This window comes from Salvia hispanica, chromosome 2, assembly GCF_023119035.1.
Source record: "Salvia hispanica cultivar TCC Black 2014 chromosome 2, UniMelb_Shisp_WGS_1.0, whole genome shotgun sequence".
Taxonomy (NCBI): Eukaryota; Viridiplantae; Streptophyta; class Magnoliopsida; order Lamiales; family Lamiaceae; genus Salvia; species Salvia hispanica.
The window spans coordinates 23,559,617-23,631,550 of NC_062966.1; the positions used below are offsets into that span (position 1 = coordinate 23,559,617).

The 71,934-nt window shown below is 39.8% G+C and overlaps 4 protein-coding genes, 2 long non-coding RNA genes and 2 pseudogenes across 7 annotated transcripts; 6 read left to right on the top strand and 2 right to left on the bottom strand.

Annotated features, from left to right (window-relative positions):
- The first annotated feature begins 3,192 nt into the window (after positions 1–3,192).
- LOC125203761 (flavonol 3-O-glucosyltransferase F3GT2-like) lies at positions 3,193–4,920 on the top strand. Its single transcript, XM_048102199.1, has 2 exons — positions 3,193–3,695; positions 3,898–4,920. Exons 1-2 carry the CDS (start codon positions 3,221–3,223, stop codon positions 4,776–4,778), a joined length of 1,356 nt encoding a protein of 451 aa, XP_047958156.1. The 5' UTR covers positions 3,193–3,220; the 3' UTR covers positions 4,779–4,920.
- A 1,725-nt stretch (positions 4,921–6,645) lies between these two features.
- Positions 6,646–11,044, top strand: LOC125204992 (annotated as a pseudogene).
- On the bottom strand, positions 7,645–10,603 carry LOC125204993. The gene is made up of 2 exons (XR_007173687.1): positions 10,211–10,603; positions 7,645–7,773 (listed from the first exon to the last, which is right to left on the bottom strand). It is a non-coding gene; the product is annotated as an uncharacterized LOC125204993 (long non-coding RNA).
- Positions 11,045–12,105: 1,061 nt separating the features above from the next.
- Positions 12,106–14,220, top strand: LOC125205011 (flavonol 3-O-glucosyltransferase F3GT2-like). The gene is made up of 2 exons (XM_048103798.1): positions 12,106–12,614; positions 12,769–14,220. The coding sequence occupies exons 1-2, from the start codon at positions 12,143–12,145 to the stop codon at positions 13,647–13,649; spliced, it is 1,353 nt and encodes a 450-aa protein (XP_047959755.1). The 5' UTR covers positions 12,106–12,142; the 3' UTR covers positions 13,650–14,220.
- A 4,033-nt stretch (positions 14,221–18,253) lies between these two features.
- Positions 18,254–25,865, top strand: LOC125206529 (annotated as a pseudogene).
- Positions 25,866–29,397: 3,532 nt separating this feature from the next.
- Positions 29,398–32,746, top strand: LOC125204965 (putative late blight resistance protein homolog R1B-12). Its single transcript, XM_048103737.1, has 3 exons — positions 29,398–29,779; positions 29,872–32,207; positions 32,570–32,746. Exons 1-2 carry the CDS (start codon positions 29,470–29,472, stop codon positions 32,193–32,195), a joined length of 2,634 nt encoding a protein of 877 aa, XP_047959694.1. The 5' UTR covers positions 29,398–29,469; the 3' UTR covers positions 32,196–32,207; positions 32,570–32,746.
- Positions 32,747–35,191: 2,445 nt separating this feature from the next.
- Positions 35,192–36,601, bottom strand: LOC125204970. The gene is made up of 2 exons (XR_007173682.1): positions 35,472–36,601; positions 35,192–35,390 (listed from the first exon to the last, which is right to left on the bottom strand). It is a non-coding gene; the product is annotated as an uncharacterized LOC125204970 (long non-coding RNA).
- An 18,549-nt stretch (positions 36,602–55,150) lies between these two features.
- Positions 55,151–58,526, top strand: LOC125204968 (late blight resistance protein R1-A-like). Of its 2 annotated transcripts, none has more exons than XM_048103743.1 (4): positions 55,151–55,449; positions 55,529–57,820; positions 57,878–58,023; positions 58,169–58,526. In XM_048103743.1, the coding sequence occupies exons 1-2, from the start codon at positions 55,170–55,172 to the stop codon at positions 56,533–56,535; spliced, it is 1,287 nt and encodes a 428-aa protein (XP_047959700.1). In that variant the 5' UTR covers positions 55,151–55,169; the 3' UTR covers positions 56,536–57,820; positions 57,878–58,023; positions 58,169–58,526. The 2 variants fall into 2 exon arrangements, with proteins under 2 accessions (XP_047959700.1, XP_047959699.1); XM_048103742.1 differs by having other exon boundaries at positions 57,896–58,023.
- The last annotated feature ends 13,408 nt before the right edge of the window (positions 58,527–71,934 follow it).

The window sequence follows — 71,934 nt, forward strand, 5'->3', positions numbered from 1 at the left end:
TTGTTGAGATTACTTGGAACGATTTTCCTCTTTTTCAGTTGGTGGAGCACTGCAGTTCATCCCCATATTTTGCGCTACAGAAATTTTGGTGTTGGTTAATAAATTCTCATGGAATAATTAGGCTTCAAAATAAAGAATAAAAATATGTTTTGGGCTCTTAATAAATGGCTTGCTAGTAAAAGAATAATAGTTAAAGCCCAAATTTGTAAAATCCTTCTCTTGACAAAAGAAACAAAGGCGAAAAATTTCCAGGTAAAAATGTCGTCCTTTCAAGAATAATTAAAAAGGTAGAAAAAGTTGGGGTGTTACAACTTGTTTCGTGTAAATGACTATTGAAAAGAAGCATAAGAACAAAGTGGCTATATATCACTGTTCAATAGACTATACTCCCTTGTCTCTAAAAGTATGAATATTTGATTAGAAACGAGTTTTTGTGCATAATTGCTAAAAAAAGAGAGAGAAACAAAAGACAGTGGAAATAGTATTAGCAGTATAGTTTGATTTTCAAAAAATAGAAAGTTGATGATACAGTAGTAGTATTTTTTAGGGAACGATTAAAAAAGAAATAATTCATATTTTTTTTAGGATGATAGAGTACATAAGTTTGAAGAATAAGATAAGGAAACAATAATTGAAAAATATAGACGAAGGAAGTTAAAACTAACTAACCACTCTCTCAATGCATAACAAATAGTAGTATTAATTTCTAATGATTAGCTTATAAAGAGCATCCACAATGGGGCGGACGATGGCTTAACCATCATCCGTGGACGAAGCGCGGACGATGCTCATCGTCCGTCGCATCGTCCGCCACTGTGGCATCGCAGACGATGCGAACGCGTTTTCTTTTTTTTTTGATTTTTTTCCAAATTTTTTTCTTATTTAAACACCACATTTCTCTACCATTTCACATACTACTATTTCACATCTCTTCAATTATTCTCTCTCATCTTCTCAAAAATGAATTCCGGCGACTACGATTTGAGTACATCGGATGGCTGCAGACGGGCCTTGACTCGAGCCTTGTTCGATGCCGTTAATGAAGCCGCGGCGGAGTGCTTGGCACAAATGCAGCGGGAGGCGGAAGCGGAGGTGACGGGGGTTCCTCGGCCGATACGACGTCGGACATATGTCCCGCGAGAGCACGACGTAGCTCACGAACGTCTGTTCGCAGATTATTTTGCCGAGCAACCACGTTGTGCACACGTTGGAGGGACGTGATGAATACTTCCAGTATCGGAAGACGACATCGGCAGACATGGACTTACGCCGTTGCAGAAGTGCATGGTTGCGATCCGGCAGTTGGCCTACGGCACCACAACGGATATGTTCGACGAGTACCTTCACGTCGGGGATACAACTGGCCGCGAATGTCTCAAGAATTTTTGTAAGATAGTTGTGGAGGCTTTTGGCGACACATATTTGCGACGCCCGACTGCGGATGATTGCCAGAGGCTGATGAGGATGCACGAGATGGTGCACGGCTTACCTGGGATGCTAGAGAGCATCGACTGTATGCACTGGCAGTGGAAGAACTGCCCGACGGCGTGGAGAGGCCAATTTACTAGTGGCTACAAGAGTAGCTATCCGACGATGATCTTGGAAGCCGTCGCTGACCACCGCCTCTGGATCTGAGATGCCTACTTCGGTGTAGCCGGGTCGAACAACGACATCAACGTCCTCAACTTGTCCACCCTCTTCGAGAATCAGTGTAGGGGTCGTGGTCCGGCCATCGAGTTCACTGCCAACAGCCACAGACATCATATGGGGCCTATTGGTATATACCCAAGGTGGCCTGTTTTTTTGAAGACGATCAGCTGCCCAATTGGTGAGAGGAAGTCTTGCTTGCGGCAAAGCAGGAGTTTGTGCTAAAGGATGTGGAGCGGGCTTTTGGGGTGCTCCAATCGCGGTGGGCAATCGTGAAAGGTCCGACGAGTTTCTGGTTCAAGGAAGTCATAACCGACGTCATGTATGCGTGCATCATCATGCATAACATGATAGTCGAACAAGAAGTTGGACATGTCACCGATTGGGTGGATGATGAAGCCGGACCTAGCTCCAGCACGGCGACCCCGCCTGTCGCTCGAGGATTACCGATGGGCTTCGGTGAGGTTCTACAGCGACAGACCTCAGTGCGCAGCCAACAAGACCATACTTAGCTCATGCCGACATGATTGAAGAAGTTTGGAACCGCAACCGTCGTTGAGAATTTGTAGTTTTTTCGTAGTGTAATGTTTTAATTTAATGAAATGATTTTTTTTTTCTAACTTTTGAAGTATTTAAATATTCAAATAATAGATAAAATGCTTGGGCGTGGCCTAGGGCGGGCTATAGTCCGCCCCATTGCAGGTGGAAGTAGCGGAGGATAAAATGCAGACGTAGCGGTGCATAGGGCGTCGTTTAGGGCGTTCCTCTATGGATGCCCTTAGCCATATAAAAACATTTAATTATTATAAATAAACGGGTAAAGAAGTTAAAGATGAAATATCTACATTATATGGTTGTATTATTCTTAAAGTACAATTAATCCATGTGAAAATCATAGTACTAAATTTTTGTCAAATCACAACTTAAAAAACCAGTCGTTAAATCATGAAAATTTATATTTTTCTCAATTTTTTTGCGAAGTCAAATTTGGGAGAAATTGTACCTATTATAGCACCCAGAAAATTCTTAATGGATGAGATCAACTATAAATTTTATAAATTTTTTGAAGACAATTAGCACGTAAGTAAATCATTATCTAAATTTGAAACACGTCCACGACATCAAAAACACAAAAAATAGATAACATGAATATTTCTCCACGGGAAATTGAAAAAAAAATGTAAGAATTCATGACCTTTACTACTGATTTTTAAATTACAAAATGAATCATAATTTGACCAAAATTCAATTTTACACAAAAATATTTCCCTAAACAAAGCCCTTAGTTACCTAGTAAATTTTGCTTATAAACTATGCATTGTCCCTTTTTTATTTATGGCTAAATAAATATAAATTTAAAGACCCCATTATATGAAATCATAATTTAGATCACATTTTACCGTATGACCAACTCCCACACTCTCATAGTTCACTTTTAGAGTACACATGGAATGAAAGGTAGATATGTCGCCACAAATTGACTCTTTATTCCAAGCATTATACCTACTTGGTAGTTAGACACAATACATAAATACAACTTTTATTGTCGAGCACAAATATCAAATTCAAAATCATGGCATTTAAATTACACATCGGCGTCCTAGCGTTTCCTTTCGGAACGCACGCGGCCCCGTTACTTGCCCTGGTGCGGAGGCTGGCTGTCTCCGTGCCAGACGCGCTATTTTCTTTTTTCAACAGCGCGGCATCGAACGCCACGCTTTTCAACGCAACAACCGCGTATGAAAATATATGCCCGCGCGACGTGTTGGACGGCACGCCCCGTGGCGAGCCCTTCACGGGCTCGCAATTTGAGGCAGTCGGGCTGTTCCTCGGGGCCTCCCCGGCGAACTTCGAGACGGCGATTCGAGAAGCGGAGCGGGAAAGCGGCCTCGAAATCCGCTGCTTATTAACCGATGCGTTTCTTTGGTTTTCCGGCGACATGGCTGAGAAAAGAGGGGTGCCGTGGGTGCCGTTCTGGACCGCTGCTTCGTGCTCGCTGTCGGCGCATGTTTACACCGATCAAATCGTTAAAGCAATTGAATCAACAGGTGATGATTCAATTAACTGTTGAAATTAAGCATAATTTGTGGTTTTGTTTTTGTTCGCGTATAAATTGTACGACGAAATGTTGCTGAAGAAAACTCTGTTGATTCAATTGCTCTTCCGATTTGAATCAAGAGGTGATGATTCTAACTGAAGAAATTCTGCCTAATTTGTTTTGCGTATAAACTGTTCGACGAAATGTTGCAGAAAATGCGAAACAGGAGAAAGCTCTGTCGTTCATTCCAGGACTGGAAATGGCGACCACGGCCGATCTCCCGCCGGAGATTTTCCTCGGAAACAACGCGTCGCCGCTGGCGACCACGATCAACAAAATGGTGGAGCATCTCCCCAGATCCACCGCCGTCGTACTGAATTCGTTCGAGGAAATCGATCCGATCATCACAAAAGACCTAAAATCGAAATTCCCCAATTTCCTCAACGTCGGCCCTTCGATCCTCGCTTCTCCGGCGCCCCCCTCCGCCCCAATTTCCGACGAATCAGGATGCCTCTCGTGGCTGGGAGGCCAAAACCGCCCCAATTCGGTCGTCTACATCAGCTTCGGCACCGTGATCACGCCGCCGGAGAACGAGCTCACGGCGCTGTGCGAAGCCCTAGAGACATGCCGACTCCCATTCCTGTGGTCGATCAAGGACCACGCGGTGAAATCCCTCCCAAACGGATTCGTCGATCGGACGATTTCGTACGGGAAGATGGTTGCGTGGGCCCCGCAGCCGCAGATACTCGCTCACGAGAGCGTCGGCGCGTTCGTCACCCACTGCGGCTGGAACTCGATTTTAGAGAGCATCGCGAGCTGCGTGCCGCTGATATGCAGGCCGTTTTTCGGAGATCAGAAGCTGAACAGCAGAATGGTGCAGGATTCGTGGAGGATCGGGGTTCGGGTTGAAGGAGGCGTCTTCACCAAGAGCGGAACGATTGAGTGTTTGAAGGAGCTGATGACGACGGAGAAGGGGGCGAAGGTGAGGGAGAATGTTAGTCTTCTGAGAGACAAGGCGGTGGCTGCCGTCGATTCGCAGGGGAGTTCGTCGAAGAATTTCGACAAACTGTTGGAGATCATCGGAGCCCGTTGATCTCGATTTGTTTCTATAGCAGTGCACTTCAGTAGCGTCGATAGTGGCTGTTGTTGAAAATAATCATGTTGTCTTGCCATTATGTCACCTTTAATTTGAAGGTGACCCTAACTGGGCCTCTATTGTTGGAGCCCGTTGATCTCGATTTCTGAGCCCGTTGCTAGAAATAATCATCACGTCTTGCCATTAATGTTAGAAATGAATAAAGGAATGCTCTAGAGATAGCCTTGGTTGAAATTTATTTTTCCTATTGAGACATGGATTATTTGATAAAGTGAATGAAAGAAGAAGAAAAAATGGATTTGGAAAAGAGAAAAATGAGGTGAAATTTTTATATATATAAAAATGAGACCAGTTTGATGGTTTATATTATTTGTAATTATTACTGAATGATACTCCTTTCGGCTCCAATTAGGAGTCATATTTTGACCGGACACAAATTTTAAGAAATGTAAAGAAAAGTTGATTGAAAAAGTTAGTGAAATGTGGAATCCATTTTTTTATATTGGTTTTATAAGAAGATGTGAGTGAATTGAGTTAGTGGAATGTCAGACTACTTACTATTTATAGTACAAATAAAGTGTGACTCTTAATTGTGGACGGATCGAAATAGAAAAGTCATATCGGGGACGGAGGGAGTAATACTTATAGTTATTTACATTATTTAGTTATTTTATTTTTGTTTATTTTTAATTATTGATAGGCCCGACTTTACAGCTAGCATCAATTTCTTTTCATAAAATTGTCGAATTTGTGGCCCATAGAGGTGGAAAGTTACTATCATCCTGACTATGCAATGGCTACACACTGTTCATGATAAACTAGACAAATATCGTCTTGCTAGTTTATGAGAAAATTACCTTTATGAATTGAAATTTGTAAGAGTAAGAAAAAATGAAAATTATTACTATTACATGTGAAAATAACTTAATTATAAGAGAATTTTTAAAATAAAAATATAATTTAAAGGGAACAGAAGGAGTAAAATTCGTGAACTTCACTGCAGATTTTTTAAAGTAGTAAAATGAATCAGAATTTAACCAAAATTCAGATTTTACACTTAATTTCCTTAGAAAAGCCATTTGTTACGTAGTAAATTTTGCTAAAGAAAATTACAAACTACTCCCTCTGCGTCCTTACTATATTTACTTATTTGGATGGACCCCAATAAATATTTAATTTAACTTTTATTATTTTTAGTAGTGGATCCTACATTTCATTAATGCATTCTCACTTATATTTTATTATAAAACTAGTAATATATATATATAGGTTTGTGTTAAAATGACAACCCCTCTTAAAATGACAACGTGACAACGCTTATACATTAATATTATAAACGCTATACATACGGAATATTACAAGCACTACACAACAATCTATAGATTGCTTGTATAGTGGTCGGATATTGCTGTTCAAGAAAATTGCTGTACAAAGACCAGCATATTGCTACCCGTCTTTTTCCAGATTTTTTTTGCCACGTGGCAGCTTATTATTCGTCCACGTGTACAAATGATTGGCTAGAAATGATGGTATGATGTTATTTTAAGGGGTGGTGGCACCCTAACATGCCATAAATGAAAACTCTCTCTTATATTGTATCTACTTTTTCTCTGTATCTCTCTCATTTTATCTTCTTTTCCTCTTTATTTTTTTCTCATTTTATTAAATTTTTTATTAAAATGTACCATCAATAAATGTATTTATTTTTTTTGCACGGTTTAATTGGGGACCACATCACTTTTCTTCAAACCTTACTGATTATTGATTAATTAGGTAGAGTACATAAATACCACTATTCTTCAAACTTTATAAGTTCCTATCAATTTCTTGAATATATCTTGCGCAAATATCATAAACCAAAATCATGGCATTTAAATCACACATTGCTGTCCTAGCGTTCCCTTTCGGATCACACGCGCCCCCTTACTCGCCCTGATGCAGAGACTCGCAGCCTCCACATCAGACGCGCTATTTTCCTTCTTCAACAGCGCGGCGTCGAATGCCGTGCTTTTCAACTCGACCGCGTGTGAAAACTTATGGGCGCGGGACATGTGGGACGGCGAGCCCGCGACGGGCTTGCTCTTCGACGCGGTCGAGCTGTTCCTCGGGGCCTGCCCGGGGAACTTCGAGACCGCTATCCGAGAAGCGGAACGGGAAAGCGGCCTCGAAATACGGTGCCTAATAAGCGACGCATTTCTATGGTTTTCGAGTGACATTGCTGAGAAAAGAGGAGTGCCATGGGTGGCGTTCTGGATCAGTAGTTCGTGCTCGCTGTCATCGCACGTCTACGCCGATCAAATCGTTAGAGCAATCGAATCAACAGGTGATGATTCTCCGATTTCTCCTCTCACTCAAAAATTTTCTGTATTTATAATTGAGCGTAAAGTGTTCGACGAAATGCAGAAACGGAAGAGAAAGCTCTGTCGTTTATTCCAGGATTGGAAATGGCGACCGCGGCCGATCTACCGGCGGAGGTGTTCCTCGGAAGCAATCCGTCGCCGATGTCGGTAGCGGCCTACAAAATGGCGGAGCGTCTCCCAAGATCCACCGCTGTCGTCCTGAATTCGTTCGAGGAAATCGATCCGATCATCACAAAAGACCTAAAATCGAAATTCCCCAATTTCCTCAACGTCGACCCTTCGATCCTCGCTTCGCCGACGGATCAGGATGCCGCAATCGCCGACGAATCATGACGCCTCTCATGGCTGGGGGCCAAAACCGCCCGCAATCAGTCGTCTACATCAGTTTCGGCACCGCAATGATGCCTCCAGAGAACGATCTCGCGGCGCTGTGCGAAGCCCTAGAAACGTGCCGATTCCCGTTCCCGGTGTCGATTATGTTGGGTATCAGCAGTACTCCTGGATCAACACACAAATGGAATTTTATTAAGCTCCCGACAACGGTGTACGAAACACCAATACAGAATTACACAACACCAACACAATACTACGACTCTTGGAGGACACACCTCACAAGACACCCGAGGACACACCTCTAGATCTACGAGGACACACCTCGCACTCTAACTCTCGTGCACACTCACGCACACTTAACTAGTGCACTCACTCACTCTCTTGTGTACACTCATTACAAATGGCCTAATGCCCATATATATAGTTAACTAAGTCGGTTGAGAACCGACACTAATTAACCTAGAGAATTCTAGTTACTAACACTATACATTAAATAATAATATCTACTTAGCCTTATCCATTTCTCTCAATCTCGATCCCTCTAGAATTCTCCAACTAAGTCGGTGGAGACAATACTTCAACACTGCCCCTCGACACCGACTTTCTTCTCCGTATGTTAAGTTGCTCTTTCAACTTTTGTAGCTCCACAGTGCTGAGCTCTTCAGGATGCATGTCTTGACATGATTCTTCAGTTGAGACGGCTTCCCTAAATTCTTCTTCTCCGACAATTGTTTTCTTCAGTGTTTTGCTTGATCTCCGAGCTTGTGGTTTCTCTGATTCTTCTTCGGACTCCAAAACCTTTTCCGGCTGCTTCAGCGTTCTTGCTGCTTGATCCGCTTCAACCCTTGATATTTTTATTCATTCACCTTTATCATTTTCTCCTTGAGTTTCTGGAAGCTCCACATGTTGCTCGTCGATTTCCTCCTCAACTTCTAGCGGCTCTAGTTTTATTTCTCCATTTGCTTCTCCCCAAGTCTTCTCAATAATATTACCCTCTTCGTCTTCAGTAATCAACATGGAATCATCAAAGTTCCAATCTTCTTCTTCTATAACGAAGGATGCCTGGAATTCCAACTCTCCGTCACTCAGAATAGCTAATGCTTCCATGTCCCATTCTTCTTCATCCGGTGATGCACCACTAATTATCACTGCATGACCTTCTACTGGCTTTTTCTCAGACCGACAGTACCTGGCTATGTGACCCTCTGTTACGAGCCTCTTTTTCTACATTATTTTGTTATTTTGTTTAGATCATCTTTTATTATATTATTGGTTTAGATATTAAAGGGATTTAGCACATCTTTGCATATTGTATCCACACATATTATAAATATGTGTGGAGTCTCTCATATTGAATCAATCAATGAAGAATTTATTTGCCCAATATTACGTGCACAATACTCTAAACTATCTTTAACTGCCGACGGAGAGATCTCTGAGCCAGTAATCCGTGTTTCTCCGCCGATCCTTACGTTTGGGACGCCGGAGTTGTGGTATTGTTTCGTTATTCGGTCAGGATTCAACGTTGAGAGCAGGAGGTTCTTAACACCCTCTTCCCACAATTATAACATATTCCATCAAACCTTCTTGGTTGATGAGATTCGCTGCTCTTACCATCTCTGCGTGCTGCTCCCCCTAGCTGAGAGTGCCTCTCCTCTCGATCATCTTCTTCTCGTTCACGCCATTGATCTCGATCACCTTCGTCCCTTCTACATCGATATTCTCGATCACCTTCTACTCTCCTACGCCAGTGATCATTTCTGGCAAAGCGGCCCCTGTTTCCGGTGAACAAGGCTTCTTCCTCATAATCCTTCACTGCAACTTTAGACATCTTATCATCCAAAGTCTCTTCATTGGACAAGATACTCTCTAACTTGCCCAAAGTTGGCTCCCAACCGCGTGTGGCAGTCACAAGACCCTTGAACTCAAGTCTTAGACCATGGATGATAATCCTCCTCATTCTCGTCTCATTAATCACGTTATCAGGATCTAATTTCGAAATCTCTTCGCATAATGATTTAACTTTGGAAAAGTACTGACTTACAGTGAGCTCTCGTTGCAAGATGGAGAATAGCTCATTCTCCAGGCGCTGCAGCTTTGCCTCGTTCTTCTTGGCGAAAGCAGTTTTCGAGAATCTCCCACACCTCCTTCGGTGTCTTAGCTGACCTGATACGCTGCATCTGCTCGTCTTCCACTGCAACCATCAGCACGAACATCGCTCTTCCGCATTTCATCTCCCACTCCTTTCGCGCCTTCGCGTCGCCAGTCGGTGGTGTGGTGCCCTCTCGTCCAACAATAACCCATAAATCCTGACCTATGAGATAATATCGCATACGAATACTCCAATTTCCGTAATTGTTGCTATTTAGCTTCTCGATACTATTGGCAACTCCAAGAAAATCCGCCATCTGGTACTGGTATTCTCTAGCTGTCAACTCCGGCAGAGTAACGACTCCAACAATAGTCCCCGACTGTTAACTCCGGCAGAATAGCGACTCCAACAACAGTCCTCAACTGCTAATTCCGGTAGAGTAACAGTATACTCTCGACCTGCGAATAAACACCACGAAAAAGACCACAACTAAAATAACAGCCGTTCGGTATCAGCGGTACTCCAGAATCAACACACAAATGGAATTTATTAAGCTCCCGATAACGGTGTACGAAACACCAATACAGAACACAACAGTGGTGTACAAAACACCAACACAACACTACGACTCTTGGAGGACACACCTCTAGCTCTACGAGGACACACCTCGCACACTAACTCTCGTACACACTCACGCACACTTAACTAGTGCACTCACTCACTCTCTTGTGTACACTCATTACAAATGGCCTAATGCCCATATATATAGTTAACTAAGTCGGTTAAGAACCGACACTAATTACTCTAGAGAATTCTAGTTACTAACACTATACATTAAATAATAATATCTACTTAGCCCTATCCATTTCTCTCAATCTTGATCCCTCTAGAATCCTCCAACTAAGTCGGTGGAGACAATACTTCAACAGAATAAGCAGCAGGCGATGAAATCCTTCCCGATCGGATTGTCGATCGGACGAATTCGTTCGGGAAGGTGGTGGCGTGGGCGCCGCAGCGGCAGATCCTCGCGCACGGGAGTGTCGGCGTGTTCGTCAGCCAATGCGGCTGGAACTCGATTTTAGAGAGTATCGCGAGCTGCATTCCGTTGATTTGCTTGCCGGTTTTCGCAGAGCAGAGGCTGAATAGCAGAATGGTGGCGGATCTGTGGAGGATTGGGGTGAGGGTTGAAGGCGGCGTGTTTACTAAGAAGGGGGCGATTTGGTGTTTGGAGGAGATGATGACAAAGGAGAAAGGGGTGAAGATAAGGGAGAATGTTAGTCTGCTGAGGGACAAGGCTTTGGCTGCCGTTGATTCGCAAGGGAGTTCATCCAACAATTTCCAGAAACTTCTACGTCTCATCCCACTTTCAATCGAACTCCAATTTTAATAAATTTTTTGTGGTCAAATTGGGAAGAAATTGTATCTGATGTGGCATCTTGAAATTCTAAATGGATGACATTGACTTTGAATTTTATAAATTTTCTCAAACACAATTAGCACATGAATAAACCATGATTTGTAGATAACATGAATATTTCTTTAAAAAGCCCTTAGTAACCTAGTAAATTTTGATAAAGGAAATTTCTACAAAGCTATACATCGTTCCCTTGTTCGTCTTGGACGTCTCCCAAAATTAGATAGTCTCGAGAAGAAAAGTTTTGAACTACTAATAACATGGACCACACAATCTACTAATATCACTTCCACTACATTTTCCCTTTCTCTTACATTTTTCTATTTTCCACTCTTACTTTATCAATTGCACATTAAAATCCATATTATATATTCCTTCGGTCTCATAATAGACGCCACATTTTTCTATTAGTTTGTTCTACAAAAGATGTCACATTTCTGTTTTTGGAAAAAGTTCTCTCTCACATTAATATAAAAATTATATTTTCTCCCTCTAATTCACATACAAAACAAAAACTCCTAAAATCTCGTGCCGTCCCACAAGTGTGACATAACGGAGTGAGTACAACTTTGTTAACTTTTGTGGTCGGAGGGAGTATAAATTTAAAGATCGCGTAACAATAGACTCGAACTGAGACTTTTGGTGTTAGCCATACCATTGTACTCCCTCCTTCCGCCATTAGGAGTTTCATTTCTTGGCGGCACGAGTTTTAAGAAATGTTAAGAAAAGTGGATGGAAAAAAGTTAGTGCAATAGGAATCCCACTTGTATACATAATTTTAAATGAAATGTGCGTGAAATGAATTGGTGGAATGTTAGACCCTATTACCATTTATGGTAAAAAAGTGAACCGGAACTCCTATTCACGGACGGACTAAAATGGAAAAATCAGATTTCTATTCGCGGACGGAGGAAGTATTGTTCATTCACTCACACACACAACACACTGATCATAGGTCTCTGACTCTCTATAACATACACAAATGTTGAAATGAAAGGTATATAGGTCTCCACAAATTTACTGTTTCTTCCAAGCAATGAACATTATTGAACATTAGTGCTGATTAATTAGGTACAGTACATAAATACCACTATTCTTCAAACTTTATAAGTTCCTATCAATTTCTTGAATATATCTTGCGCAAATATCATAAACCAAAATCATGGCATTTAAATCACACATTGCTGTCCTAGCGTTCCCTTTCGGATCACACGCGGCCCCGTTACTCGCCCTGGTGCGGAGGCTGGCCGCCTCCGCACCGAACGCACTGTTTTCTTTCTTCAACAGCACGGCATCCAATGCTGCGCTTTTCAACGCGCCCACGTGCGACAATTTACGGGCGCGCGACGTGTGGGACGGCGCGCCCCGCGGCGAGCCCTTCATGGGCTCGCATTTCGAGGCGGTCGGGCTGTTCCTCGAGGCATCCCCGAGGAACTTCGAGACGGCTATTCGAGAAGCGGAGCGGGAAAGCGGCCTCGAAATCCGGTGCTTAATAAGCGATGCATTTCTGTGGTTTTCGAGTGTTGTGGCCGAGAAAAGAGGGGTGCCATGGGTGCCGTTCTGGGCTTCTAGTTCGTTCTCGCTGTCAGCACACGTCTACACTGATCAAATCGTTAGATCAATTGAATCAACTGGTGACGATTCTCTGATTCAATTTTGTATATCATTTGAAATTGAATTGCCATAGAATTATAATACCAATTCCAATTCCATGTATCAAACGGACTATAGTTATTTTTTGTTTGAGTATTGAGCTTAAAGTGTTTGACGAAATGAATGATGTTGCAGAAACGGCGAAACAAGAGAAAGCTCTGTCGTTCATTCCAGGGTTGGAAATGGCGACCATGGCCGATCTCCCGCCGGAGGTTTTCCTCGGAAATTACGCGTCGCCGCTGGAGATCACGCTGTACAAAATGGTGGAGCATCTCCCCAAATCCACCGCCATTTTACTGAATTCGTTCGAGGAAATAAACCCGATCATCACAAAAGATCTAAAATCGAAATTCCCCAATTTCCTCAACGTCGGCCCTTCGATCCTCGCTTCTCCGGCGTCCCCCTCCGCCGCAATTTCCGACGAAACAGGATGCCTCTCATGGCTGGGAAGCCAAAACCGCCCTAGATCGGTCGTCTACATCAGCTTCGGCAGCATGATCACGCCGCCGGAGAGCGAGCTCGCGGCGCTGTGCGAAGCCCTGGAGACCTGCCGATTCCCATTCCTGTGGTCGATCAAGGACCACGCGGTGAGATCCCTCCCGAACGGATTCGCCAATCGGACGAATTCGTTCGGGAAGATGGTGGCGTGGGCCCCGCAGCCGCAGATCCTCGCGCACGAGAGCGTCGGCGCGTTCGTCAGCCACGGCGGCTGGAACTCGATTTTAGAGAGCATCGTGGGGTGCGTTCCGATGATCTGCAGGCCGTTTTTCGGAGATCATAAGCTGAACAGCAGAATGGTGCAGGATTCGTGGGGGATTGGGGTTCGGGTTGAAGGAGGCGTCTTCACCAAGAGCGGGACGATTGAGTGTTTGATGGAGCTGATGACGACGGAGAAGGGGGCGAAGATGAGGGAGAATGTTAGCCTGTTGAGAAACAAGGCTGTGGCTGCCGTTGATTCGCAAGGGAGTTCGTCGAGGAATTTCGACAAACTGTTGGAGATCATCGGAGCCCATTGATCTCGATTTGTTTCTGTCGCGGTGCACTTCTACAGCGTCGATAGTGGTTGTTGTTGTTGTTGTTGTTGTTGAAAATAATTATCATGTCTTGCCATTATGCCACCCTTGAAAGTGACCCTAACTGGGCCTCTATTGTTGGAGCCCGTTGATCTCGATTTCTGTTGGGGTGTAACTAATAAATAGATAAGAGTTTGAGGACTAAAGTGAAATAAGGAAAGTTGTTTGATTTTAGTCGACTTCAGTTGGAGGAGCTCAAACGGATTTCTGTTTTTGAGAGTTAACTGCAGCTCAAAAGGCTTCGGGTGAAGAAGCAGATTACGCACACATTTTCTCCCGTCAGAAATTGAGAGAGAGATTCAAGAAAGGAGCGCTATCTTTGTGAGGTTCATTGTTGTTCATACTGTGATTGTTTGTGAACATTTGTGTGTGAGCTTGAGTGTTTTCTTTGGTTATTTTGAATCGATTGTAGTCTGGTTTCTGCCATTGGTGTGATTGAATAAAACCTTGGATCGTCTTCTCCGTGGATGTAGGTCTTACGGCCGAACCATGTAAAATCCCTCTGTGTTCTTTCTTTGTTCTGTTTTGGTTTTCTGATTGACTCTGAAATTGGTCGCGCAATTCACAATTTCTTAGCCCGTTGCTGGAAATAATCATCACGTCTTGCCATTAATGTTAGAAATGAATAATGGAACGCCCTAGAAATAGCCTTGGTTGAAATTTATTGTTCCTATTGAGACATGGGTTATTTGACAAAGTGAATGAAAGAAAAAGAAAAAAATGGATTTGGAGAAGAGAAAAATGAGGTGAAATATTTTTATGTATAAAAATGAGACCAATTTGATGGTTTTATGTGCCTTTTGGTTTTATATTATTTGTAATTATTGCTGACTAATACTACCTCCGTCCCCCAAATTTTGACACACTTTGACCCGGCACGGGTTTTAAGAAATGTAATGGAAAGTGAATTGTAAAAGTTGGTGGGATGTGGGTCCTACTTTTAAAATGTTAGTTTTATAATAAAATGTGAGTAGGAATGAGTTAGTGGAATATGTGGTCCACTACCAAAAATGGTAAAAGTGAAGTGTGTCAAATTTTCAGTGACGGACCGAAATGGTAAACTGTGTCAAAATTTAGGAGAGGGAAATTTGGTAGACGGAGATATTAATACTTATAGTCATTCACATTATTTAGTTATTTTATTTTTGTTTATAATTTTAATTATTGATAGCATGAAAATTGAATCGGTTATAGGCCCGACTTTACAGCTAGCATCAATTTCTTTTCATAAAATTGTCGAATTTGTGGCCCATATAGGTGGAAAGTTAGGGCATCCACTATAGGGGCGGCGCGCCGGCCGCCCCCTTCCCGGCGGCGCCGCGGCGGTGTATAGGGGGGAAGACGTCCGGGGGCGGACGAATTTGTTGGGGCGGAAGGGGTATCGCCGGCTTTGCGGCGAGGACGGGCCGCTGGAGAGAGAAAAGCGGCGGCCGCCGCGCCTACCTATTGCGCGGCGACACCGCCGCGGCGGACCGCCGGTTTCCCTTTTTTTTTTTTAATTTCGAATTTTTATTTAATTTATTAACTTATTTAAATAAATATCCACCAATTTGTCTTCCACTCCACACCCATTTTCACTCCACCCCCAATTTCACAACCCTAGATTTTACCGAGATACACGGGAGAGACGAAGATTCACCCGGCACGGAAGAATCGGGATATGGATACTATCCTTCTTCCCAGCCATCTCAGCTGTGGGGATCGAGTCCCACTCCCCGGGGATCGAGTCCCAGTCCCCCTCCATTCCAGTCGTGGTCACCGACATCCCCGCCATGGCAACAAAGCCAATATCGGGCTCAATCTTCTCATCAGAGGAATTTGGGTCGTTCGGCGTTTGGAGATTATCGACCCACTATGGACTCGCCCAACCATCCGCGGCCGGATACCCCTTCTCACTCTTTCCAGCGCACCCAGACTCCCTTGTCTGATTTCGATAGGTTCACACTGGAGCAGATGATGGGGATGATGAGTCCGGGCCTTCCGGAGACCCCGCCGACGAGATCTGGCGGCGACGGCGGTGGTGGGAGAGGCGGCGGCAACGGTGGTGGTGAGAGGGGCGGCGACAACGGTGGTGGTGGGAGGGGCGGCGACAACGGTGGTGGTGGGAGGGGCGGCGGCAACGGCGGTGGGGGGAGAGGCGGCGGCGGCGACGGCGGTGGGGGGAGGGGCGGTGGCGACGGCGGTGGGGGGCGGGCCGGCGGCGACGGCGATGGGGATGGCAGCGGCGGTAGCGATTCGCCGGTAACAAGTCGGGCCGTGCACTACACCAAAGACGAGTCGATTGCTGTAGCGAGGGCATGGGATGCCATCACATCCGACCCCTGTGTTGGCACCGATCAGACCGAGATTGGCTTTTGGAAGCGCGTTTTGTTGACCTACAATGAGTTCAAGCCGAGAGGCGCCAAACCGCGTGACGCGGAACAGATCCGGAAAAAGTTTGGGAGGATTCTGACACCCACCAGGAAGTTCGCGGGCATCTACGGCAACAACCTTATCAACGCTGAGAGTGGCCGCAACGAAGCCGACGTGAAGGCTCTCTCCGTGTCCCAATACAACGCGCTATACAAGCCTAAGTTCACCCAGTGGGAGGAGTTCCGCGTTCTCGAGAACTGCCCGAAATTCAAGGCCATCTGTGCAGAGGAGACCGAGGGTCACGCGGCGAAGCGCAACAGACGCAACAGAGCCGGGAACTACAGCAGCAGCAGCGGCGGACACTCAATCGACCTCAACGACGCCCAAGCGGAGGAGCCCTCTGATACACACACCAGGCGCTCACGCCCTCCGGGGCAGAAGGCCAGTATACGCAGCGCCCGGATGTCTGCAGGTTCCTCCCGCTACTCGGCGGCCGCGTCTGGATCGCGGGGCGCGCAGGCGCCTTCTGGAGCTCAGTCCGTGGACCATGGGGCCCATGTGGTCTTGAACAGGAACCTGAATGTGCAGTTGATGAAACAACTGCAAGATAACTGCCGTTTCTACGAGTCGGCCACCGACCCGATCACCAAGTCGATATACTATGAGCTGATGTGTAGGATCAGAGAGGAGCTGGGGCTGACACCGGGGGCGACGGGGGCAGGGGCGGCGGCGCCGGGGGGAGTGGGCGACGAAGATGAGGCCGATGTTTCCGACTCCGCCACCGAGTAGATGGTGGCGGTGTTTTTATTTGTTTTTGTATGTTTTTTTTTTTTTAAATGTTCGTTGTGTAATTTTCCGGTATCCATGAATACAACGAATATTTGGTCTCATCGCACTTTTTAATTTTATTATTTATTGTCTCGTTCTTTAATTATTTTTAGTCCGATAATTTTAATTGTAAAATTGAATTAAAAAATACAACAAGAAAAATAAAGTGAAAGTTGTCCACCAAAAAGTGTCCACTATTGCTGCGGACACTTTTTTTTGGGGCTGTGGACAAATAAAATGGGGCTATGGACAAAAAAAAAAAGTTGTCCACCAAAATTTGTCCACCTATAGTGGATGCTCCTATCATCTATTATGAATATGACTATGCAATGGCTACACACTGTTCATGAAAACTAACTTTATGAATATAGATTAGTAAGAGTAAGAAAAAATAAAATTATTACTGCCATTTATGAAAATGACTTAATTATAAGAGAAATTTTTAAAATAAAAAAAATAACTTAATTACAAGGGAACATAATTATTACTCCCATTTATGAAAATGACTTAATTATAAGAGAATTTTTTAAAATAAAAAAAATAACTTAACTATAAGGAGGATATAGAATAAGTAAAATTCGTGAATGTCACTGCAGATTTTTGAAGTAGTAAAATGAATCAGAATTTAATCGAAATTCAGATTTCACATTTTTAAATTTCCTTAGAAAAGCCATTGCATACGTAGTAAATTTTGCTAAAGAAAATTACAAACTACTCCCTCGTGTCCTCATTAAATATTTACTTATTTAGATAGACTCCAGTAAGTATTTAATTTCACTACCATTTTTAGTAGCGAATTCTATATTTCATTAATTCATTTTCACTTATATATATAAATGAAAACTCTCTTTCTTGTAATTTATCTACTTTTTCACCAAATCTATCTCATTTTATCTACTTTTTCTTATTTTTTTATATTTTATTAAATTTTTTATTAAAATCTGTATCGTCAATAAATGATTTTTTTTTTTGCACATTGCATTTAAATGGGGATCAAGGGAGTATAGTATTCCCTCCATCCCACAAAAGATGTCACACTTGTTGGACGACATGAGATTTTAGGAAGTTTTATTTTGTATGTTAAATGGAGAGAAAAAATATAATTTTTATATTTATGTGAGATAGAACTTTTGCTAAAAAGTAAATGTGACATCTTTTGTGAGACAAACTAAAAGGGAAGTGTTACATCTTTCGTGTGACAGAGAGAGTACAACATTAGCTTATAAAAGGTACACATGTTGAAACTTGAAAGGTAGATAGGTCGCCACGAGTGAAGTGTTTCTTCCACTAGTAAATACAACTACCACGTTTCTCCAAAACTTGCAATTTCTTGAATACCTCAAGCTCAAATATCTCTAGTCAAAATCATGGCATTTAAATTACACATCACTGTCCTAGCGTTCCCTTTCGGATCACACGTACCCCCTTTACTCGCCCTGGTGCGGAGGCTCCGGAGGCTCGAGAGCCTCCGCACCAGACGCAATATTTTCATTTTTCAGCGGTGCGGCGTCAAACGCCGCGCTTTTCAACGCAACCGCGCGCACGCGGCGTGTGGGACGGCGAGCCCGCGACAGGCTCGCTGTTCGACGCGGTCGAGCGGTTCCTCACGGCCTGCCCGGGGAACTTCGAGACCGCTATCCGAGAAGCGGAACGGGAAAGCGGCCTCGAAATCCGGTGCCTAGAGATGCCCACGGTTCGTAAACCGGCGGTTCTGGTTTCGCGAAATGAGGAACCGGAACCGAACCGTGAGGCTTTTTGACGGTTCCGGTTCCGGTTCCAAAACCGGCGGTTCCGGTTCCGGTTCCGAACCGCCGGTTTTCGTACGGTTCTCACGGTTCCGGTTCGGTTTTGGCGGTTCCAACGATTTTTTTTTTCTGCTTATATAATTTGGAATTTTGGATTTATACAATAAATTGGAACAAGGCAATGGATAATTTAAATTGAAATAAGACGAATAAGGTGAAAATCATATCAATTTTATTGAATTTGAGTTGTAACTTGTAACGGACAACAATACATTACAATAATACAATTGTCAATACATTACAATAATACAACAATGTGATATAATTTACAAGTGTCGTCGGAACATAAATAAAAAAAACCATGAAATGGGGGGAAAAAGGAAAAAATTGAAAAGGGCTTGAACTCAACTTAAACTTTCAAAGTTAAACTTTTCAAATTTAAGTTGAGTTGCCTACGTATCCACAATTTTATTGAGGAATCAAAGCCCACGTAGTTCTCTTACCTTGCTTACCTTTTTGGCCGGCCGTGCTCGCCGTTCACCGCCCCCCGTCATTGATATTGTTGAGCGCCTTCGCTTCCGACCTCGTCATCGGTGGAAAACTCTTCACCATCACTCTCTACACGAAAGTCGAAATCCGGCTCTTGTGCTCTCATGTCCGCCTTTGCCCAATCATCAAGTAACATAGTGGCTTCCATGTTTTTGGCGGAGAGATTGCTCCTTTTGTCGTCTAGGACACAACCGCCGACACTAAAAGCTTGCTCCACGGCGACGGTGGAAGCGGGAACGGCGAAAATCTCCTTAGCCATTATCGAAAGTATCGGAAACTCTTTGTCATGTGTTCCCCACCAATCAAGGACGTCAATTTGTTGAGTAGGGGGACCTGGATTTTGAAAAATAGAGCGCGATTCCAAATATATATCTAACTCACTAGTAGCTCTAGTCCTATTGGTTGTAGCACCGTATAGATCTTGCAATTGTGATACTACGTCGGGATCAATCATGACATTGCTATAATTCCCGCCACCAAAATCAAATGTCGAAGGACTAGGAGGAGCACGTACCTGGTGAATGGTGTTATATCGCATTTCATATTCCCCGAAGAGAGCACGAAGCGCACTATCTAACCTTAGTTTGATTTCTTCAACATTCGGAAGATTTAGTTCGAAGCTTTCTCCTCTTGTCAAGCCCATTTCGCGAAGTTGAGAAAAATCCAAATCGTGCAAACAACCATAGTACATGTCTAAAATTTTATGCACACCATGCAACTTCCACTTTGGATCCAAGCATTTTGCAATCAAGAACACATTTGGAATACGCGCAAAATATTTCAACCATTTTTCAACCATATAAAACAAAATAGCCTTCAACTCAATGAATTGAGTATTTTTCACACATGTCTTAAAACCAATTGCCACATACATGCAATGCTCCAAAACGCGCACAGAAGTAGGATAATAAACACCGGATAACTCAACAGTGGCATTTTTGAAAGCTTGGAATAATCGAAACAAATCCATGCTGTGGTCCCAACAAGAGGGTATCAAAAGCAAATCAGAAGGAACATGCGGGCAAGTTCTAAAAAAATCACATAAATACTCAATGTGGTTCAAAGTCGACTCCAACATATCGTACGTCGAGTTCCAACGAGTTGAAACATCCAAACGAAAATTGGTGTACCTGCACTGCTTGCTATGACAATATTTCTTCCAAGCTCTACCAATAGGAGCTTTGTTATGAATCAATTTAACAGCAGTTCTAATAGGATCAACATACTTTTGCCACAAATCGATCGCATCTTGAACACACAAATTCAAAATATGAGCAATACATCGCACATGAAAATATTTGCCATCAATAACAGGAGAACATGCACTGATGAGATCATCTATACTAGCAGTGTTAGCACTTGCATTATCAAAACCAACAGAAAAAATTTTATTGATCAATTGAAATTCATTCAAAACTTGAATGATCAATTGAGCAATTGCTTGTGCAGTGTGTGGTGCGGGAAATTCCCGAAATGCAATCAAACGTTTGTTCAAAGTCCAACTGTGATCAACGAAATGCACAGTAATGCCCATATATGAATTTTTGCAAAAACAATCAGTCCACACATCAGAGCAAATCGAAACTTTATGACCCAAGTTAACAATAAACGTACCTAATTGCACCTTCTTTTCCATGCATTGTCTAACAACAGCTCGAGTCATAGAAGTTCGACTCAATTTTCTTGCAGCGGCATTATAAACTTGTCGCATACTCGACTCAAAAGCATCGTTATCAAAAGCATTGAATGGAAAATGTTTCATCACAGCAAATCTAGACATCACATTAAGAGCATTTTTATGATCATATTTTAAAAGAGTATTGCTACACATACCTGATGTTTGGGATGAACCCGTCCCACTCCCGGTCCCGCCTCCATGTTGAAAGTTGAGTTGAGTTTGGGTTGGAGCGATACCAAACTCGACCGGATGCGCTTTCTCCATGTGACGGGTAAATGTACCATATCCTCCACTCTTTCGTAATGTGTATACGTTTTCACAATAGTTGCAATACACATTAAAAGTGTTCGGATCGGTACTATCTCGTACCTTCTTGAAATGTTTGACCATGATATCTGAGGTTAAAGTCCTTTCAACTGGTTTAGGAGGTTGAGGAGGATGTCCACGACCACGACCACGACGACTCCTTGGTGGTGGGGGTGGGGGTGGCATTTCTTGTTGTTGTTCCTCTTCCGCCTCCTCCTCCTCTTCCTCCTCGTCATCATCGTCGTCATCAAGATTCACCGGGGTTGGAATTTGTTGAGAATAGGCACCGGGACCGGGAGCACCACTACCACTACCAACATAAGCATCGCCTCCATATCCACGTCCGCCTTGGGATTGAGAGCGGGAGAGAGCAATAGCATTGGCCATATCTTGCTCTTCTCGATTCTACAAAATAATATTTGTAGCGAAAGTATCAAATAACATTATGAACAATAATGTAATGTAATTCATAATTAATAATATTAGTAGATAATACTCCCTCCGTCCCAGAGAAGTTGGCACACTTTCCTTTTTAGTTTGTCCCACAAAAGATGTCACATTTCCCTTTTTGGAAAAAGTTCTCTCTCACATGAATATAAAAATTATATTTTCTCTCTCCATTTAACACACAAAACAAAACCTCCTAAAATCCCGTGCCATTTTCAAAGTATGCCAACTTCTTAGTAGATAATAAATATTAACCTGCCACATATCCATGTTCCTTTGAGAAATCTCATCAATAACGGATTTTCGACTTGGCCTCTTGGACTTTCCTTTTCCCTTATCAATACGACCTTCTCGGGATGAAGACATCTTGATAGTTTATGGAATTATAGTAGAAATATGGACTTATAATTTTTTTTTTGTTTTAGCAATTGAGAAAGACAACTTATAGAACTATAGATCAAGTATAACAATGCGTAATATAAGAGTAGCACTTGAATAATTCAAATGTAAGCACAAATAGCACAATGAGAAATGGGAGACAAAGAGAGAGAATTGGGAGATTGAAGAGAGAAACTCTTATTAACACAAGAGTGGGGTAAATGTAAGTGAGGATAGAGGGGGGTATTTATAGATAAAAATTTGGGGGGAAATCTGAAATTGAATTCAAAATTCGAATATAAAAAAAAAAAAAAAAAAATTGTAAAACGGTCAAAAACCGCCGGAACCGCCGAAAACCGCCGGTTTTACACCCGAAACCGCCGGTTTGGTCAACAAACCGTCTGACCACCTGCACTCAACCATCCCATCGAAGCTGCAACGTGTCAGCCTTGTGTTCCGCACCAAAACCGAAAACCGCCGGTTTGGCGGTTAACCGCCGGTTTTGGTCAAAAACCTCCTGAAAAAGCCGACCATCCTACCGAAAGCTGGCCGCCTCGAAAACCTCGCCAGAACCGTGAAACCGCCGGTTAACCGGCGGTTCGGAACCGGCCGGTTCGGTGACGGTTTCGGTTCATTAAATTTGGAACCGGAACCGGCCCGCGGTTCAAATTATCACGGTTCCGATTCAAGATTTTTGTCACGGTTCTGGTTCCGAACCGGAACCGGTGGTTCCGGTTTCGCGGTTAACCGCCGGAACCGAAAACCTTGGGCATCTCTACCGGTGCCTAGTAAGCGATGCGTTCCTGTGGTTTTCGAGTGACATTGCTGAGAAAAGAGGAGTGCCATGAGTGGCGTTCTGGGTTTCTAGTTCGTGCTCGCTGTCATCGCACGTCTACGCCGATCAAATCGTTAGATCAATCGAATCAACAGGTGATGATTCTCCCATTTCTCCGATTTTTACTCTCACTCAAAAATTTCTGTATTTATAATTGAGCGTAAAGTGTTCGACGAAATGCAGAAACGGAAGAGAAAGCTCTGTCGTTCATTCCAAGATTGGAAATGGCGACCGCAGCAGATCTACGGGCGGAGGTGTTCCTCGGAAGCAATCCGTCGCCGATGGCGGTGGCGGCCTACAAAATGGCGGAGCGTCTCCCCAGATCCACCGCCATCGTCCTGAATTAGTTAGAGGAAATCGATCCGATCATCACAAAAGACCTAAAATCGAAATTCCCCAATTTCCTCAACGTCGGCCCTTCGATCCTCGCTTCGCCAGATCCCCCGGCCGTGGAAATCGCCGACGAATCAGGATGCCTCTCGTGGCTGGGGAGCCAAAACCGCCCTAAATCAGTCGTCTACATCAGTTTCGGCACCGCAGTCATGCCGCGGGAGAGCGATCTCATAGCGCTGTGCGAAGCCCTAGAAACATGCCGATTTCCATTCCTGCTGTCGATTAAGCAACAGGCAATGAGATCCCTCCCGATCGGATTCGTCGATCGGACGAATCGTTCGGGAAGGTGGTGGCGTGGGCGCCGCAGCGGCAGATCCTCGCGCACGAGAGCGTCGGCGCGTTCGTCGGCCAGAGCGGCTGGAATTCGATTTTAGAGAGCATCGCGAGCTGCGTTCCGTTGATCTGCTTGCCGGTTTTCGCGGAGCAGACGCTGAACAGCAGAATGGTGGCGGATCTGTGGAGGATTGGGGTGAGGGTCGAAGGCGGCGTGTTTACTGAGAAGGGGGCGATTGAGTGTTTGGAGGAGATGATGAGGAGGGAGAAAGGGGTGAAGATGAGAGAGAATGTTAGAGTGTCCACTATAGTTGGCCGGGCCAAGCCACAAAGCGTGGCCGGGCCACCAATGCCCATGTTTCCCACTATAGTGGAAATGGCCAAGCCACCAAAAATTTTATTTTTTCCATTTTATTTATATTTTAATTCTACTACAATAAAAATTGTTAGACTACAATAATTAAATAAAATGCATAATTTAATGAAAACTAAATCGAAAACCAAATCTTCGTTGTATTATAGAACGGGGTAAAATTATAACGAAAATTGTTTTGGAACACGCAAACAAAAACATAAAAAAACACCGCCATCGCCGACTACTCGGTCTCATCATCAGAATCCGCCACTTCATCTTCACCCGTTGCATCGTCATCGCCAACGTCATCATCGTCACCACCACCGCCACCGCTCTGAGGTCCCGTCGCCGCCGCCGCCGTGTCCTCCCACCCCAACAACGACCTCAGCCTCACTATAAGGTCGTAGTACATCATCTTGGTAGTCGAGTCGGTCGACTTCTCATACAAGGCCAGAGTGTCCTTGAGTTCCTTTATCATCTGCACGGCTAGGGTGTTTTGCAATGCCGCTCGGGCCGATCCGGGAGCGGGTGTAGACGGGCCCGCAGCAGAGTGTTGGGAGGCAGCGGCGGAGGCGGATCTAGCGGCTCGGATTGCGGACTGTTGACCTAGGGGCCGTGGACACTTTGGGATAGTGAACGGGGGGCTCGTCGAAGGTCCTTGAACCGCCGCTACTACTGCTACGGTTGCCGCCCCTGCCCCGTCTTGTACGGATTGGACCAAAATCAGACGCGTTCTCGCAGATGGCTCTGAATTTTGGGGAGTCCCGCAGAACGAGGAATTCTGCCCAGTAGGTAAACTTCTTGCCTACGTGCACATTGAACAACTGCATCAACAAGGATTTTATGTCGGCTTCGCTGCGGCCACTCTCAGCAGTGCGCAGTTGGTTCTCGTATATACCAATGAACTTCCGAAGAGCTGTAGTGATCCTGCCGAACTTCTTCCGAATCTGATCGGGTGTACGGTCGACGCTCCCCGACGGTTTGAATTCATTGTACACCACCAAGACTTTCCGCCAGAAGCATAAGTCGGTCTGATCCATGCCAACTATGGCATCTGTCGTCACCGCGTCCCATGCCCTAGCAATAGCAATGGACTCGGCGTCTGTGGACAAAAACCCTCGTCGACCACCGCCGCCGCCTTCCTGCCCGCCGCCGCCGCGGCCGCCGCCCTGCCCGCCGTCACCTCGCGCGGATCCTCCGCCACGCCCGCCGCCGCCGCTTCTTCCACCGCCTCCTCTCCCCGTCTCTACACGACCGGACGTTGGCGTCGGGGTATCAGGCGACCCCATCAATTGTTCCCATGTGAATCTATCAGATTCATCAAGCGGAGAATGACTGCTCTGAAATGGGGAGGATTGAAATTGGGACGGGAAGTTAATCGCGTCCATGTTGGGTCGATAGTCGCCCGTTCCTGGTTGGGTACGACCCGCATATCTCTGCTGATAGGCCGAGGACTGAACCCGGTTTTGGGGTGTTTGTAGCCACGGCGCCGGCGATGGCGGACTCCACATCTGGGATGGAGGAGGGGTGGGACTCGATCCCCAGCGTTGGGGGGTGGAAAGCCCCCCTTTCCCGAATCTCCATAACCGGGATCGTCTCCGCCTTGCATTTCACAAAAATTCAAATTGAAGGGAATAGGGTAAATTGTGTGTGAGAGTAGAGTAAAAATAAGATATGAATTTTAGGTATATATAGAAAAAAATTCGAAAATTAAAAAAAAAAAAATCGGAAAAGGGGAGAGCCGCGGCTCGTGGCCATTGCTATAGGAGGGCCGCGGCTCGCGCCCAAGCACCGCGGCCAGGCCACGATCGTGGCGCGCCCACGTCCACCCCCCCCCCGCCGCGGCTGCCCACCCCCGCACTATAGGGAGCCGCGGCTCTCGGATCTCCCGTGGCCCGGCCGCGGCTCGCCTATAGTGGACACCCTTAGTCTGCTGAGGAACAAGGCTTTGGCTGCCGTTGATTCTCAAGGGACTTCGTCTAACAATTTCCACAAACTTCTAAATCTCATCCCACTTTGACTCTAATTTTTTGTGTGGTCAAATTGGGGAGAAATTGTATCTGACGTGGCATTTTGAAAATTCTAAATGGATGACATTGACTCTGAATTTTATAAATTTTCTCAAACACAATTAGCAAATAAACTAGGATCTCTTGAAGATAGCATGAATATTTCTATAAAAGCCGTTAGTAACCTACTCCCTCCGTCCCGCTTAAGATGACACGTTTTCTTTTTTAGTTTGTCTTAACTAAGATGACACATTTCATTTTTTTGGTAACTTTCTCTCTCCAATTAATACATTCAACCATTTTTTCTCACTCCTATTAAAATATCCATCTTTCTTTATCTCTCTACTTTAATACTTACACCCACATTCTCTCTCTTCAATTAAACACTTTAACTAATAACTCCTAAAATCCCGTGCCGGCTAAGCAATATGTCATCTTAGCTGGAGATTTTGATAAAGGAAATTACTACAAAGCAATACATCGTTCCCTTGTTCGTCTCGGACGTCTCCCAAAATTAGATAAAGTCTCAATTAAGAAAAGTTTTGAACTACTAATAACGTGGGCCACACAATCTACTAATACCACTTCCACTACATTTTTCCTTTCTCTCTTACATTTTTCTATCTCATACTCTTACTTTATCAATTGCTTTCTATCTCATACTCTTACTTTATCAATTACACATTAAAACCCGTATTATATACTCTCTCCGTTGAAAAAAAGTTAGTGGAATATGATAGAAATCCATGGGTTCCATCATAAAACCAATTGATGATAGGAGGAGGGTCCCATGAGACTTATATACTAGTTTTAGTTTTTTCTTGACACCGATATGTGACAGTTATATGTTATATTTTTAGTTTTATTTGCCAATAGAATAGGAGTCTCACTTGTATACATTAGTTTTAAATGAAATATGAATGAAATGAATTAGTGGAATGTTAGACCCTATTACCATTTATGGTAAAAATGAACCGGGACTCCTATTCACGGACGGACTAAAATGAAAAAATGAGATTCCTATTCGCATGGATGAAGTATTGTTCATTCACTCACACACACAAGACACTTATCATAGGTCTCTATAACATACACACATGTTGAAATGAAAAGGTATATAGGTCTTCACGAATTTATTTCTTCCACGCAAGAACATTATTGAACATTATTGCTGATTAATTAGGTACAATACATAAATACCGCTATTCTTCGAACTATATAAGTTCCTATCAATTTCTTGAATATATCTTGCGCAAATATCATAAACCAAAATCATGGCATCTAAATCACACATCGCTGTCCTAGCGTTCCCTTTCGGATCACACGCGGGCCCGTTGCTCGTGCTGGTGCGGAGGCTGGCCGCCTCCGCACCATACGCACGGTTTTCTTTCTTCAACAGCGCGGCATCCAATGCCGCGCTATTCAATGCGGCCGCGCGCGACAATATACGGGCGCGAGACGTGTGGGACGGTGCGCCTCGTGGTTTTCGAGTGATGTGGCTGAGAAAAGAGGGGTGCCATGGGTGCCGTTCTGGGCTTCTGGTTCGTTCTCGCTGTCAGCACACGTCTACACTGATCAAATCGTTAGATCAATTCAATCAACTGGTGACGATTCTCTGATTCAATTTTGTATATCATTTGAAATTGAATTGCCATAGAATTATACTCCCTCTGTTCCATAGTAATAGAGTCATTTTACCATTTTGGTACGTTTCATAATAATAGAATCATTTCCGTAAAAATCAACACATTTTTCCACCTTACTTTCCTCTCTCGTATTTTTTTTCTCTCTTCATCTCTCTACCTTTTTCATTTTACACTTTATTTTCCCTTTACAACTCACCTAACACAATTTTTCTTAATCTCTATGCCGAAAAGAAACGCCTCCATTGCTATAGAACGGAGGGAGTAGTACCAGTTCCAATTCAAATTCCAATTCCATGTATCAAATGGACCATAGTTTTTTTTGTTTGAGTATTGAGATTAAAGTGTTTGACGAAATGCATGATGTTGCAGAAACGGCGAAACAAGAGAAAGCTCTGTCGTTCACTCCAGGGTTGGAAATGGCGACCACGGGCCGATCTCCCGCCGGAGGTTTTCCTCGGAAACAACGCGTCGCCGCTTGGAGATCACGCTGTACAAAATGGTGGAGCATCTCCCCAAATCCACCGCCGTCAATTTCCTCAACGTCGGCCCTTCGATCCTCGCTTCTGCGGCGCCCCCGGCCGCCGACGAAACAGGATGCCTCTCATGGCTGGGAAGCTAAAACCGCCCTAGATCGGTCGTCTACATCAGCTTCGGCAGCATGATCACGCCACCGGAGAACGAGCTCGCGGCGCTGTGCGGAGACCTAGAGTGTTAGGGAGATTTAGAATATTGAACAAAACGGATAATCTGAAAGTCGTGCACTTTCAGATCAAATCAATTTCGGTGGTTCTACCAAAATATTTGATCGGATAAAATTAAGAAGAAAAAGAACTTTCATGTGTTGATATGTAAGAAGAGAAAACAGAACCAAAAGAATCGATCATTTTAAGAAGATGAACAGATGCAACAGCATAACCGAAATTAACTGATTTTTCAAAGGTTTCCGAAATTGCAAATTAGTCCTTTGACTTTTCAGAAATTACATTTTCGGATGAATTTCTTACACAACAAATTTGTTGGAAATAAAAAATTTCCAAGCTGACCCTAAACCCTTACACAGCTCGACTCCAGCCAGGGGCTGCTGCCCCTTGGACCCCGCTACCCGGGGGCGCTACCCCCGGACCCTCGTTCATCTATTAAGGGGCTTCGCCCCTAACATCATTATGAATTCAAATAAGCATGCACTCCGCACCTCCATACTTATATGATGTATCAATATGATAATACTAATCAATCAAGTTAATCCAATTACACTAAAATATCCAACATAGAGACATGCCGATTCCCATTTCAAATTGATGTCATGAGTGAGCTGGACTATTTGATAAGTGTATGGAGAAAAATGCTAAAATTCACTAGCAATCCCATCATAGTTGATTTTTCGGATGCTAAATTTGATACAATATCACCCAAATTAGACTCATGCGAAAATGGAGAAATATGTTAAATTTCATCATTCTACGGTCGGTTTATAAATTTGCGCAAACAAATCAAAATTTGACTAAAATTCATGATTACTCTGACAAATTCTAGTTAATAAGTCTAGGCGTTGACAAATCAACTCTAACGCTATTTTTGCATGATAAGATTTGGTAGTAAGTGGAATCTGATGAAGTGATTGTTTTTTTTTCTTCTTTTGAGTGGGTGAAAAATTGAATTGATTAGTGAGTTGGATGATTGAAGATGAGGTAGTTGAGCTTCATAAATTTGCGAGCAAGTTAGGTAACCATTAATTGACTCAACTAACCACTTGTTTGGAGGGCCTACAAGCTTAAGTCTTGGCAATTTCTTCGAATTAAATTCGCCTAAGTTAGAAAATTATGCTTCTCATTTCTCAAAATTAAATGACTCTACTTTCTGTAAATTAGTGATAAACATTGTATTTAAGTCTTCGCAATTATCAAAGTCTACTTCACATAGTCTTTCAAAACCTTTCCGGTTCTCTCAAAACCAGAAAAAAAGGTCTGAAATGGCTGCATATGGAGCACTTGTTTCTGTGATGAATATTATAGATCAAATTCAAACACATCCAAACCCTCCAATTTCTATCCACCAAAAACAGCTTGAATCTCTCATTGAAGCGGTTACATCCCTGCAACATTTTCTTGAAAGCTATTCTCCCCAAGGTGGCTACACCGAGGATGAGGATATTTGGGAGAGTCGCATAGCTGAAGCAGCTTACGATGCTGAAGATGTGATCGAGTCCTATATTGTCGATCAAATTCGTGCTCGGTCAAACATTGATGTACAACACATAAGCTCACCTGAATTCTATCAAGGTCTTGTTGATTGCCTGAAGCCTTATACATAAATCATTGTTTTGGTTTTCAAGTTGCCACAATTTTCTAATAAAGTCATTTGTATTCAACAGGTCTGCAGAAGGTGATAGAAAGCATGAATTTGATCAAGATTGAGATTGATGAGAACATGGTAGTCCAAGATCAGCCTCACATCATGAAATCTGTTACTCCTGCAGGCTCGTCTAGATCTACTTCCACTGCTAAGAATGTCACCATGATTGGTTTTGATGATGTCTTGGCTCAGATGCTGGACAAGATCACCGGAGGAGGATCCGCTCGCCAAATTCTCCCGATCGTTGGAATGGGTGGGATAGGCAAGACCACTCTTGCTCGGAATATCTATGTAAGTCCACTTGTCCAGGAGTCTTTTGGTGTTTGTGCATGGACTACAATTTCTCAAGAGTATAATGCTAAAGAAATTCTTAGACAAGTTCATGATCAAGTAGGCATGGGGAAGGGGGATGATTTAAGTGAATATGAGTTAGGAGATCATTTTTACAAGTATTTGCTTGGAAGGAAGTATTTTATTGTAATGGATGATATGTGGAACATAGAGGCATGGGATCGAGTTAGGAGATTCTTCCCGGATAATAAAAATGGGAGTAGAATAGTAGTGACTACGAGGCTATCAAACTTGGCATCTCAATTTAACTACTCCAATGGTCTAGACTTGAAATTTTTGGATGAGGATGCTAGTTGGGACCTATTTTGCAAAACTGTGTTTGGGGAAGAAGTTTGCCCTCTTGAGTTGGAGGATGTTGGGAAAAAGATTGTGGAAGGTTGTAAGGGACTTCCATTGTTTGTTGCTGTGATAGGGGGACTCTTATCAAAATCTGAACGAACAAATGAAAAGTGGGGATTTATTGAAAAGAATTTAAGTTCAGTTGTGAATTTGGATGATAATGAGAGTTGCTTGCAAGTATTATACATGAGTTATAATAATTTGCCGGTTCATATGAAACCATGTTTTCTCTTTATGGGAATTTATGGTGAAGATTATAGAATAAAAGTATCTGAGCACGTCCTAGTTTTTGTTGCTAGTGGATATGTAAAACCAATTAATGGGAAGTGTTTGGAAGGGATAGCAGAAGAGTATGTGGAGGAACTTGTTGGTAGAAATATGCTTATAGTTGAAAAATACGATAGCTGTGGGAAAATTAAATCAATGAAAATGCATGATCTGTTGAGGGATCTATGTTTAAGAGAAGCTCAGAAATTGAAGTTTTTATATGTATTCGGAGAGGAGAGCATTCCAGAAGCTGTAAATCCTCAACGCCGTATCGTAAGCAGTTTCAGGGAAGATGAATATACAGCTCCACTCATTCAATCCTTGGAATCTGCAATACTTGTGCGGATGGTTTTTTGGGTATTTCCAAAGAGTTTATCACATAATTTTAGATTGTTGCAGCTAGTTTCTCTTGAGCAAAATTCCGAGGAAGAAGATAGTCGTGATTGTTGTGAAGAAATTCTTCGTGAGCTTGTTAACTTGCGTGTTCTTAGTATGACTGTTGATGAGCATCCTTTACCTTCTTCGGTCTACTTCCTTTGGAATTTACAGATACTAATATTATCTGATATCGGTAAGGATTATGTTTGCGAGATTTGGAAGATGCCTAAACTTAGGCATATGATGACCGATTTGCAAGGGACACTTGATGGTGCATATTGTCTGCCTGATTCTTTCAACGACGAAAATAATATGGTGTTGGAAGACCTACAGACACTTTATGTGGTTAGCAATCTCAAGTTTGGGGATGGGGTGCTTAAAAGGATCCCAAATATCAAAACATTGAAGCTATACTATGATAGAGAGATAGACACCTCAGGAGAAGACTCCTCGGGAGAAGATGCCTCGGGAAAAGACACCTCAGGAGAAGAAGATTATTACCGTCTCTACAATCTTTGTTGCCTCCACAAACTTGAAACTCTTCAGCTTTGTGCTTCTGCACTAGACACTCATATGATAAAACAAGTCAGCTTCCCGCGTTCCCTCAAGAAGTTGACATTAGAAGATACAGAGCTCTCATGGGAAGACATGGAGACAAAAATAGGTTGGTTGCCCCATCTTCAAATTCTCAAGCTGAAAGATAATTCCTTCATTGGGTCTGAGTGGGAAACGTCCGAAGACCAATTCGCAAGTCTCAAGTTCTTGCAGATTGAACGTTGTGGTCTTGAGTGTTGGATCACAGACAGCGCCCACTTTCCACGCCTTGAGCACCTTCATCTTTGTAATCTACCGCGGTTAACAGAGATTCCTTCATGCATCGGAGAAATACTAACACTTCACTCAATTAAGTTGAAACGTTGTAGTGAGTCAGTGGTGGCTTCAGCTCAAACAATAAAGGAGGAGCAAGAGGAACTCGACAATCAAGACCTTCGAATCATTGTTGAATGAAGAATTTTTAAGGTAACACCTCAACCTTGTTTTACTTAATAATTATTGTATTATGCTTTTTTACCTTATTGATAGTCCTCACTTTTAAAATTCTTACAAAATTATATGGTTTCAGGATTATGATAAAATGCATGTGGTATACAAGGCTTATGTCAATTAATTAGCATACTTAACCAACTTGTATAAGTAGTTCCGGAAACAACTACTACTCCGTATTAATTTATTTAGTAAACAGCCGTTTCATAAAAAAAAACATCGAAAATTGGATACATAATTAACTACCTAAAAAGACGCATATTAATTAAGTACCCTGAAATTCATGTTTTAATCATTTTTTGTTCATTTTTCATTACTAACACTTGATCATCATGAAGGAAATCGGTTGCTCTTTTTTTTAAAGATGAAGATGCTTGTAGTAGGAGAAGGTGCTATTCGAAGTTGTGTTTGCAGTACTCTCATTTTGTAATTTATTTGCCATTGTCTTTTATCATTTGAAGATTGAGAATATTATTTCTGCAAGTTAATGTTATTATGTGAGTTTGCCCTTTTCACACTGTTACTTATAATATGTTGAGATTGGGATTTTGTGTTGGTGGTGTTTTAAGCATAAACTTTATAGAAGAATGTACTATTGCAAAATAGTACCGTTTTCGCTTTAATTGCCTTTAGGTTTATTAAATTCTTTTTTATAATTTGGATTTTCATAAACAAAGTATGAACTATAGTTAGCAGCATACATGTACATAGAGATCTCAATAGCCAGCCCAGCTTTTTATTTGACGAAGATGAACTGTTTGATGAGATAGCCTATTGAAATTAATACTCCCTCATTTCCATAAAAGATGTCACACTTGTAGGGCGGTATGAGATTTTAGGAGATTTTGTTTTGTGTGTTAAATAAAGAGAGAAAATATAATTTTTATATTCATGTGAGAGAGAACTTTTTTTAAAAAGGAAAATGTGACATTTTCTGTGGGATAAACTAAAAGGAAAAATGTAATATCTTTTGTGGGACGGAGGGAGTAGTATTTGACTAAGAAAATGAGATCACAAAGCTTCTTATGCATTTTCGTAAGTTGGTATATTTTATTTCAATTTTGATGATAATAAGACATATGTGAAAGTTCTCAAAGCATTAGTTGGTTAAACATATAAAATAAAAATAATTTGTGTTGGTTGTGTTTCAACTTTCAAGCTGAAACTGATTTTATAGTTTATTAAAGGGAAAATGAAGTGTATTACCATTATATTGCAAACTCTCATTTTCACTTTAATTACTTAAATTCGTTTTCGTTATTTCGATTTTATGAATAAAGTAGCGCTTCCTCAATTGTTGTTGGAGATTGACAAATATTCAGAAATATAGATGGGAAAAATCAACCATGGCAGTCTTGCTTTTAAATAACTTTAATCTTTATAAATGGGCAAAATCAACCATGGCAGTCTTGCTTTTAAATAAGTTTAATCTTTAATGTTCTTAAGAATTGAGGTTTTCAAAAACGAAGTTGATCAAATTCGAAATTTACACTCCATAAATGATAAATTCATAAATCTATGAATATTTTTGGGCTAACTAGCCCATATCCAAACCATAGGCTTTTTTCCATGGTCCAATTACATAGATAATGTAGATATATACTACTCCCTCCGTCCTACTTAAGATGACACATTTTCCTTTTTTGGAAACTTTCTCTCTCTAATTAATACATCCAACCACTTTTATCACCCTATTAAAATATTCATCTTTCTTTCTTTCTCTATTTTAATAACCCAACTAGGGACGGATCTAGTTAAATACTAGATAGGGCATAACTACCTTTATATATGTATAACTTTCTATAGAAATTTTTATATTAATCTTCTACTAATTGCCCCTTCTAGAATGTTTAAATTATCTTTATGTATATTTTTGCCCCTCGTGCTAAGAATTTCTGGCTCCGTCCCTGACCCCAACCCACCTTTTCTCTCTCCAATTAAATACATTAAATAATAACTCCTAAAATCCCGTGCCGGCTATGAAATGTGTCATCTTAGCCGGGACGGAGGGAGTACACGACGACGGTTTTTTCCACTTCAATATAAGTAATAAGCAAATTAATGTTTGTTTCACATGCAAATTGTTGATTTTGGGCTAAATCCAGTGTCGTATGGGCTAAATGGACGAGAACAGCAATCCGATTATCCTGTGGGCTTTCACATGCGGCCCACTCAATAAATAGCATATTTGTAAGCTCTTTATCTTTGCCATGGAAAATGATCCCTGAACAAGATAAATGCTGGTGAGAAAACGAATAATTTTCAGTTCTTTGATTATAAAAAATTTGAACTGTTTGATTAAATGGCTAATCGAATCTATTTCACTCTAGAAAATGAGATGAAGATAGAAACTTAAATGCAAAATATCATTTTCGCTTTCATAATTGAGTTAAGTTTATTTTTATTTACTTACATAAATTAGATTTTCATGAGTAAAGTACAAACTTGTTTGTCTTCACGAGTAATTAATGCCCATCGTCATCGATATGCAGTGGCGGATTTAAGTGAGGACATAGGGCTACGAGTGTACCCCAAAAGAAAAAAACTAGTAGTGGTGCAGTGGTAAACATATTACCTTGTTGCCATCTCAGAGACTCAGGTGCGAAACCTGTGGATGACACTTTAATTTCTTATCCTATTCAGTGTCCCTTTTCTCTTTTTTATTTTTGTCTTCTACCAAATTATTTTATTTTTTTCTTTCTATGTTTATTTTATTTTTCTCTTTCTGTGTTATAACATGTGATATTTTTGCTAATTAATTAAATTTTCTATCTTCATCATGCAGTATTGCATGTGAGACATACCAACACTTCGCTCAATTAAGTTGAAACATTGTAGTGATTAAGTTTTGGCTTCAGCTCAAACTGTTGGAAAGAAATCATAGCATTAATGTGATTTATTCTAATTGATCATTCTCTGTAAATAGAATAGGATCTCAATGATTGTATTACCATATGTAATTGAATCCTTTGCATATAAAAGGCTGTAGCCACTGTAATTATAAATCAAGCCATAAGATTACAGAAATTATCCCCCAATTCGTTTCTTCATGGTGTCAGAGCAGGAGAAATTATGGCTAAGAAAACTTTCATCACAGCCTATTTCATATCCAATTCTCGGCCAAGAAACCAAAACCAAACACAAAAACCAGTCCCTTTCCTTATACACAAATATGTCAGACTCAGAGGAGTAGAAAATGACAACCGAATCATCCAGATTAAGAACGATAAGGAATGTTACCGTGGTGTTCAAATTAAACGGGAAGAACTACCCGTTGTGGTCACGACTAATAAAGGTCGCGATAGGGAGTAGAAGGGGATACTCCCATATCACCTACGAACCACCCGAACTAGATAGCAAGGGATACCGCGAGTGGGAGGAGGCCGATCTCGTGGTTTTCTCATGGATCGTCGACAATATCGAAATTGAAATTCTCGCCGATTTTGCCCATCACCAGACGTCCAAAGCGCTATGGGACAACTTACAAATCACCTTCGAGAGCAAGGCGGATCCATACCTCATATATGACCTGGAAGACAAGGTAATCTCAATAAGACAAGGGAATATGGATCTCGAGACTTATTACCGTCGAATCCACGGTTTGCGGGTGCGTGTCGACAGAATCCAAAAATCGCCGGTGACGTGCTGTGATAAAGGGGTCAAGCAGTTCCAGTAACACTCGAGTGAGAAACGTTGATCAAATTCCTCACCGGATTGAATGAGGAGTTCGCTGGGATCCGGCTGACATCCTCAAACTAGAGCCATACCCCTCAGTCGAAGAAGCCTACGGATATGTGATGAGGGAGGCGGCTCGACGGAAAATCATGCCACTGGCGTCCTCTTCACTCATCGGAGACGTCTCTGGTGTAGGAAGTGCCGATGCATCGTCGGGGGAGATAGGTTACTGATTTGGAGCGCAAAGAGACCGACCGATTAACCAGAATGGACCGCGACCGCCACCTGCCGGAGGAGCCACACACCAAACCGGAGTAAAACCTGATAAGAGCAAGCTGTGGTGCTCCCACTGTGGGAAAAATAAACACACAAGGGAGAATTGCTTTCTACGAGTGGGATATCCGGAATGGTGGGATGAGAGGCAGAGGGCACGAGCTTAGGCGAAATTTGGCGCCGCCAACATCGCAGAAATGGGGCAACGGCAGAACGCCGAAATCACACCGGAGAAGGAGGAGCAATCGGTGACGGGAACAAACTGAACAACACCGAAATCAACTCTGGTGGTGGCGGCGACAACAGCGGCAGCGGAGGCGGTGGAATCCGGGTCGAAAATTTTGTGGAGAGAGCTGGAGCAGGGGAGGCGTCAAATTGGGAAGGCGGCGGTTTCAATGGAGGTAACAGGTTTGGTCATTATCCAAACCCTAATAAAGTCTTTAATTTGCAATTAAATCCCCAGTGTCTGCCTAAATTTCATCTGGAACCCCACTTTAAATATAAGCCCCCAGATCCTATAAAATTCGATAAGTCACCCACGAAAATTGGTAATTCCGAATTGGCCCCCAAAAATGATAGAATTGATACCAGGAATCGTTTTGCACCTCTGATGAATTTTTCCGCTGCGTTTAATGTGCAAAATAGAGAGAAAATGAATAGGAAAGGTTGGATTTTTCATTGTGGGGCCACCGATACTATGACTCCTGAAAGAGTTGATTTTATTGACTTTGGTGAAATTACCAAGACTTTTATTCAAACTGCAAATGTGGAACTGATTACAGTGGCAAGGACTAGAACTATAGAGATTTCTCCAAATCTTCGATTGTCAAATTGCTTATTTGTTCCAAGTTTATCTCAGAGATTGATGTCAGTAAGTCATGTCACAAGAGAGTTGAACTGTACACTCCTAATGCACCCGAGTTTTTGCATCTTATAGGATATTCGGACGAGAAAGATCATTGGACGCGACACTTAGAACCAGGACTCTACTACGTGGATGGGGTAGCTCAACATGGCAGAGCGATGCTGGCTCACGGATCCATGAAAGAAGAGGCTTGGCTGTGGCATAGAAGACTAGGACATCCTTCCCCTGGTTATTTTAAGCTTTTGTTTCCCAATTTTGCACTTCTTAAATATTTTTCTTGTGAGACATGTGTTTTGGCCAAGAGACACATACAATCTTTTAAACTTTTAGATACTCGTATGAAATTATGTTTGATCTAGTGCATGCTGATGTTTGGGGTCCTGTACCTATTATTGGGGGGAATGGTTACAAATATTTTGTTATCTTTATTGATGATTGCACTAGAATAACTTGGATTTATTTTTTGAAACACAAATATGAAGTAACCGAAATTTTTTTCCTATTCTTCCATATGATTCGAACTCAGTTCCAAACCACCATAAAAATCCTTCTGTCTGATAATGGGAGGGAATTTGTCAACAACACCATGTTTGAATTTTTTAGGAAAAAAGGTCTTGTTCACCAAACCTCATGTGCTTATACACCAGAATAGAATGGCGTGACTGAACGAAAAAACAAACCATCTTAGAAGTTACCCGTGCCCTTATGATTGAGTCTAAAGTCCCAACTTTCCTTTGGCCTGAAGCTATAGCAACCTCCGTCTACTTTATCAACAGATTGCCCACAAAAAATCCTGAACTAGAAAACTCCCATCGATATTCTCTCCATACAAGCCAACGTACCTAATCTCTTAGCATGACACCAAAAGTTTTTGGGTGTACAGTCTACGTCCACATTCCTAAACACAAGATAACCAAATTCTCCCCTTGTGCAACCAAATGTGTTTTTGTCGGGTATGGGATAAACCAGAAAGGGTACAGATGCTTTGATCCATCCTCTATGAAAATTGTCACCACCTAAATTGCAATTTCTTGGAAACCGAATTCTTTTACCCTCACCACCTTAGCAGTCAGGGGGAGCAAAATCCTAAATATAATTATAGGGACTGTCTAAGTTGGTTTGTGCTACCTCCAAGTCCTTTGATTGAGGATCAAACAGAGTCAGTTGTCACTACCGCCGAGCAAGCCTCCCCACAAGAGCCTCTTCAACCATTGCCTTCCGATCTTTCTCCACCAATATCTGAGGTAAACCCTAAATCTAGAACTGAGGAGATTACTACAGTTGTTACTAACAGTGCAGAGGGTGAGAATAACACTGTGGATAGTGACACTAGAAGATACATTCTTCCATATAGAAGCACTTGAGGCATTTTCCCAAAGAGATATTCTCCCGAGAAGATTAGTGCAAAAAGCAGATATGGAGTGACAAACTTTGTGCTGGGAAAATCTGACTAAGATAGCACGAGCCTTTGAAGCAGCACTATATGAGGAGGAGGAAATTCCACAAAAGGCAGAAGAGGCAATGAAATATAAGCATTGGAGAGATGCTGTGTTCACATAAATGAAAACATTAATGAAGAAGAATACCTGGGTGAAAGGGAAGCTACCAGAAGAAGTCAAAGCCGTTAGGTGTAGATGGGTGTTTACAATCAAATAAAGACCAGATGGTTCGGTTGAAAGACACAAGGCACGACTCGTGGCGAAAGGGTATACTCAGACTTATGGAGATGACTATGCAGAGAACTTTTTTGCAAGTAGCTAAGATCAATACAGTGAGAGTTCTCTTCTCCATCGCGACAAACAGAGATTGGCCCATCCACCAGTTTGATGTGACAAACGCGTTTCTGCACGGTGAGCTGCCAAAGCTGGTATTCATGGTTCCCCCTGGGTTCACTGAGGAGTTTCAGCCTGGGGAAGTATGTCAACTCAAGAAGACATTGTATGGAGTGAAGCAATCTCCGAGGGCCTGGTTTGGTAGATTCACTGAAGTAATGAAGAAGTATAACTACAGACAGAGTAACTCGGATCATACATTGTTCATCAAGAAGAAGAATGGGAAGATTATATGTCTTATCATCTATGTTGACAACATGATCATCACATGGGATGATGAAGAAGAGATCGGCGAACTAAGGAAGAACTTGTTCAAGGAGTTTGAAATGAAGGACCTTGGACTTCTCAAATATTTCTTGGGGATTGAAGTTCCGAGAACGGATCGGGGAATCTTCATCAACCAAAGAAAGTATATTCTCGATCTTCTAGCTGAAGTTGGAATGATAGATTGCAGGCTGGCAGACACCCCAATGATACAAAATCATGGGCTACAGATACTCGAAGGAGCAAAACTCACCGATAGGGGGAGATATCATACACTAGTAGGGAAGTTTATCTATCTCTCTCATACTAGACCAGATATAGTATATGCTATGGGAGTAGTAAGTCAGTTTATGCACTCACCTCAGGAAGACCTTTGGGAAGCTTGACGGACGAGGTTTTTAAGGGTGGCGACTCTTATGTGTGCGTGTCAACTGGCCAGGAGGGTGCCTAGACCTAGGTGTGTCGTTGGGTCTATGCCTAAAACCTCTTGTCAACAAAAATACCTCAACCCACTGCTACTGGCTAGTATAGTGGAGTAAGGGTCGATTCCACAGAGATGGATGTAGGCGAAGTGCAATTGCAAAGACATTTTGGAAGGGTTGGTTTGCTACCACGCTTTTGGTGTTGAGCTTAAACTAGGCATGAAATGTTATGGAACCTATATCTAGAGTAGGAAACTTGAACTTGAAAACGAAAACATAACATATACTTAAACTGACCGGTAGGTGAAAATGAGACATATACCCCTTCTGACCAGTAGGTCAAGGTGGGCTCTAAATGTTGTATGCTAAAAGAAATTAAAATGCGTGTGTAAAATAGGGTGCGGGTGTGCATGTGAAAAGCTACTAGACGAAACTTACTAAAAATGGCTAGACAAAAGGCAAAGGGAATCAAGGACATGCTGGCAAACTACTTGCTGGGTGTGTAGAAAAGCTATAAAAGTGCAGGTACAAAAGCAAAAAAGCAAGAAAATCAAAACAAGTGGTCTCATTCTTTGATTGTGACATTTTCTTCTTCACTACGCTAAACTAACAAGATCACAAACTCCATTGATGAATGCTCAAGCTCAAAAATTCGTAAATGCAATATTTAACTTGAAATCAAGAACGAAAGCAAAAAAACTGAGATTTACGCAGAGTGACAGGACAGAGTGACAGAAACAAACAGAAATGAATTACATGCATTTTTGTGAAACTTAAACCGATTAAAACTTGTAAACACTCGAGGAAAGACTAGATCTAACTAAGCTAGGCAGGAATAACATAAGACATAAGTTAAGACAAATGAAACATGAAATAAATCCAACAAGAACTCCATAGCATAAAACCATAATCAAGATCCAAAATGTAAACTCAAACAAAACAAGATTAAACTACAAACTAAGCTTTGAAATTTAAGAACTAAAACAAGTAGCTAAGAAATTTTAAAAACAAGGAAATAAGAGATTGTTTGGCTCCTCGGAAACTGAAAATGGAAGAACTTCTGGAACTACGGCGGCTGGAATGATTCAGGCATGATGACTCCCCGCTAGCAGGTGGCCGGAATCTTCAAGGCAGGCTGCTGGATCTAGAGAGTGGAACTTAGAGCTAATGGAGCCATTCTCCCCAAAAAATGAGTTGTAAGTGATAAGTTCCCTTATGCTCAGCTCCTATTTCTAGGGTGGCTTGCCCTTTTCTAAGGCTGCCTCTTCCTGCGAAATGATAATTTTACCCCTCTTTAGTAGTTGATTGTTCCAAGCAAGTCCTTCCTTCTCGTGTCCAGTTCCGTAGCATCCATCCTGGCCAGTTTGCACTTTTCTGCTCATACTGACTAGTTTGCACACCTTTGCTTCTTTTTCACTCGAATTTCTCCCAATCCTTTCCTCCTGATTTAGTACCTCAACCTGCACACTTTAGCAACTATTTTGCAGATATTATCCAATAAAACACGTTATACTGACCAGTAACCAAGGCCTAGAATGAGACTCATCAAAGCTGCACTGAGGATCGTTCGATACTTAAAGGGAACTGTCGAGCATGGAGTATTGTTTGAGAAACATGGGCATTTGGAGATTAATGGTTTCACTGATGCAAATTGGGCAGGAAACCCAAATGACAGAAAATCAACTGCCGGGTATTTCACTTTTGTTGGGGGCAATCTTGTCACTTGGAAGAGCAAGAAACAAAAGGTGGTTGCACTCTCAAGTGCTGAAGCAGAATTCTGAAGAATCAGGAGTGGTCTTACTGAGATACTATGGCTAAGAAGGCTCATGACAGAACTCGATCTTGATGTATCCAAGTCGTGTAAACTATTTTGTTACAATAAGGCTGCTATCAGCATCTCTGAGAATCCAGTCCAGCATGACAAAACTAAGCATGTGGAGGTAGATAGACACTTCATCAAGGAGAAAATTGAAGCTAAGATTGTTGGGTTGCCGTTTGTTAAGTCGGAAGTTCAACTGGCAGATATCCTGACTAAAGCAGTGAACTCGAAATCGTTTAGAGAAGTATTGAGAATCCCGTTAGTTAACTTGAGGGGGAGTGTTGGAAAGAAATCATAGCATTAATGTGATTTATTCTAATTGATCATTCTCGTAAATAGAATAGGATCTCCTTGATTGTATTAACATATGTAATTGAATCCTTTGCCTATAAAAGGATGTAGCCACTGTAATTATAAATCAATCAATAAGATTACAGAAATTATCCCTTAATTCGTTTCTTCACAAACAATAAAGGAGGAGCAACAGGAACTCGGCAATGAAGACCTTATAACTATTTTTAAATGAAGAATTTTCAAGGTAACAGCTCAACCATGTTTTTCTTAAACTCTATAGAAGAATGTACTATTGCAAAATATCTTTTTCGCTTTAATTGCCTTAGGTTTATTAATTTCTTTTTTCTAATTTGAATTTTCATAAACAAATTACTATGAACTATAGTTAGCGGCATACATGTACATAGTTTGTGTTTCTCACTTCAGTTAAAGCAAGGAAATTCAGATATAATATATATTCAGTGAGAGGAATTCAATTAATTTTATATTGCACACCAAAATAAAACCGAGAGATCTCAAAGGCCCAGTTTTTTATTTGACGAAGACGAACTGTTTGATGAGATGCCTATTGAAATTAATAGTATTTGACTAAGAAAATGAGATCACGAAGCTTCTTATGCATTTTGTAAGTGGGTATAACTTATTTCTAAAATTGCAAAAGGTATTATTTTATTTTGTGGATATTTATGTACTCTTGGCCCATTAAGATAGTTATCTTTTGATTCTTATTGGGCCGTATATTTCTCTTAGCCCATTAGCTTGTGTCTTTTACCATACTCCTTACGTCCCATTAAAATAGAGATTTTTAAGACGGAATAATTGATAAAATAAAAGAGATATAGAAGGAAAAAGTAATTGGAATATTGTTAGTGAAAAATGAGGTCCTTACAAAAAGTTACTCCCTCCGTTCCATAGTTATGGAGGCGTTTTTTTCCGTCACGGAGATTAAGAAAAATTGTATTAGGTGAGTTAAGTAAAGAGAGAATAAAGTGGAATATGAAAAAGACAGAGAGATGAAGAGAGAGTAAAGTAGGTGTGGAAAAATGCGTTGACTTTTTACTAAAAAAGGAAATGATTCTATTACTACGGAACGTAACAAAATGGCAAAATGACTCTATTACTATGTAACGTAGGGAATACTAAATATAGAAATTGACTATTTTTAAGGGGACAAAGGAACGGGTATGAGGTTACCCGTTTAGCTATACGGGTCGGGATTGGGTAAGTATAATATTGACGTTTTTGGGTACGGGTACCCGCAAAATCGGGTTTGGGTATCCATGCATCGGCGGATCCAGGTGGGGTCGGATGGGGTCGGCCGACCCCACCACCGTCGCCGTAGACTCGCCGGATATTACCCTCCCTAAACTGCCGACCCCTTGTCGCCAACTCTCCTGCCCCAAGTCTCTGGTCGCTGCTGTGAGCTAAATCTCTGCAGAGAAGATGATAGATACAGTTCAATTCTTACCAAGAAATTGGGCTTCCTAAAATGGGCCTACGTCACATACTAATTAAGGTGGCACAAGTTCCGACATATTTTACATTGTAGGAGTAGGCCTACCACAGTACCACTAATTGTTTAACGCCTAATGAGTATTCATATAGTATCATTTAGTTTTTTATCATTAATATAATTGTTTTATTTGTCTTATTCGTATTGAACTAAATTCAAAATGTTATCGAATGTGATTAATTATTAAAGAGAGAATATAAATTCTAAATTTTTTTAGACGATTGATCGTGTTATCTTACTTTTAGTAATCCCTATTGGTTTGTCATATTGATTAAATAGGTCTTACCATAATAGTAACGAAAAGATAACACAATATATGTTCAAAGGAGTGTTTTCAATAATAAAATTTGTGAAGTCAGAGCTGTAAAATAAGATAAAAGATCGACTGATTGAATGACATTTTGATTGTATAAAATTGAGTAGGATAGTGTGCAACTATTTCCAATGAAAAAGTTTGAATCGTCTATATTCGTAAAAATAAACTATACCTCATAACATAAGATTATGATATTTATATTTTATGTATTTTTGCGGAAATATATCTAATATTATATTTATTATCTTTTTTAATTCGACCCCACGATTATTAAATCCTAGATCCGCCATTGTACCCATGGGTGCCCATTTCGACACCCCTAGGAAAGAGTATCTTGTTTCTAGGCCTTTTACTCGCTATGGCTCCGTATTTGAACAAGCATCACATATTCACATGTATGAAAATATTTAAAGTATTAGTTTTATAATAAAATGTGAGTATGAATAAGTTAATGGAATATGGGGTCCACTACCAAAAATGGTAAAAGTGAAGTGTATCAAATTTTCAGGGACGGACCGAAATGGTAATATGTATCAAATTTTCAGGGACAGAGGTAGTATAATAATTAGCCAGCTTATTTAAAACCTTGTTTTCTCTACATGGGAGTACTCGATGAAGATGAAGAGATTTTAATCTCTCGTTTCATCCAATTATTGGCTGCGGAGGGCTTTGTAAAACCAATTATTGGAAAAAGTTTGGAAGAGGCAGCAAAAGAGTACGTAGAAGAACTTGTTGATAGAAATATGGTTATACTTGTAAAACGCATGCGCTCTGGGAATCAAAAAACATTCAAAATACATGACCTATTGAGGGATGTATGTGTGAGAGAAGGTCGAAAATTGAAGTTTTTAAGTGTGTTAGAAAAGCAAAGCATTCCACAATCCATAAATTCTCAACGGCGCCGTACCGTAGGCAGGTTAAAAGAAGATGAATATCCAACTCCACTCCTTCAATCCTTGGAATCTGCATCCCATCTCCGGTCTTTTTTAATGAAATGTCCAAGGAGTTTGTCAAGTAAATTTAGATTGTCAAGGGTACTTATGTTTGCCGAATGTTTTGAAGAAGAAGATAGGTATGGGGAGATTTTTCTTGGACTGGTTAACTTGCGTTTTCTTGTTGTCATTGTTGATAAGCACTTGTTACCCAGGATTCCTTCTTCGTTGTGTTTTTACTGGAATTTACATACAATATATTTATCCAATATTGGTGAAGATTATGTTTTCGAGATCTGGAAGGTGCCTCAACTTAGGCATGTCATAACCGATTATGATGGGACACTTGATGGTGCATATTGTCTTCCCAATACCTTCAGTGATGAAGATGATTTGGTGTTGGGACACCTAAAGACACTATATCATGTGAAGAATCTCAAGTTTGGTGAGGAGGTGGTTAAAAGAATCCCCAATATCAAAAAATTGAAGTTATACTATAAAATCCACACAAGAGAAGTAGACTATTACTGTCTCAACGATCTTTGTTGCCTCCACAAACTTGAATTTCTTTGCCTTTGTTGGTGGCGAGGAGATAAATATGTTTTGAAAGAAGTGAGCTTCCCACATTCCCTCAAGAAGTTGACATTGAGAGATACCTTTCTTGATTGGGAAGTCATGAAGACAAAAATAGGGTGGTTGCCCCATCTTCAAGTTCTCAAGCTGGAATCTTGGTCCTTCAGTGGGTCTGAGTGGGAAACATTGGAGGACCAATTCTTGAATCTCAAGTTCTTACTGGTTGAGGAATGTGATATAGAGGTTTGGATCACAGACACCACCCACTTTCCGCGCCTTGAGCACCTTCATCTTTGCGGTCTACATAGGTTGAGGGAGATTCCTTCGTGCATGGGAGACATACCAACACTTCACTCAATTAGGGTGGATTTTTGCAGTGATTCTGTAGCTGATTCAGTTGAAACAATAAAGGAGGAGCAACAAGAACTCGGCAATCAAGACCTTCAAATCACGATCAGGCACATCAGGAATTATTAGTGAGGTAACAGCTCAACCTTCATTTCCTCAATGATTATTCTATTAGACATTTTTTTACATTAGTGATAATCCTCATTTCAAAATTCTAATATAACTGTGAGTACTAGTAATTTGTTTCGTAAACAGTGTCTCTTCTAAAAACATCACCCAAGTAGCCTTATGTTTATTACTTTTTCTGTAACTTTTTTTATCACGTTGTGATCGATTCTTTTGAGATGAAAGTCGCCCATTAGTATTAAACTAGTATCACACCCGTGCGATGCACGATCCATTTTTCTTCATACTTACTTATTTCATTATGTAAAATAATTTTATGAAATGGAAAACAATATCATATGAAACCTAAAATCATAATGTTTAAAATAAACGTATTATTATAAAAATATAAATGAAACAACATTCGAAATTATAAATAGACTAATATTGATCAGATAATTTAGCAAAAAAGAAAATACGTGCATTTTTTTTAATATCTTGATAAATTAAAACAAAGTATTTATATTTATATTTATTTTAAAAATTAAAATTTAAGGTCATTAAATATAATAAAATTTGCTTATTAATATATATTAAACATATAATTTATTATTCACCATTCCATAAAATTACACAATTTTTGTAAATTAAAATAAATTACTTTACATTTTATTCATATATAGAATTGGAATCAACATGAAAATGGTAATTCCATTTTCATTTCATTATCACTTACTTTGTCATTTCATAGTAATCATTTGTCACACTTTATTTAGAGGTGTCAATGTGCATCTCAAAAGAAAAAGAAATGAAAAAAAAGTAATCAATCTTTTCAATTATATTTATAATTTTTATTTGCACAATAGCGTTATCACAATTGTCACACATTTATTTAGATTTTAATCGCAATTACTTTAATACTTCGTCAATGAATCTGGATCTTATTTCCACTTTAGCATTTTGAGGTAATTTCCGCTTAACTAATTTTGAATTCTTTATTGTTTGCTCTCATAATTTCAACCGCCACCCTATTTTAGGGCGTATCATTATTTTCCCATTTAAATTCTCCGTTTGGCTATTTGACTTGCAACATAATTAATCTTATTAAGCAATTAATAAGATTTCTGTTGCAATATCTTATTAATTATTATTTGAAATATTAAAAATTCAAAATATATTTATGCATGGGACATAGTACTTAAATTGCTCATAATCTCATCAATTCCATAAAATAAGATGAATCTGCATTCCTTAATTGTCAATCAATCAATATTTCATCCATTTAATTAGTCTTATTCAAATAATGAAATCTCAAATTTCAAAACTAAATAGAAGTATAGAACCTCCTCATTTTCGGAATCCTTGCAACATAATTAATCTTATTAAGAAATTAATAAGATTTCTATTACAATATCCTATTAATTATTTTTTGGAATGATAAAAATTCAAAATATATTTATGCATGGGACATAGTACTTAAATTGCTCATAATCTCATCAAATCCATAAATTAAGAATGAATATGCATCCCTTAATTGTCAATCAATCTATATTTCACCCATTTAATTAGTCTTATTTCAAAAAAAATGAAATCTCAAATTTCAAAACAAAATAGAACATCCTCATTCTCGGAATCTCTTCTTTGCCTCAAAGCCCTCTCTCCACCGCTAATCCAACCTGCCGCCCTCTCTCTTTCTCTTTCCCCGCTTCTAGGCAACTCCCTCCACATGACTTCTGGGCTACTTCTCCGCACGGCTTCTATGTTTGTAGTTGTACCACCACCACCGACATTACGTTCTTTAGACAAGTCTTCCCATAGGGAGCTATGCGTAGTTGCCTCATTTTTTTTATCAATTCCTTGTTTCTACATGTTTGAGAATCTTTCTCGTTTCTGCACATTATGGAATGGATGGTAGTGACGGAGTTGAGCCTCATGCGGTTTTGCTGCTCTGTACACCTCTAATGATTTGTTGAGTAAGTTTTTGAGCTTATATTTATAGAGGTTAGTTCATGTAGTAATCATCCGTCATTATGAATTTATAACGGAATTGACACTATTTTTGTCATTATGTTATAATAAAGTCAAAAATAAATTTTGCAACGATAGAAAGAATTCGTTTAAATGCTAGTTTAAATGCTAAATGCTTGCTTTTGGCGTTCGATTTGTATCAGTTGTAATTGCCATATTATTTAGTGTAATTAGTCAGTTTCCATAATTTTTATTTTGTGGCAGTCATATTTTTTTTAATGTAACCAATTTTTATTATTGTATAGCCGTTACATTTTAATGGCTGCCTGAATTAAATAATTTTAATTAGTGTATAACTGTTGAAAAATGTTGATTGGCCATATAATCTTTTAAAATTTTCACGTAAACTTATATAGTACGTGTCATGAGAATGTGTAGAGGTTTGTTGGTAGTTAATATATATAATTATTTATGGAAGATTTATTACATAACTAGAGTATTGTTAGTGAAAAATGGAACCATGGGAAGGAATATCCTTTTCTAAGACATCCACAATCTCATCTTAAAAAAAATGAAAAATAAAAAGACAAGAAAATAATTAGATGATTTGGTTTTGAACCCACAAGCTTTGAATTTAACCAAAGCACATCTACCACTATAGTAAGTTATGATTTTGTATTTAAACTATATAGATTTATATAGAATGAAATAAAATTTTTTGCCCAATTGTTTATATTTATCCAAAAGGGCATATATCTATTTTATTTTGTGGATTTATGAATCTAGGCTCACTAACGTACTTATCTTCTAGAGTCTAGAGACCCTTATAGCGAAAAGAAATGCTTAACCTTTGAGCTTGTGCATTTTATAATCATTTTACGAATCCCCTAATAGATCTAACATATGCGCACAACACAACGAACAAATATTGTGCCCACTGTTCTTTTCTAATAGTCGAAAATCATCATCGGGCTAAAATTATCATAAAGTTATAGCTAATTAAAATTGTTGTGTTTTCCATTCGTTTACAAAAGAAAAAACCAGAACAGACCTTGATTTTATTTTTATTTTTGGGAATAAACATATCAATCGAAATGTAGACTGATAGGCTAGTTTTCGTCACTCGGATTTGATCACTTCTCGCACTTATTAGTTGAATATTTGTATGAGAAGATGCTATTTTGGCAGGAAATTGAGCTTATGATTTGGAGGCATTATAGAAAGGCATTTGTGTTGGGTGATGCAAAAAGGAGGCAAAATGTGCAAGAATTGGAAGAAAAGAGCGGAAGAATGCAAATTGCCTAAGCTGCTTGTACTCTGTAGGGATCAGATCACTCGGGATTCGCTAATTACCGGAACCTCTTTATTGATTGATCTCTGAGATGGCTAATCTCAGAAATTACAAGCCAAATACAACAATAGCTACAAGGTAGCAAGATTACAAATACACTAAGTACAGTGAGTACAAATCAGGAACCCTAGCTACTAGCCAAGCCTTCAACCAGGTTGGACTCCTCAAGCTTGATCCGATTAAGCACCTGCACACTAAGTAGAAGTATTAGTAATCAAACGCAAGATCCTTGCGGATCTAAACTGAAATAGCAACAAAGGTTCAGAAGATTTAGGATGTGGCTCAGGTCGCACACACACGACTTCACAGGGCCAAGGACCTCCTCAATCTTCACCAACAAGTCTCAAGGGAGCACCGCGAAGTAACCAAACCCTAACCCTAGGGATACTCCAACGGCTACAACACAAGAAACCACCTCAGTCACAGGGAACTCATAACAATCCCAAAGCACTTCTCTGCAACACAAGAACCCTCAAGGAAACCTCCAATCTCTCAAGAATCCAACGAGGAAGTTGGACAAACAAGAGATCTGAGAAGGAATGCTCAAACACTCACACACTCAGAAGCTAAACCGATGATTCTCTCTAGAATCGAGAACCAACGAGGAAACAGAAGATCGGAGAAGATGACCGGCGAACGATGCCGAAATCCAAAGAGAGAGAAGAGAGAAGTAGGAGCGGCTCACACAAGAGAGAGAGAAGATGGTATCGAATAATTCAGAATGTGATGAGTCTCAAGACTCATAACAAGCACTAACCTAGATCCAACGGCCAACAGCCAAGATCCGAGTAATCACATGGGCCTATGAATTAAATCAGCCCAGCCGAAATAAATCAAGCCCAATCACAATTAGAGTCCATATACTTCACATACTCATTTCCCAACATCTTAACTCTCTGGTTAAGGTTGTTGGGCTGATCTTTAATAGCTTTGGTGGATTTATTTCTATAATGTTAAAGCTTTAACTCTTAGTTCTTGTGTTCTTGTGTTCTTTAGGTGAAAATACTTGTTTTTAAGCTTTAGCTTCTAATTCTTGCATAGTTAAATATTGTTAGTGTTTTGCTTGTTGATTTGAGTTTGTTTTAAGCTTTCAAAATGCTCTTCAAAGTTTGCTCTTGTTGATTTTAAATTTTAGTGGAGAAAAGTAAAAATGTTTTTTAGTAAATAGTTAGTGGCTTTTCCTTGTCTAGTTGCTTTTATTTTTATTTGTTTTAATGTAGATCTTGTTGGTTTCGTATTTTTAGTTATTTTAACACCATTGTTAAGTTCTCTTTGTGTTCTTGTTCATCTCCATTAAATGGTTATTTTTCAGCTTTTACTTTGTTGTTTCCAAGGCATATTTTGGTAGTTTGCTTGTTAATTTTGTGTTTCTAATCTTAATAGTTCAAATTTGCAGCCATCTACTCTCTTGATCTCCTCAATAATTTCATGCCTTTTAGTGTAGGAGTAGAAGATAAATAAGCTTTTAGGAATTAAGTTAGAGATCCATCAGTTAGAAACTTTTATCCACTAGTTATAACAATTGGATAATAGGCATTAAGGGACACAAAGTACCATCACCTTTCACCTTTTAGATCTCCTATCTAATATGCCTATTAGAATGTATAACTCTCTTTCCTCCTTTTCATTTTCAACTTTTAATCACACTAGTTTAGGAATTTTAGATCCCACCTTTTAGATGTCACTTTCTTAGTTTCTAGCTTTCTTTACAGTTAACACTTAGAAGTTTATTTTCCTTGGCCTTCTAACTTAGTCTCTTTTGATTCTGAACTTAGGAATATTCATGTAAGTTGGTGCTTTGTCTTTATTATCGACAAGTTCTTATATTCGCCAAGTGGAAAAATTTCTCACTTATTTCCTTGCCAAATTGCCCAGTCTACGCTCCAGTTTAATTGTTTTCTTCTTATCGTAGTACTCCCTCCGTCCTGCTTTAGGAGTCCCGGTTGATCAATTTTGGGTGTCCCGCTTTAGGAGTCCCGGTTGAGATAAATTAATAAAAAATGCCTACAAAGTGTTAAAAGTGGATCCCAACATCCACTACAACTAATAAAAAAGTGTTAAAAGTGGGTCCCAACATCCACTAAAATATTTATTTATTGGACACTCAACTAAAAGTAGGTCCCAACATCCACTAAAACATTTATTTATTACACACTAAACACTTTTTTCTTAAAACATGTGCCCGACTCAACCGGGACTCCTAAAGCGGGACGGAGGGAGTATTTTATTTGCTCCTTAAGTTCCCACGTTTAAGTCTTATTTATATTTTGTAGTTCAGTACCCCCAATTTAGAGTGTGGCGGCATCGCCAAAACCTTTCTTAAGTGTGGAAATACATAACTGATGCTACCATTCTTCGTGGGTTCGACACCCTAACTTACCATATGCTAATTAATAGTAGTATTTTGGAATGTTGGAACTTATAAATATTGTTGAATAGTAAGAGCATCCACAATGGCTTTAGGCCAGCCATAGGCTAGCCACTCTCTCTCTGCCACGTCATCAGCACTAAATTCCACCTGCCACATCATCATTTTAAGCAAATAGGCTAGCCTAAGGCTAGCCACAGGCTAGCCGCAATAAAAATAATTCAAAAACAATTACATTCACGATAAATTACGGAATTAAATTTACGAGACATATTAATTTACGAAATTAAATATACCAGCAACTGGACAAGCAATAGGCTAGCCACATCATCATCACTATTAAAAAAAACAACTAAATTTACGACAAATATACGGAAAAATTCATTAATTTCATTTTTTAAAAAAAGTACATTAATTAAAAAAATTTACATAATTAAAAAAAAAACGAGCATCCACACACGAGCCCCCGCCACACTCTACTCCTCACTAATATTTTAAAAAAATACATTAAAAAATGCAATAAAAATGTAATAATTTTATATAAATTAAAAAAAAGTACATCCTAAAAAAATTACATAATTAAAAAAAATTCATAAAAAAATACATTAAAAATGCAATAAAAAATGCATAAACAATACATAAATAAATGCAATAAATAAAAAAAATACATTAAAAAAAAAATGCAACCGACTAGCCGAAATTGAGCCTACTATGGCGGCTAGCGGGATCGGCCAGCGGTCGGCTAGCACCCGCAAATCGGCTAGAGCTCGCCGATCGGCTAGCCTAAATTGCCGCAATAGAGGCTAGCAAATCGGCCAGCGGTCGGCTAGCGCCCGCAATCGGCTAGCATATCCGCTAGCCTCCCTTGTGGATGCTCTAAGGGACACGCACCCACGACACACGTGCAAAACTCCCCATCCTTTCATAGACCTTGATATTATATTCTTGGAGTCCATGATATGGGCCAATCGAGATAGGCAAAATAAACTAAATTTTGATCTATATATATCTAACAAGTTTTCATCGATTAACATCTGAAGGAGAGATAAATAACTATTCAAGAACCGATAGACTTATCAAGTGGATCGGTTGGCTAAGCCCAGTTCGACTAGGGTTCGTCGGCCCAATATCGAAACAAAGCGGGCTTAAACTGGACTCATCGATTGAAAAAAGCTTCTATTAGACGATTTCCTAATTAACTCAACCCAGGCCCAATAGAAACTCAGCTAGCCCAGGCCCAAGATCCACTGTCTACGATCAACCTATATCTGAATTAATTTTAATTATTTCTATCCTAACTATTTCTATCTATTTATATTTTTCCAAATTCCTTATTCTTCCAATTCATTTTTCTCAAACATAATTATAATAATTTTTTGAAAAAAACATCATAATTATATAATATGATGCTAATCTAAAATCATAAATCAATTATATATATTAACCATAAATGAAAATGGAAGATCTTTTGAATATTTTGCATAAAATTATTAATATACTCCTACTCAGCCAGATCCACTTGGAAGTGAAACGAGGGGTTCACCTACCAAATATAGTAAAAGTGAAATAAGACATTCATTGGCGGACGAACGAAAAAGGAAAAATCGGAATTTAATTACGAACGGAGGGAGTATTAATTAAAAAGGAGGGAGTATTAATTAAAAACGACATTTTGTAAATATGAATTTTTTGTACTAGTCCAATTTAAATGTTAAAATCATGATTTTTATGACTGGACTTTAAGGTTGGGGAACTGACAAAAATTCATGATTTTTTAAAAAATTTGCCCCTTGTGAAATGATCAAAATGAAATGGAAAAAACATCATTTTAGGTGCTAACTCCTATAACGACTTCTTTTCTTAATTACATAAAGGGTCAAGTCAACCCTAATAGCATGTCAATTTTTGAAAGATTCAAGTGTAGCTAGCTAGTAGCTTGTCGAGATAGGTTTAATTTGCATCAGACAATATTCAATCTCACTTTGCTATTGTTTTATATTTGAATTCGAAAGTCTACGCGTACTTCTCCAAATTCGGCCACAATCTTAATGATTTTTTCAGCAATTTGTCCTTAATTTCATAACATATTTTAGTAGTATTTTATTTTCACACATATTTGTATTAGAGTGTGTGAAAGTTCTCAAAAGCATTAGTTGGTTTTACATATAAAAAAATATTTTATATGCGACATGTTTCGTATGATAATAATTTCAATTGCCCATAGTATGAAACGGGCATCAATTGGTTGGGCTTACATACGAGGCCCAATTATTTATTTAATTTGCTTATGAAAATAGTTTCTATGACAAATCCTTGTAGGATTTCTATTACAAATTGTAACTTGTAACATTTCTATTAGGGATGTCAATTGGGCTAATCCACTCGGGTTCGGGTCAACTCACTCGGGTTATCGGGCTATTTGCGTGCGGGTTATTCGGATTGTGAATTTTTCGGGCTATAAATTTTCGGCCCTAGCCCTAAATCTTCGGGTTTCGAGCTAACCCACGGGCTATTCGGGCCAAAAGTGATCTTATGTGCACTTTATATCCAATCCAATATTCTAACTTTAAAAAAATATAGATTGTTGCAAATAGTAAAGTATTATCAAAGTGATACAGAGAAATAAAATAATAACAATTGAAGATTGAAACAAAATACATAAACATATCGCTAATTAGTAGAACACGTGAATCTGACTATAATTAAATGGAAATCATGCATTTAAAAGGAGTTGAATGACATTCTTAATTATATACCCCAAAAAAAATTCTAATAATTAAAAAAGAGAGTATAGATAGTAGTATGTCAAAAATAAATTCTATGAAGTTGAATGACATTCTTCTACATCAATAACTTTTGAAGCTTCAACCGGATCATTCTCTTCGAGAGGATAATGCGGCATTTAATATGAGTAAATATTAATAATATCTATATTCCATATAACCTAACTTTCAATTTGAGAGAGAATACATAATTAGCATATATACTTCATATCAATGTTGTTTTTAATATCGTAATTACCATATATACTTCATATCAACGCTGCTTTTAATATTGTAATTACCATATATACTTCATATAAGTATATAACCCAAAATTTTAAGTATATTTTTATTTTAAATGCACAACCTATGGGCTAACCCGCAACCCATCCGGGCCAGCCCGTATAACCCGCTGACCCGAACGGGTCAGCCCGTGTAGCCCTATTTTGTATCTGTGTTGCGATTTTACGGCCCTAACCCTATGATTTTATCGGATTATTCGGGTTGACCCGCGGGTTTCGGGCTAGATTGACATCCCTAATTTCTATGACAAATACTAGAGTGATATGTCTATGACCCAATTATTTATTTATTTTACCTATCAAAATAGTTTATTGTGTTGCGTTCTAAGATACAAAATCCATAATTTGAGCTTACATCGTTTTGTGATTAACAAATTACCACACAAAAAGTGTAAATGAATTGTTTGATCAAATGCAAAATTGAATCTATTTCACCCGAGAAAATGAGATGAAAACGGAAACTTAACAGTCATACTTGACAGACAAAAAGCAAATTCAAAAGGGTAAAATATTCAATTATTGGTTTTATGATTTCATGCCACTTCATCAGACAAACAAATATTGGGTTGAAAGGCATGGCTATTTATTTTTTTATTATTTTGAAAATGCAAAAAATTATTTATTTTTATTCAATTTAATGGCATTATGGAAATATTATTTGTAAGTGTGGTTTTATGTACTTTTTTTATATTATTTAAAATTGTTTATGTTGTCTAGAATATTTTGTAATACCATACACCTTAGTTATTTTATTTATGTTTTAAATTAAAATTATTGATGGCATAAAAAGTGAATCAAGAGATCAATTTCTTTTCAGAAAGTAGTCGAATTTGTGGCCCATAACAGATAGTGGGAAAGATATAATCATCCAATTGCTACGCTATTCATGATAAACTTGTTTTACAAAGATAATCTTCTTGAGTGAAATGGCTGCCTATGGAGCTCTAATTTCTGTAATGAATATCATAGATCAACTTCAAACTCATCCAAACCCTCCAATTTCCATCCACCAAAAACAGCTTGAATCTCTCATTCAAGCCGTTACATCCCTGCAACATTTTCTTGAAAGCTATTCTCCCCACGGTGGCTACACCGAGCATGAAGACTATTGGGAGAGTCGCATTGCTGAAGCAGCTTATGATGCTGAAGATGTGATCGAGACGTACATTGTTGATCAAGTTCGTTATCGGTCAGAAATTGATATACAATACTTTAGCTCACGTCAATTCTATCAAGGTCTTGTTGATTACATAAAATCATTATTTTGGTTTTCAAGTTGCCAGAATTTTCTAATCAACTCATTTGTTTTGAACAGCTCTGGAGAAGGTGATAGAAAACATGAATTTGATCATGATTGAGATTGGTGAGAAAGTGGTAGTCCAAGATCAGCTTCACATCATGAAATCTGTTACTCCTGCAGACTCGTCTAGATCTACTTCCACTGCTAAGAATGTAACCATGATTGGTTTTGATGATGTCTTGGATCAGATGCTGGACAAGATCACCGGAGGAGGATCCACTCGCCAAATTCTCCCGATCGTTGGAATGGGTGGGATAGGCAAGACCACTCTTGCTCGGAACATCTTTGTAAGTCCAGCTGTTCAGGAATATTTTGATGTTTGTGCTTGGTCAACAATTTCTCAAGGGTATGATGCCCAAGAAATTCTTAGACAAATTCTTGATCAAGTAGACAAGGGGAAAGGGGGTGATTTAAGTGTAGATGAGTTAGGAGATCATTTGTACAAATATTTGTTTGGAAGGAAGTATTTTATTGTAATGGATGATATGTGGACCATTGAGGCATGGGGTGGAGTTCGGAGATTCTTTCCGGATAGTAAAAATGGGAGTAGAATAGTAGTGACTACGAGGCTATCAAACTTGGCATCTCAATTTAACTACTCCAATGGTCTAGATTTGAAATTTTTGGATGAGGATGCTTGTTGGGACCTATTTTGCAAAACTGTGTTCGAGGAAGAAGCTTGCCCTCTAGAGTTGGAGGACGTTGGGAAAAAGATTGTGAAAGGTTGTAAGGGACTTCCATTGTCTGTTGCTGTGATAGGGGGACTCTTATCAAAGTCTGAACGAGCAAAAGAAAGTTGGGGATTGTTTGAAAAAAATATAAGTTCAATTGTGAATTTGGATGATAACGAGAGTTGCTTACAAGTATTATACATGAGTTATAATAGCTTGCCGGTTCATTTAAAACCATGTTTTCTGTATTTGGGAATATATGAAGAAGATATTGTGATTCCAATCACTATTATCATCCAATTATTGGTTGCGGAGGGATTAGTAAAACCAATTAATGGAAAAGGTTTGTAAGAGGCAGCAGAAGAGTATGTGGAAGAACTTGTTGATAGAAATATGGTTATAGTTGAAAAACGCATGCATTGTGGGAAACTAAAGTCGTTGAAAATGCATGACCTGTTGAGGGATGTATGTGTGAGAGAAGGTCGAAAGTTGAAGTTTTTAAGTGTGTTGGAAAAGCAGAGGATTGCAGAATCCATAAATTCTCAACGCCGTATCGTAAGCAGGTTGAATGAAGATGAATATCCAACGGCGCTCCTTCAACCCTTGGAATCTGCATGCCTTCGGACTTTTCTAAACATATATCCAGGGAGTTTGCCATGTACTTTTAGATTGTCAAGGGTACTAATGTTTGCCAAATATTTTGTGGAAGAAGATAGGTATGAGGAGATTTTTCGTGGGCTGGTTAACTTGCGTCTTCTTGTTGTCGCTGTTAATAAGCGTGTGTTTTCCAGAGTTCCTTCTTCTGTGTGTTTTCTCTGGAATTTACAGACAATAATTTTAAAGACGCAAATTTCCTTCGGCGATCGTGATTGTGTTTTTGAGATCTGGAAGGTGCCTCGACTTAGGCATGTCATAACCAATTATGCAGGGATACTTGATGGTGCATATTGTTTCCCCAATTCTCTCAGTGATGAAGATGATATGGTGGTGTTGGAAAACCTACAGACACTTTATTATGTGGAGAAGCTTAGGTTTGGTGAGGGGGTGGTTAAAAAAATCTCCAATATCAAAAAATTGAAGTTATACTATAACATCACAGCGGAAGAAGACTATTACGGTCTCAACAATCTTTGTTGCCTCCACAAACTTGAAGATTTTTGGATTTCTTGGTCTCCGGAAAAAATGCTTTGTTTGAAAGAAGTGAGCTTCCCATATTCCCTCAAGAAGTTGACATTAGGATATACCAAACTTCCTTGGGAAGACATGAAGACAAAAATAGGTGTTTTGCCCCATCTTCAAGTTCTCAAGCTGAAAAACGATTCATTTATCGGGTCTGAGTGGGAAACAACCGAAGACCAATTCTTGAATCTAAAGTTCTTGCTGATTGAGGAATGTGATGTAGAGTGGTGGTTCACAGAAAGCACCCACTTTCCACGCCTTGAGCACCTTCATCTTAGCTGGATTGAGCATTTGAGGGAGATTCCTTCATGCATCGGAGACATACCAACACTTCACTCAATTACGCTCGAAGATTGTAGTCATTCTGTGGTGGATTCAACTGAAATAATAAAGGAGGAGCAACAGGATCTCGGCAATCAAGGCCTTCAAATCATTGTTCGATGGAAGTATAAGAAAGGTACTAACAGCTCCACCTTCTTTTCTTCAATGATTATTTTAAACCATTTTTTTTCAGCTTCAAAAATTCTAATAGGAAGAAAAGACTTCTCCTCCTAAGGAGAAGGATAAGGAGAAGGAGAAGAAGAAGAAGATGCCTTCGCAGGAGAAGAAGACTCCTCAGAAGAAGATGCTTCAGGAGAATGAGAAGAAGATTACTACCTGGTAATACTTTATCATACTATTTGAATCAATTTTTCTTCGTTTTTCATTTGAAATTATAACAACACTGGCCCATTAACTATAGAAGCATATTGTTTGTTCAACTTATTTAGATGAATTTTAAATAACTACCAAGGTATCTTTGCAGAAATTGCTCCACAGATCATGCCTGCTTATACAAGGAGAAGATGCTTAAGTCTACAATATGGAGAATATGATCCACGTTGTGTTTGTTTGCTATGTTTTTGTAACTTACTGTGGTCTTTAATTACCATCCAAGACTCCAACTATTTTATTCATTTCTAGATTTGTAGTTAACGTGCAGCAGAAAAAGTTTAGAGTGTCATTAGTAGGTTGGCTGATTATGACACTACTCATTAATTCTCTAGCATGTGTTTTCATTTCCTAGAAAAGAAGTCTCGTATTCCATCTTTAATTAGTAGAGATGGAGAGTCTTTTGTAAGTTGAACCATTTTCAAATCTATCTAAGAATCAATTTTTCTCCCTGCAAACTCACCTCCGTAACAGCTCCAAAAACAAAAACTATACAACCATTATCTCAATCAAAAAAACAAAGAGAAATTCTAGTGCCAACGATCCAACAGTTGTGGCATCAGAGCCTAGTTGAAATACTAGGATTTCTCCAACAAAAAAAAAGCCTCAAGAAGGTGAAAGGAAGAGCAATAGTTGCTGTCATGTTTCAGCAGAGTATCTCATACAAAATGGAGAACTCACAACATGTTTCTCTACCAATCTTTGCCGGAGAGAACTTTGAGTTTTGGTGCAAGAAGATGAAGACACTACTTGCCTCATTGGACTTGTGGGAGCTCGTCGATGAAGGCTACGACGAAGCAAACGAGAATCCTACAACGGCTCAAATAAAGGAGTTAAAGAAGACGAAGCAAAGAGATGCTGCAGCTTTGTCAAAGATCCAACTAGCCGTCGCCGATTCGATTTTCCCTCGAATCATGGGAGCTGAAAAATCAAAGGAGGCATGGGAGATTCTTCAAAAAGAATTTGGAGGAGATGAAAAGGTTAGAGCCATTAAACTCCAAACTCTACGAAGAGATTTTGAGAATACAAAAATGAAAGACAATGAAACCTTAAATCAGTTTCATTCAAGTTTTATTGAGCTCACAAATCAAATGAGAGTGTATGGTGAAGAGCTTTCAGATCAGAAAATGATAGAAAAGATTTTGATATGTCTTCCAAAAAGGTTTAATGCTATAGTTGCTGTTATTGAGCAAACTAAAGACATTTCTCAAATGAGCATTCATGAGTTGATGGGTTCTTTGAAATCATATGAAGAAAGGCTGTTAAGGCAATCGGAAAAGCCGATTGAGAGTGCATTTCAATCAAAACTACATTTGAATGCTAAAAGTGTTGGTGAATCTTCGTTTAGTGGTGGCCAACAAAATCGTAGTGGAACCTATGGTCGTGGAAGAGGTCAAGAGAAAACCAAACATGGTGGTAGAGGTTTTCACAAAGCTGAAAATGGGAAGAAGTGTACTCAATGTGGAAACAGTAACCATGAGTACAAGGATTGTTGGTTCAAGGACAAGCCGAAATGCCACAAATGTAGTCGGTTTGGTCATCTTCAAAAGGATTGCTACGCCAACAATCAACCACAACAACAGCAGCATGCAAACTTTTTGGAAGAAAAGCAGAGTGAAGAATATATGTTTTATGCTTCACAAAGCAAAAAACAAAAAGATGAAGATGTGTGGTACATTGACAGTGGCTATAGTAACCACATGACAGGTGATGAGTCCATCTTTGTGAGCATTGATACATCTGTAAATTATCAAGTTAAGATGGGAAATGGTGCTCTTGTCAAAGCCCAGGGAAAAGGGACGATAAGTGTTGACACGAAGAAAGGGATGAAGCGCATAAGTGATGTGCTACTTGTACCAGATTTGAGGCAGAATTTGTTGAGTGTTGGACAACTTATTGAACATGGATACACTGTCCATTTCGAAGGAAATTCATGTGTCATACTAGATAAAGAGGGGGCGAAGCAAATTGTGGCAAAAATTCAAATGGAGAAGAGTTGCAGCTTTCCTCTCACATTCAAGTATGCTGAAAATGTGGCAATGAAAGCTCAAGTAATGGATGAATCATGGTTATGGCATTTGAGACTTGGCAACTTGAACTTCAATAGTCTCAAGCTACTACATAACAAAAATATGGTCCATGGCCTGCCAAAAATTGGAGAAACACAGCAACATGTCTGTGAAGGATGCTGATAGGAATTAACGTGAGGTTAATTCTTATGGAAGAGAAAATATTGAAAAAGAGGAAAACAACGTGACTTTGTAGAGATTTGGAGAGATTGGCGGTTTCTCCAAGAGGGAGAACCGATGGAGAGAACGAGATTAATATTTTAATTCTTCATTCTGCTTGATAATAATAAAAGACTCCACACATATTTATAATATGTGTGGTACAAAAAGATCTCCTATAAACTATGAAAAGCAAATCAAATCTTAACCACTATGGAAAGTAAATAAAATCATAATAACTAAATAATACTAAAATATAAATAAACTAAATAAATATACGGAGAGAATATTAGCTCCCTTTCGGAATAAAATAAAATATCAGGTCCCTATCAACTCTCCAGCCGTTGAAAACCACCTTGCCCTCAAGGTGGAAGTTAGAAAAATAATCTTCCATCTCGTTGTCTTTGTTTAGATCTTCAAAGAAAATTGTATCGCTTGTGACCTCAACGAATGATGGAGAAACCGTCTTCGGGCATGAGATCTCTTCAGCGATTTCAGTGACATAACCAATGATGACAACATTGATTTTTGGGCTATGAGATTGTGGAGGACATTTGGTTTCCACCAAAGCCATTGCCTCATCCAACTTTTGAGGCGATTCGTCGTCATCTTTTTCCGTCTCATCGATGACGGGTTCAGGCTTGACATTTGTTGTTGACACATCGTCATTTTTTGCAATAGTCTCAACAATAGAATCAGATGTTGCCTCCTTTTTAGCCATGGCCTCCTTTTTTGCTAAATATGCACTAAATATGCAACTGCCTTCGAAATTTTGTTGAGAAGTTTATTCGTCTCCGCGAAGTAAATTGCATCCTCATCAAAGTTATGATAAACAACATCCAGAAATTCTTGCCAGGAGCAATTAGGATACGAGTGTCGATACTCGTGGAGCCATACAGATGCTGGATGGTCAAAAAATAACCTCACAAAAAACAAACGATCAGTATCAGAAAACAAATGATAGTCAAAATACTCCTGAACATCCAAAATCCATCTCATGGGGTTAACACCAGAAAACCGAGGAGGAGAGTATGGTGGAGAGTTTGACAACAAGACGGACATGGTGGTAGAAAGCAATAGGAGGATGAGAACCTAATGAAAGCACCAATTTGATAGGAATTAACGGGAGGTTAATTCTTATGGAAGAAAATATTGAAAAAGAGGAAAACAACGTGACTTTGTAGAGATTTGGAGAGATTGGCGGTTTCTCCAAGAGGGAGAACCGATGGAGAGAATGAGATTAATATTTTAATTCTTCATTCTGCTTGATAATAATAATAAAAGACTTCACACATATTTATAATATGTGTGGTATAAAAAGATCTCCTATAAACTATGGAAAGCAAATCAAATCTTAACCACTATGGAAAGTAAATAAAATCATAATAACTAAATAATACTAAAACATAAATAAACTAAATAAATATACGGAGAGAATATTAGCTCCCTTTTGGAATAAAATAAAATATCAAGTCCCTATCAGATGCGCACTTGGAAATCATCACCGACTACCGTTTCCAAAAGGAGTTGCTTGGAGAGCAAAGGAAACTCTAGAGCTTGTACACACCGATGTGTGCGGACCAATGTCGATAAATTCTAATGGTGGAAATAGGTACTTCATTCTCTTCATTGATGATTTTACTCGTATGACGTGGGTTTACATCTTGAAGTAAAAATCTGAAGTGTTTGAAGTCTTTCGGAAATTCAAGCTCTTTGTGGAGAATCAAAGTGGTCGTACCATCAAAGTGCAAAGAAGTGACAATGGAAAGGAGTACACTACAAATAAATTCACCAAGTATTGTGAAGAAGAAGGCATTGGAAGACAACTAAGTGTTGGATACACACCACAACAAAATGGTGTATCCGAACGCAAGAATAGGACGGTGATGGAGTGGCAAAATCAATGATACATGCCAAAGGATTGCTTAAAAGTTTTTGGACAGATGTCGTTCATACAGCAGTATACTTGCTGAATCGATGTCCAACAAAAGTTGTGATGGATAGAACTCCAATTGAAGCATGGAGTGAAAAAAAGCCATCAGTGAAGCATTTGAGAGTTTTTGGGTCAGTTTGCTATGCCCAAATTCCAAAAGAAAAAAGGCAAAAGCTTGATGAAACAAGTGTGAAATGTATACTTGTTGGCTATAGCAACATGTCCAAAGGCTATAGACTTTACAACTTGAAGACAAGAAGTGTTATCACAAGTCGAGATGTGATATTTGACGAAAATGCAAGTTGGAATTGGGAAGTAAATGAAGTGTAGAAGAATGGATCAATCATTGATGAAACAAAGCTAGTTTCAACCGTTGAAGATTAGGGAGATGGTGATGAAGGTACTGATTTTTCATCCCCAAATGATTCAAGCTCTAACTCGGATCCAAATTCGTCCACATCATCATCAAGTCCTGCTCCTACAATGAAAAGCTTGCAAGATGTCTATGAGAGATGCAATGTTTGCCTCATAGAACCTGAAAATTTTGATGAAGCATGCAAGAAGAAATTGATGTGATCGAAAAGAACAAGACATGAGAGTTGGTCGAACGCCCACGAGAAAAAGAAATCATTGGAGTGAAATGGGTCTACAAAGTTAAAGTAAATGAAGATGGATCATTTCAAAAAATAAGGCAAGACTTGTAGCAAAAGGCTACACACAACAGCCCGGAATCGACTACGACGAACATTTTCGCCGGTTTCACGTTTGGATACAATCCGGATGCTCATTGCTCTTGCAGCTCAAAAGGGGTGGTTGTTATACCAACTTGACATCAATTAATGGGAAAAGTTTGGAAGAGGTAGCAGAAAAGTACATAGAAGAACTTGTTGATAGAAATCTCCTTATAGTTGAAAAGCGGAAGCATTGTGGGAAACTAAAATCATTGAAAATGCATAACTTGTTGAGGGATGTGTGTTCGAGAGAAGCTCGAAAATTGAAGTTTCTACATGTGCCGCAACAGAAACAGAAGAGCATTCCAGAGGGAATGTTTCCGTATCGCCGTATGTTAAGTTGGTCATGGAAGGAATATGAATCTCAACTTATTCAATCTATGTCATGGAGGGAACGTCATTCTCAACTTATTCAATCTGCAGCACTTGTTCGTTCTTGCTTTGGGATAACTCCAACGATATATCAGATAACTTTAGATTGTTGAGGGTATCTATGTTTAACGTACAGCTGTTATACATAGACCATCGGAGTAATAGTAATTTTCTGAAGAATTATCTTAAGCAAATTAACTTGCGTCTTCTTTCTCTCAATGTTGATGTTCCTATGTTGAAATTTTTACCTTCTTCCTTCTCTTTTGCATGGAATTTTCAGATACTGATTTTTAATACTATGGTATTTGAGAATTATGATTTCGATTTATGGAAGATGCCACAACTTAGGCACATTAGAATCATCAACTTTGGGAAAAAGGATGGTGCATTTCATGTCCCGGATCCTCCCAGCGACGAAGAGGATATGGTGATGGAAAACCTACAGTCACTTGGTAGAGTGTTCAATCTCAAGTTTGGTGGGGGGGTGCTTAAAAGAATCCCCAATATCAAAACATTGAAGTTGTGCTATAAATGCATCGAAGGAAAAGAAAAAGAAGATGATGATTACCAACTCCACGAGATTGGTTGCCTCCACAAGCTCGAATCCCTTGGCCATAGGTCTTCTAGAGAATACAGCCACTGCATGCGAGAAGTGAGCTTTCCTTGTTCCCTCCAGAAGTTGGCACTGCAACTTACCTTTTTAGATTGGAACGACACGATGGAAAAAATAGGTTCGTTGCCCCTTCTTCAAGTTCTCAAGCTGAAAAACAAGTCTTTTATTGGGTCCGAGTGGAAAACATTGGAAGACCAATTCTTGAATCTCAAGTTCTTGCTGATTCATGATTGTGATCTAGAGTTTTGGATCACAGACGAAACCCACTTTCCTCGGCTTGAACACCTTCATCTTGGCTGTATACGAAGATTGAAGGAGATTCCTGTATGCATAGGAGACATACCAAGTTGCTACGTTGTAGTGATTCTGTGGTGGAATCAGCTCGGAAAATAAAGGAGGAGCAACAGGAACTCGCAATGAAGACCTTCAAATTGTGATCACGACCAAATATTTATGGGTAATATATAGTTCCAACTTCTTTTCCTTGATGCATGATTATTTAACTTTTTACCAAATATTCATAATGAATGTGTCTTGCTACATAAATGAAGGACGATATAAACTGATACGGGCATACCATCATCAGCCACCCATTCTCCAACCGTGCCAGCCCAGATGCAACATCAAGGCGCCGGAACGCTTCTAGGATTATGTTTAACTCGCTCTTTTGTTTCAGTGCTAAGAATGCCACCATGATTGGTTTTAATGAAGTCTTGGATCAAATGCTGGACAAGATCACTAGAGGAGGACCCACTCGCCAAATTATCCCGATCGTTAGAATGGGTGGGATAGGCAAGACCACTCTTGCTCGGAATATCTTTGTAAGTCCACTTGTCCAGGAATCTTTTGTTGTTTGTGCGTGGTATGTAATTTCACAATAGTATAATGCACAACAAATTTCTTAGACAAGTTCTTGATCAAGTACACAAACCTTTTGTTAATTAATTACATGTTTATTACATTTTTCTATAATCCTAATCCTTTATGATAATAAATTTCCTTCCTTATTCATTTGAAATCATAACAACACCGACCCCATTGTAGAAGCATATTGGTTGCTCAACTTGGCTACCCAATTTTTAAATAACTACCAACATATCTTTGCAGAAATTGATCATGTCTAATGCAAGTCTACGAAATGGAGATGATCCAAGTTGTGTTTGTTTGCTTTCTTTTTTTTTAAACTTAATTACTAGTGTCTTTACCATCCAAGGGTCCAAGTATTGTTGAGAACATTTCTGCAACTAAGTATATGATTTTGTGACTTTGTCCTTTGAGATTGAGAATTTGTTTTTTCAAGCTGAAACTTCTTAAATCTTATAGAAGAATTAATGTGTTTATTTATCATATTATAATTGGGTTGAAATAATTTCAAGTTTCGTATCCAGAAAAAGAGATGAATTGGGTTAAAATAAATTCACTAGCCCATTATAGATTGGGTTGGGCTTCCATATATATAGGAGACCCAATTTGTAAGTATTCTGCTACTTGCATCAGCATGCCATGATATTTGAGAGAGAGAATTATTTATATTTGAGAGAAAGAATTGAAGAATTGTATCGGTAATGGTTTCTGTGTATTATTTCTTGATGATTTTACACTATACACAATGTACCAATATATAGTGCTAAGGATTCCTATACATGGTAAACCTAATTAACATAATTACATTGATTGCAATCTTCTATCTTTGGCAAGACTTGATTCTCAAGTATCTCCCGCAATCTTCTCCAACACTCCCCCTCAAGTTAAGCGACGGGGTTTCCGATGCTCAACTTGCACAAAACTTCTCGAAATAGCTTCGAATTCACCGCTTTTGTAAGGATATCTGCTAGCTCAGATTTGACATACGGCATATCTACTATCTTTGCCTCAATATTCTCCTTTATGAAGTGTCTATCCACTTCAACATGTTTAGTCCAATCATGTTGGACTGGAGTTTCCGAAATGCTGATAGCTGCCTTGTTGTCACAAAATAACTTGCACGTCTGAGATGAGTGCAAGCCTAATTCTCGCAAAAGCTTCCTTAGCCATAGTAGTTCAGTCGGTCCACTCTTAATCCCATGAAATTCTGCCTCTGAACTAGATAGTGCTACCACTTTTTGTTTCTTGCTTCTCCAAGTCACAAGATTCCCTCCAACAAAGGTAAAGTAGCCCGCAGTTGATTTTCTGTCATTCGGATTACCTGCCCAATCTGCATCAGTAAATCCGTGTATTTCCAAGTGCCGATGTTTCTCAAACAGGAGTCCATGTTCTGTTGTTCCCTTCAAGTACCGGACAACCCTTATAGCTGCTTCCTAGTGTTCCTCTTGCGGTGCATGCATAAACTGACTTACTATCCCCACCGCATAGGCAATGTCTGGCCTAGTGTGAGATAAATAAATCAATTTCCCAACTAGCCTCTGATATCTCCCCTTGTCCGCCAGTCTGGCCTCCTTTCTCATCTGTAGTCCATGATTTTGGACCATCGGAGTGTCTGCAGGCTTACAGTCCAACATCCCAACTTCTGCCAAGAGGTCGAGTATGTACTTTCTCTGATTTATGAAAATTCCCTTTTTCGATCTCAGCACTTCTATTCCCAGGAAGTACTTAAGGAGTCCTAGATCCTTCATCTCGAATTCGGTGAACAAATTTCTCCTTAGCTCGGTCATCTCCTTTATATCGTCTCCGTTGATAATCATGTCATCTACATATATAATCAGGCACGTGATTTTACCTCCTTTCTTCTTGATGAACAATGTGTGGTCGGAATTGCTCTGTTTGTATCCATACTTCTTCATCACCTCCGTGAACCTCCCAAACCAGGCTCTTGGAGATTGCTTAAGTCCGTACAATGTCTTTTTCAATTGGCACACCTCCCCAACCTGGAATTCATTGGTAAAACCGGGTGGAGGCTCCATGAAAACTGGTTTTGGTAGCTCCCCATGCAAGAAGGCATTGGTCACATCGAATTGATGAAGCGGCCAATCCTTGTTAGCAGCAATCGAGAAAAGCACTCTCACAGTATTAATCTTCGCCACAGGTGAAAAAGTCTTATCATAGTCAATACCATAGGTCTGAGTGTATCCTTTAGCCATGAGTCTGGTTTTGTACCTTTTTATCGTGCCGTCCGGCCTTCTCTTTACTCCTTTAGGCAACTTGCATTTCACCCACGTGTTGTTCCTCATTAGTGCTCTCATTTCCGTGATCATAGCATCCCTCCAATGCTTGTGTTTCATTGCTTCCTCTGCCGATTGTGGAATTTCTTCTTCTTCGTACAGTGCGGCTTCAAAGGCTCGTGCCATTTTAGCCAAATTCCCTTGCACGAAGTTTGCTACTCCATAACGGCTCTTCTTTCCAATCTTTTCGGGAGAATACCTCTTCGGTGGGATTCCTCTTGTCGTCCGATAAGGAAGAATGTACCTCCCAGTGTCACTATCCACCGTGTTATCTGCTTCTAGAGACTCTGTATTCATAGAGTCAGGAGAAACTGTATTTTCACTGGGACTTGGTTCAGGAATTACCTCGGATATCATTGGAAGAGGATCTGTGGGTCGCGGATGAGATGACTGTTGTGGTGAGACTTGCTCGGCAGAAATGACCACTGGTTCTGTTAGATCCTCAATCGAAGAATTTGGAAGTGGCACAACCCAACTTAGGCAGTCCGACGAACTACCTGGTTCACTCTCCCCCTGACTACTAAGGTGGGTATGGTAGAAGAACTCGGTTTCTAGGAAGTTACAGTTCATGGTAGTGGTGATTTTTTTAGTGTTAGGGTCAAAACATCGGTATCCTTTCTGGTTTATCCCATACCCGAGGAAGACACACTTGGTTGCACTGGGTGACAATTTGGTTCTCTCGTGTTTCGGGATATGGACATAGACAGTGCAGCCGAAGACTTTTGGGGAAAGGTTTAGGTGTTGAGGAATTTTGGTCTTTGTGGATAGGATATCAAGTGGGGTTTTTTTGTTGAGAGTTTTTGTGGGAAGTCGGTTCATGAGATAGACAGATGTGGCTATGGCTTCGGGCCAAAAGTGTTTTGGTACTTTGGATTCGATCATTAAGGCTCTAGTGATCTCGAGGATTGTTCTATTCTTCCTTTCGGCTACCCCATTTTGTTCTGGTGTGTAGGCACAAGATGTTTGGTGGATCATTCCCTTGTCTTTACAAAACTGGGTCATCGAACTGTTAACGAATTCCCTCCCATTGTCTGACCTAAGGGTTTTTATGGTAGTGGGGAATTGGGTTTGTATCATTTTATAGAAAAGGATAAATTTTTCGACAACTTCATATTTATGTTTCAAAAAATATATCCAGGTCATTCTAGTGCAATCATCCACAATTATCACAAAATAACGAAAACTGCCCCCACCAGTAATTGGTGCAGGACCCCACACATCAGAATGTATCAAAGAAAAAATGAAATTCATACGAGTGTTTGTAGGTTTAAAAGACTGTCCATGGCTCTTGGCCAAAACACATGTTTCACATGAAAAATCAGCAGGAATTGAAATGTTTGGAAAAAGAAGTTTAAAGTAACCAGGAGAAGGGTGTCCTAGTCTTCGGTGCCACAGCCAAATTTCTTGTTTCGTGGGTCCGTGAGCCAGCATCGCATTGTCATGTTGAGCTATCTCATCCACATAGTAAAGTCCTTGCTTCTCAGTGCCACGCCCAAGAATCCTCTTCGTCTGAATATCCTGTAATATACAAAAAGTGGGATGCATCAGAAGCGTACAATTCAGATCTCTAGTCACATGACTAATAGACATCAATCTCTGAGATAATGTAGGAACATGTAAACAGTTCGACAAACGGAGAGTTAGAGATATATCAATGGTTCCCGTCCCAACAACAATAATCAATTCTCCATTTGCAGTCTTAATATATGTATCAGTAACTTATCATAGCTACTAAAATCATCTCTATCCGGGGTCATAGTGTCTGTGGCTCCACAATAAAAAATCCACCCTTTAGTTCTCGTTCTATCATCATTATAGACATGAAATGCAGCGGAAACATTTTCTAGTGGTGCAAAAGAATTTTTTGACACAAAACTACAAATATTTGGGCCTGTTCAAGTTTTAATAAGAGTCTGGGGGGAATTTGATATATCACAGAATCTGGGGGTCTTACTTTAATAAGATGGGGTGTATTTTGGGATAAATGTTTTCCATGGGGGTTAAAACGAAAATTATGGAAATAGCTAGGGTTTGGATTAAAACCAAACCCGTTACCTCCATTCCCGGCGCCGTTTCTCAGTTCCTCCGCCCTCTCGGCGAAATTGCCGAACCCCCGCACGCCGCCGCCGCTGGTTGAAGCTCCCGGCGGTTTCCCCTGGTCAGCCATCGCCGGTTCTTTATTTCCGGTAGTGAATTGCCTCTGTTACCCGCTGACGGCGACCGCCAGCTTCGCCTGAGCCGCTCGCGCCTTCTGTTTATCCTCCCACCACTCCGGATATCCGATTAAGAGGAAGCCCTCCTCCCGGGTATGTCTCGGTTTCCCGCAATGTGAGCAGATCAGTCAGGATTTATCCGGCTTGCTTCCCGGTCGGTTGGTGGTCGTGGTGGGTCGTGGCGGTCCGCGAGAGGTAGGGTGGTGGCTCTGGGCGGCGAGACCGTATCCGATTCCTCCTCCGGCTGTCGAATCAGTTCCTCTGCCGTCGGCATCTCCGGTGGATTGAGGGGTTGTGTTGATGCTCCTTCATGCAGCTTCTCGCTTTACCCAGCCGTAGGCTTCTTCAAGGGATGTATTTGATTCATCTTTGAGGATGTCTCTCCTAATTGAGTCATATTCTTGATTCAGTCCGGTTAAGAATTTGATCAATCGCTTGTTGTTGGAGAATTCGCGAAACTGGTCGACTCCTTTGTCACAGCACGTGATTTGTTGCTTCTGGCAGCGATCAATATTGATCCACAACCCATTTATTTTCCGGTAGTATGTCTCCAGATCGAGATTTCCTTGTCTAATGTTGATTGCCTTCTCTTCCAGGTCATAGATGAGATACGGATCTGCCTTGCTTTCATAAGTTACCCTGAGGCTATCCCATAACGCCTTCGAGGTTAGGTGATGTGCAAAGTCGCCGATAATATCGTCTTCGATATTGTCGACGATCCATGAAAAAACGACCAAATCGTCTTCCTCCCATTCGTCGTACCCCTTGCTTCCGGGTTCAGGAGGGTCCTTCCTGATGTACGAGTAGGCCCCTCGGCCTCCTATCTTCACTTTCATCAATCGTGACCAGATTTGGTAATTCTTTCCGTTCAGTTTGTACGGAACGGTGATGTTCTTGCTGTTCCTCAATTTTGTTGGCATTTTCTGATCGGTTTTTGTATCCTCCTCGGTGTCTGACATTTTTATGATGTAGGATTTGATTTCTGTGGTTGGTTTTGGCTATGGGGTCGAGAATTTGGTATGTTGTGGCTATGATGATATTGTTCTGAGCCACGATTGAACCTGCTCTGAGGCCATGAAGAATTGTATCGGTAATGGTTTTGAAGAATTGTATCGGTAATGGTTTCTGTGTATTATTTCTTGATGATTTTACACTATACACAATGTACCAATATATAGTGATAAGGATTTCTATAGTGATAAACCTAATTAACATAATTGCAATCTTCTATCTTTGGCAAGACTTGATTCTCAAGTATCTCCCGCAATCTTCTCCAACAAGAGTTATCCATAAATGGGGTTTTTTTTATGCCAATATAGAAAATAAGTAAAAACAATCTTCTCCAACAAGAATTATCCATAAATGGGGTTTTTTTTATGCCAATATAGAAAATAAGTAAAAACCATGGTTAGTTTCGTTCAACTCTTATTATAAGTTCACATAGGAATTTTCGCAGGTTGCATAGATAAGATAATTATCGAAATATAATTTATTTTTAAATTACGAACAAAATCCAGTATTTTCCTTTATAACCTAATCTTTTAGACGTGGTCTTCTTGTACTAATTAATGGTGCCAAAAGCTGTAATTATAGTAGTATTCATTATCAGTAATTGTTTAAAGTGTCACAACATCCACCTAATATGAAAGCTTGTCACAATAATTTAATAAAGCCGTCCAATTAATTAGCATTATCTTTTTTGAAGGGTGCTAATTAATTTATTCTTAGTGTAAACGCTATACTTTTATAAACTCAACTTGCCTCAATTATTGGAAATTCATGACACCCCAATTTTGTATTGTTCTAATATGTCAATTGGTTATTAGACAAAAAAAAAAATTTAAAATTTGAACAAAGTGAGATTAATATCTTAAAGAGATGCATATGATCTAAACCATCAAAAATCTATAACAACCAACAACAGATCTACACGTTCCAAACCGGATCCAAGAGTTTCCGAGAAACATGAAGACGATCGGATCTCCATAAATCTAAAGCATTTAGCAACGATCGCGAGTGAATTTTACGTGAAAAACACAAGTCTATCCCAAGAAAAGTAATAAAGTATTTGCATTATGTGATAAAGTTAATTAATTCATAATGTTTTGGTTCAAATTTTAGTGTCTCATACAATGCACGAGTATTTCTTATTTATTATAATTTCTTATTTATTATTAGTAAATAAACCTTTCTTATGACATGTTTAAACTTAACAACCTTGATTAGATTCATTTAATCAATGATTTAAATTCATGTGGGTTATTTTTCTTTCAGAGGGCCACTAACCCTTATACAAAACACAATACTTTGATGTTAACAAGTTTTAACAACACTAGTTTTTGCATAATTTCAGATATTTTCGGATTATAAAAATGGCACGAGAAACAAAATTCATTAAAGCCGTCTAAGTAATTTACATCATCTTTTTTTGAAGGGGCTGATTAATTCTTTCTTATTGAACAATGATTAGTTTGTACTCAACTTGCCTTAATTATTGGAAATTCATTTGACATCCAATTTTGGAATAGAATCTATCAATTGGTTGTTAGACAAAAAATTTAATAACTTAAACTAAGACAGACTAATCTCCAATACTATTATTCATCAAAAAC

What these genes read in the sequence shown, in the direction of transcription:
- LOC125203761 (XM_048102199.1), top strand. Translation starts at nt 3,221, where the DNA reads ATGGCATTTAAATTACACATCGGCGTCCTAGCGTTTCCTTTCGGAACG. An exon ending in TAAAGCAATTGAATCAACAG is followed by an intron (nt 3,696 to 3,897) that starts GTGATGATTCAA and finishes GAAATGTTGCAG; the next exon opens with AAAATGCGAAACAGGAGAAA.
- LOC125205011 (XM_048103798.1), top strand. Translation starts at nt 12,143, where the DNA reads ATGGCATTTAAATCACACATTGCTGTCCTAGCGTTCCCTTTCGGATCA. An exon ending in TAGATCAATTGAATCAACTG is followed by an intron (nt 12,615 to 12,768) that starts GTGACGATTCTC and finishes ATGATGTTGCAG; the next exon opens with AAACGGCGAAACAAGAGAAA.
- LOC125204965 (XM_048103737.1), top strand. Translation starts at nt 29,470, where the DNA reads ATGGCTGCATATGGAGCACTTGTTTCTGTGATGAATATTATAGATCAA. An exon ending in CTCACCTGAATTCTATCAAG is followed by an intron (nt 29,780 to 29,871) that starts GTCTTGTTGATT and finishes TGTATTCAACAG; the next exon opens with GTCTGCAGAAGGTGATAGAA.
- LOC125204968 (XM_048103743.1), top strand. Translation starts at nt 55,170, where the DNA reads ATGAATATCATAGATCAACTTCAAACTCATCCAAACCCTCCAATTTCC. An exon ending in CTCACGTCAATTCTATCAAG is followed by an intron (nt 55,450 to 55,528) that starts GTCTTGTTGATT and finishes TGTTTTGAACAG; the next exon opens with CTCTGGAGAAGGTGATAGAA.